The 72,089-nt window shown below is 34.0% G+C and overlaps 3 protein-coding genes across 4 annotated transcripts; 2 read left to right on the top strand and 1 right to left on the bottom strand.

Moving 5' to 3' along the window:
• The first annotated feature begins 17,812 nt into the window (after positions 1-17,812).
• LOC139857574 (uncharacterized) lies at positions 17,813-22,115 on the top strand. Of its 2 annotated transcripts, XM_071846389.1 has the most exons (6): positions 17,813-18,108; positions 18,630-18,700; positions 19,589-19,694; positions 20,027-20,159; positions 20,470-20,622; positions 21,834-22,115. In XM_071846389.1, the coding sequence occupies exons 1-6, from the start codon at positions 18,017-18,019 to the stop codon at positions 21,837-21,839; spliced, it is 561 nt and encodes a 186-aa protein (XP_071702490.1). In that variant the 5' UTR covers positions 17,813-18,016; the 3' UTR covers positions 21,840-22,115. The 2 variants fall into 2 exon arrangements, with proteins under 2 accessions (XP_071702490.1, XP_071702489.1); XM_071846388.1 differs by lacking the exon at positions 21,834-22,115 and having other exon boundaries at positions 20,470-20,816.
• LOC139857573 (uncharacterized) lies at positions 22,005-31,642 on the bottom strand. The gene is made up of 17 exons (XM_071846387.1): positions 30,048-31,642; positions 27,746-27,831; positions 27,410-27,625; positions 27,014-27,277; positions 26,593-26,626; positions 26,217-26,355; positions 25,834-26,108; positions 25,476-25,723; positions 25,174-25,386; positions 24,853-25,074; positions 24,703-24,756; positions 24,504-24,569; positions 24,257-24,397; positions 23,890-23,943; positions 23,403-23,462; positions 22,673-23,080; positions 22,005-22,588 (listed from the first exon to the last, which is right to left on the bottom strand). The coding sequence occupies exons 1-17, from the start codon at positions 31,342-31,344 to the stop codon at positions 22,415-22,417; spliced, it is 3,951 nt and encodes a 1,316-aa protein (XP_071702488.1). The 5' UTR covers positions 31,345-31,642; the 3' UTR covers positions 22,005-22,414.
• A 3,763-nt stretch (positions 31,643-35,405) lies between these two features.
• LOC139858587 (uncharacterized) lies at positions 35,406-45,504 on the top strand. The gene is made up of 3 exons (XM_071847422.1): positions 35,406-35,570; positions 43,686-43,752; positions 44,952-45,504. Exons 2-3 carry the CDS (start codon positions 43,687-43,689, stop codon positions 45,483-45,485), a joined length of 600 nt encoding a protein of 199 aa, XP_071703523.1. The 5' UTR covers positions 35,406-35,570; position 43,686; the 3' UTR covers positions 45,486-45,504.
• The last annotated feature ends 26,585 nt before the right edge of the window (positions 45,505-72,089 follow it).

Below are 72,089 nucleotides of genomic sequence, written 5' to 3' on the forward strand. Positions count from 1 at the left end.
GATTTTATTATTATCATTAAAATAAGTATTATGAGTATTATTAATATTATCATTATTATTATTATTATAAGTATTATTATTATTATTATTACTAATATTAACATCATTAATAATATAAGTAATATTATTATCATCCTTATTATAATTATCATTTTTATTATCATTAAAACTATTATTAGTATTATTATTAGAATTATCATTATTTTTATCATTATTATTATTATTATTATTATTATTATTATTATTATTATTATTATGGTATTATTATTACTACAAATAAGATGACTTGTAATATTATCAAAATTATTATTGTCATAATTAAATCTACTTATTATTATTACTATCACTATTTTAGAAATATTATAATTACTATTTTAACAAACAAACGTTATTTATATAAAAATATATTTATTATATATTAAATATTACATACTATTGTTGTTAAAACAAAATGTTATTTTTATTACATATAAAATATAAATATATTTATATATATATATATATATATATATATATATATATATATAAATTTTTATACATTATATATTTTAATTAAAATACTTTAATAAGAATATGATATATAAATATTAAAAATTTATTTAAAATATGTAAAATAGTTATAATTAACCTGTTTATTAAATAACATATAAATTATTAAGATAACAAGTAAATTAATATTAATAAATAAACTTGTTTGGATATTATTACATGTTTTAATATATATAACTGATATAGGTTCGTGAATCCGAGGCCAACCCTGCATTGTTCAGTTTCGTCGTATGCATATTTTTACTACAAAATATCGTATAGTGAGTTTCATTTGCTCCCTTTTTAAATGCTTTTGCAATATATATTTTTGGGACTGAGAATACATGCGCTTTTTATAAATGTTTGACGAAATAGACACAAGTAATTGAAACTACATTATATGGTTGAATGGATCGAAATCGAATATGCCCCTTTTAGCCTGGTAATCTAAGAATTAGGGAACTGGCCTCTAATTGACGCGAATCCTAAAGATAGATCTATGGGCTTAACAAACCCCATTCTGGAATTTGGAATGCTTTAGTACTTCGATTTTATCATGTCCGATGGGTGTCTCGGAATGATGGGGATATTCTATATGCATCTTGTTAATGTCGGTTACCAGGTGTTCAATCCATATGAATGATTTTTATGCATGCATGATGTTTATGAGATATGGAAATATGAAATCTTGTGGTCTATTAAAATTATGAAGATGATTGATTATCATAAACTAATGAACTCACCAACCTTTTGGTTGTCACTTTTAAGCATGTTTATTCTCATGTTTGAAAGAAATCTCCCGCTGTGCATTTGTTCATTTTAGAGATATTACTTGGAGTCATTCATGGCATATTTCAAAAGACGTTGCATTCAAGTCATTGAGTTCAATAGAGATTATTATTAAGTCAATTATAGGTTGGATATATTCTGAAATGGTATGCATGCCTGTCAGCTTTCGATGTGATGAAAGTTCGTCTTTAAAAATGAATGCAATATTTGTAAAATGTATCATATAGAGGTCAAATACCTCGCAATGTAACCATATGTTATTGTATTCGTTCTTATGGATTAGGACGGGTCTTTACAGTCTTTTCCGTTCTAATGGTGGCCGGTGGTGGTTTACAGAGAGCGTTAAGGTAACTATCTTTAATCAGCCCCAAATATTCAGATTTCATATTTTGTGTGCTGATTTGATGAATTGAGCTACCGTCTTTTGACATGGCAACTTGATTCACTACGCTATTTTTTTGATTTTTCATTATTGAGCTACCGTCACTTCTTGACATGGAAGCTTAATTTCTGGTAAATGATTGAAGCTATAAAATGGTTGATTTGATTCTAGGATCAAGCCATTAGCTCTGATACCATGTTTTCAATGTTAAAAGTAAAGATTTTGACCTTGTATTGAATATAAATAAATGTTTGATACAATTGAATTAAAATCTAAGAAAGAGTTGAGTGTTCTTATACACTAAACTCTCTAACAGCTACTTCTAAATTAAGGGATGGTTACAATTCACTTTTGGAACCCCTTATTACAAATTTGGAAAAGTGTGCTGGTATGGCAGATTTGGATCCGTTGAATTGGCTGCTAGTTGTGATATTGTGACTTTGTTCTCAAATGGGAAATGATGAAAGTACCTTTCTGATCCCTAAGGTCAACTTACCTTAAATGGTAATTTGCCTTTTTTGCCTCTTGTTTGTTGTTACAGTCTAACAAACGGTACTCGCGTGATTAAACGACTAACGGTCTCTAACGATAGTCAAGTATGAACCATGATTTAAGATTTGAAATCCTAAATTTCACATTAGTCATAAAATAGATATTACAAATAATAATTATAGAAAATAAACATAAAAATGTTATCTCCTATACGTAAGACACAAAAATCAGTTAACGGTTGTTAAAGTATTAACGAAAAGTTTAACGGAAAAAGTATGGTCATTACACATTATATATGGATTACATAAATCATTTCATTAACTAAACCGACTATCTGCGCAACGCGAGGCAATTCTCTCAATCGTGAGCCATACAAATCAGAAGCTCGTGATCCATGAAATTGTCCTCACGATCCTCGAGAAGAATCTGTCACCAAACTTTTAATCATCGCGACCCATGAATTCATTCTCGCGACTTGCGAGCTGTTTGCGACTCGAAACCATTTTTGCGAGGAATGATATCCACTTGGTGAATAATATTCATTCTTGTTTTTTCCAATTTTATACGATTCTTCTTCGATTATGGTTCGAATCGATAATCTATTGTGTTTTGTTTATGATTTCGTCCATTACAATTCATCAAAAAAATAAAAACATTCGATGGATGTTATGTTCAATTAATGCTAATGTAATGAGAAATTTTTAAACTGCATATTGACCACCATACACCATCTCTCTTTTTTAATACAATGCCTCAAATTTGCTCCCCTCTTCACTTTATTTGGCTTTTTCCAAGATCCCACCCCCCAACACACACACACACACACACACACGTGTGTGTATATATATATATATATACACACACACACACATATACCTCTGTGTGTGTAATTAATAACATTGATTACATATAATGTTTTTTGGCAAAAAAATATGTATCATTCATCAGTTAAAATTCATATTCTAAAAAGATTCATCATGAATAATGTTATTCTTATTATAGATTTTAATCAAAAAATATATTTTGTTTTAGTCAACCCTCGTTCCAAAAAGTGGTAAAAATGAAATGTTGGAGCAAACTAGGAAAAGAAGCAAGTAGGAGAACGATGACTTCATCTGTCGTGGTCACATCCTGAATGATATGTCTGGTATCCTATTTAATGTATATCAATCTGTTGAGTCAGCAAAGAAATTATGAGATTTACAGGAAGACAGGTACATGGCTGGAGATATTTCTAGTAAATAAATTTCGTGTTAGTAATTTGACTGTTTTGCTCCGTTCCTCCCTTGATTATACACCATTTTGCAATCAGAGTCCCTCCATCTTTTTTAGGCATTTAGAATCCCTTGATTTTCAAAATAGTGCAATCAGAGTCCCTATGTTAAACAGTCGTTTAACGGAGATTGACGGAGGGACTCTGAATGCACTTTTTGAAAATTAAGAGATTCTAAATTGTATAAATATGAAGGACTCCGATTGCTAGACGGTGTATAATTAAGGGACGAATGGAGCAAAAACGTTTAATAATTTCAACAATTACAAGATGGTAGATTCTAGGCCTCCAACGGAGCAGTTCCATGAAATTTTTAGAATTTTGGGACAGGTTGCCTAACATAATTTGAAAATGGATGAATCCATTTCCGTGTCTTGTATCATAGACAAATTGCCTTCGCCATGGTATGATTTTAAACACATCTTGTAACACAAAAAAGAGGAAATGTCATTGACTAAATCCGGGTGCCACTTACGTACCAAGAAATCAATCCGGATTCAAGAAAATGACAAAGGAGAGGGTAAAGAAGCAATTTGTTTGTTATTTTTAAACCCTCACACTTTTTTGCTCTATAATCCTTTGATTAACTTTTTCTTAAAAAAAAATTACATCTTCTTTTTAAATTTCTTTACCCACATTATATTATATATCGAATTAATAATCAATTAGAATATGACATTATAAATTTTGTCTACAGTTGCAAGATGTGTTTGGTTTGTTGAAATGAATTATTGTCTTTTTTGTTATGTTAGGCTCATTACAGTTAAAATATTATAATTGAAAATATATCGTTATGTACAACAAAAAGTTTCCCGTATGCGACGGAGCGCGTGACCACTTGCTTGTATATAATCAATCAAGAAAGCCCAAAACACTGTTCAAACAGCCATTTCATATTTTTTGATTTTTTTGCCGAATTTATTTAGATGTTAAACGATTAATTATTAAAAGAGATAACAAAAGCGCTACTAGTATAGTGGTTACTGCCGTTGTTTGTCATTGAACCCGTAACTTTATTTTATCTCCTTTTTTATATATTATTTAACGTTTTTTGTTTTTTTTACCAAATTTATTTAGAGGTTAAAAGATTAATGCTCAAAAGAAATAACAAAAGACCTACTAGCATAGTGGTTAGTGGTGCTGTTTGTCACCAAGTAGTTCTGGGTACGAAACCTAGCTAGATGGTCGGTCTCGAAAATTTAAGTTCCTAAAGCGAGGTGAAAAAAATGTCTCAAAGAATAATATAAACAATTTAAGAAAGACTCTTTTGGTCTTGCTATAATGCTCGTGTACTTTGTCTTCATCATTTCAGTTGTGTTTCTTTAGTTCCGTGCTTCTCAAATCTCCGATTATGTCTCTATATATAAAAAAAATTGGGCTCTTGAAAATCTTGAATTCTAAGCAGTCGATAACTTTGTTCTCCTCCGGACCTCCTCTGCTTAGCTACTTTAATTGATCTTATATATATATATATATATATATATATATATATATATATATATATATATATATATATATATATATATATATATATATATATATATATATATATATATATATATAATTGGGCTCTTGAAAATCTTGAATTCTAAGCAGTCGATAACTTTGTTCTCCTCCGGACCTCCTCTGCTTAGCTACTTTAATTGATCTTTATATATATATATATATATATATATATATATATATATATATATATATATATATATATATATATATATATATATATATATATATATATATATATAAGTTCAACATCCCTTCTCTGTCCCATTTTTAGATTTCTGTATTTTCCCCTATCCTAACTTGATTCACTTTTTTAGAAGCAATTTTTATTAATTACGACATATTGTCAATACTCAAATTGAATGACGACCCTTGGATTCTTTCATAAAAAAGTATCAAATGTTGAAGTTGTGATGTGGTCCAGCGGTTGGTGGTCTGCTTTCTTTAGGAGAGGTCAGAAGTTCGACCTCCGTTGGCTACATATTAAAAACACAATTTCATCCATGTCATGAAGTATCAACTCGTGTCACCTTTCTAATATCGTTTGGAGGGTAATGGGGAGGGGGGTTTTACTTGGCCGTGCCCTTGAATGGGTTCAAGGTTTCTTCCCGGGCAGCGATGGGGGCAGGGTTATTATCGCTGCATCGGCATAGTCGAAACATGAGACGATTGCGACGTGTGGTTTAGTCCCCCTCGGGTGATCCCAGTCGTCGTAAAAAAAAAGTGTCAAATGTTTTTTTTACACCTTTTTTTTTCTTGTTCACATCTATCTATCTATAACCTATTATAATTCTTAAAGATATTCCACGTGGCTTCATCAGCTTTTCCTTGCCCCTTATTTCAAACCTATTCTCAAATCATGACATCTGTCCAATTGTAATTGGTTTATTCTCTGAACAAATACAAATTAAACGGATCTTCAATTGCTTCTTCCCCACATATTTTTCTCATTCAATACCACGATTAACATAGCATATACGATCTTCAATTACACGCTCATATTCTTTTCTCCAACCCTAAGACCCTAATACCTTCATCGGCCGATTCATGGATTCAATAGCATTTTTTTTTTCCTAATTAGGGTTTATCAAATTTAATCTTCTACAATTCTCATCTTCTAATAGGGTTTCATATTTTTAAAATCAGATAGCCGCACGACCTGCATCGATTTCAATTATGTAACGATGGATTTACAAATCGTTAAATTTTTGGGATGATTTTGACGAAGCCTCTCATCCGAAAGTACCAGGTACCGATTTCAATAGATAGTTTACGTTTATAATCCATATATTTTAACCATTAAGGGTGATTTGGAGTTTTGTAATCGGTAAATTTCAACGATATCATAGATGAAGTTTTGAAATCGATTAATTTATGATAAAATTTCATTTGATAATTTATTATTAACATGATAAAGTTGATTTAGATAATTAATTAAATACTACATGTGTGTGGTGGGTTTTTTTTTATTGTTGATTGAATAATTACTTGATTTTTTTTTGTTGCTGATTGAATAATATCACAACTATGTCTTTATATGGTTGATCGGATTATCACATTTAGTAAGGTTTTGTACTTTATAATAAGTGACTCTTTAGGTTTTGTACTTTATAATAAGTGACTCTTTTTGTTCACATGTTATCCTAAACGAGATGACTGAGTTTATTGGCTTTTTGGAAGTCCTAAGACTTCAATTTATCAAACCTCATGTCTATTTTGAAATTTGGTTGTAGAATGTCTGGGTTTGTTTTGTGAAATGAGTGAGTTTTTAAGGATTCTTATTGTTATAATAGCTTAAAGAATATAGCAAAGTAGTTAATTCTCCAAAAATATCTGTAGCCTATTGGAAATTAGAAAAGTTTATGTCTGAGTTTGTGAAATGACTGAGTTTTTAAAGATTGTTAATGTTATATTGGTCAAACAAATTCATACAATTTACAGTGTTAGTATAAGTCAAACAAAAAAACTCAACAAGTTCATTCTATTTGCAGTTAGTGTTGGTCAAATAGAAAAGTCCTCAAGTCAATTCAGTTGGATGAAGTCATTAAGTCTATAATTCATTATGTTTGCTGGTAGTTTGACTATTTATGAAGTCAAAAAAAACTTTATGAAAATTCATTGCAGTTTTTAAAACACAGTTTATCAAACAAAAAATTCTTTGTAGTTTGTAAAACACGGTTGGATGATGGTAGTTTGATCATTTATGAAGTCTTTAAGTTAATTCATTACACTTTGCATATTATGAAGTCTTTTTGGATGAATGATAGTTTGACTTTTCTAAGTCAGTTGACATGAATGGTAATTGAATCTTTTTGTTGGTTGAAATGAACTGATTATTTATGTTTTTGCAAAACATACTGATTTGAACCATTTATGTAGTTTCAACTGACAAATTTTGACCATTATTCATGTTTTTGCATTCATCGCTCAGTTGTCAAATATATTTGTCATATTAGTATATTACCCAAAAAGCATACCAATTATGTAAGTTTGTGTATGTAGTACATAACAAAAAAACTACAAAAATATCTATAAAAAATAGCAACTTTCAAAAGTGGCAACTATATCTCATTTTCACAACTTGCTTAGTTGGCAACTTTCTAATTTCACTCACTGGTCTAATAAAAAGAGTACTAGAATGCTATTTATGTAGTTTCTGTTATAATTCAGTAGGCTTATAACTACCTTTAGTGGTTCTTGACTGTAGAAGGTATATAGAGATAGAGATACTGTAAAACGGAGAAAACAAAGGTTGAACAAAAGGTATGAGTAATTGGTTTTTTATTTATAGAAAAATGTACAATGAGAGTTTGGTGGTATTTGGAATCTAGGGAGAGAGAGTGTTTTTGTTAACCAAAAAATACATACAATAAACTCTAACTCAACACACCTATTTATACTCAAAAAATATACTATGCAATATCTATAATAATAATAAAATTATCATTCAATTATTACTTTTATAACACTCCCCCTTGGATGATAATTTTATTAGTGAATAACTAGTACTGCCTCGTTAAAAACCTTGCTAAAGAAAACCCTTTGGGATAAAACTTTAGCTAAGGGAAAAAGAGTGCAGCATAGAGTTGACTCCCCCTCAAGTAGGCAACGCCTGAGTTGTTACATCTTCTGAACATGCCTCATGCCAATATTATGAACGTGTGTTCTGAAAATAGCAGTTGGAAGTGCTTTGGTGAAAAGGTCAGCAGAGTTTTTGCTGGACTGAACATATCTCATTTCAATCTGGTTGTCCTTAATGAGATTTTGAGTGTATGAGAAGAATCTAGGGGGTATGTGTTTTGTTCGGTCACTTTTGATATACCCTTCTTTCATCTGTGTTATGCAAGCTACATTATCTTCATAGATAGTTGTTGAACTTTTATTGCATTCTAGTCCACAAGAATCAGTAATGAGTTGTGTCATTGATCTCAACCAAAAACATTCCCGACTGGCTTCATGTAATGCAATTACTTCGGCATGATTTGATGATGTTGCAACAAGTGTTTGTTTTTGAGAACGTCATGATATTGCGGTACCTCCATTTAGGAATACATATCCATTTTGAGATTTAGCTTTATGTGGATCAGATAAATAACCTGCATCTGCATAACCAACCAAATTTTGTTTTGATTCGTTAGAATAAAATAATCCTAAATCAGTAGTTCCTCGAAGGTATCGAAATATGTGTTTGATCCCATTCCAGTGTCTTTTGGTAGGAGCTGAGCTGAACCTTGCCAACAAATTAACTGCAAAAGAAATGTCAGGTCTTGTACAATTTGTAAGATACATAAGAGCTCCAATTGCACTAAGATATGGTACTTCTGGTCCCAGGATATCTTCATGATCTTCACAGGGACGAAATGGATCAGTGTCAACGTTAAGTGATCTAACAACCATAGGAGTACTTAATGGTTTTGCCTTGTCCATATTAAAACGTTTTAAAATCTTTTCAGTATATGTTGTTTGATGTACAAGTAAACCATTAGGCATATATTCAATTTGTAAACCAAGGCAATACTTGGTTTTTTCGAGATCTTTCATTTCAAATTCTTTCTTTAGAAGTTGAATGGCTTCATGGATCTCTTTATTTGTACCTATGATATTAAGATCATCAACATAAACAGCTATGATCACATATCCGGATGTTGTTTTCTTAATGAAAACACATGGGCAAATAAGATTATTGGTATACCCTTTGCTTATCAAGTAATCACTTAATCGTTTATACCACATGCGACCCTATTGTTTCAACCCATATAAAGACCTTTGTAACTTGATTGAGTACATTTCTTTGGGTTTTGCATTGGTTGCTTCTGATACCTTAAATCCTTCAGGTATCTTCATATATATATCACTATCAAGTGATCCATAAAGATAAGCAGTCACAACATCCATGAGATGCATTTCTAAATTTTCAGAAACTGCCAGGCTGATTAAGTATCTAAAAGTAATTGCATCCATAACAGGAGAATAAGTTTCCTCATAATCAATTCCCGGTCTTTGAGAAAAACCTTGAGCTACAAGTCTAGCTTTATACCTTGTAACTTCATTTTTCTCATTTCTTTTTCGCACAAAAACCCATCTATATCCCACAGGTTTCACATCTTTAGGTGTGAGAATGATAGATCTGAAAACTTTTCTTTTATTGAGTGATTCAAATTCAGCTCGTATTGCTCCTTTCCAATGATCCCAATCATGTCTATTTTGACATTCCATGACAGATTTTGGTTCTGGATCATCATCATTCATGATGTCATATGCAACATTATATGAAAATATCTCATCAAGATTTTTCATTTCATTTCGGTTCCATAATATTTTTGAATGTGCGTAATTGATTGAAAATTCCGTATTGACATCATCAATCTCCTCTGCAGAAGGAGTATTGATTTGTAGTTCTTCTTGAACACTTTCTTTTACCTCATTATCAGCTGATTTTCTTTTCCGAGGATTTTTATCTTTGGAACCAATTGGTCTCCCACGTTTCTGGCGTGGCAAAGACTCAAGAATAACATTATTGCCAGTTTTTGGAATTTCAATTCGAGCTGGAGCATTTGCTGCTGGTATATATGATTTAGTCACTCTTTTTGTATCTGTAAATGCATCAGGCAATTTATTTGCAAGTTCTTGCATATGCATTATTTTTTGAACTTCGATCTCGCATTCTTTTGTGCGAGGATCAAGATACATTAATTGAGGTTCACACCATGAAACATCATTTTCTTTATTTTTTATTTCTCCCCCTAATCTAGGGAATAATGTTTCATTAAAGTGACAATCAGCAAAACGTGCTGTAAAAACATCACCCGTCATGGGTTCAATATATCTTATTATTGAAGATGTTTCATATCCAACATATATTCCCATCCTTCTTTGAGGACCCATTTTAGTGCGTTGTGGTGGTGCGATAGGGACATAAACCGCACAACCAAATGTTCTAAGGTGGGAAATATTTGGCTGATGACCAAAAGCAAGTTGCAAAGGAGAATATGTATGACTTGCGCTTGGTCTAATGCGAATCAATGATGCAGCATGCAAAATTGCATGGCCCCATACAGATACTGGGAGTTTTGTTCGCATTATCAATGGTCTAGCTATTAGCTGCAATCGTTTAATTAATGATTCAGCTAAACCATTTTGTGTATGCACATGGGCAACGGGATGTTCAACAATAATCCCAATAGACATGCAAAAGTTATTAAATGCTTGAGACGTAAACTCACCGGCATTATCTAGTCTCACCCTTTTAATAGTATAATCAGGGAAATGTGCTCTCAATTTAATAATTTGAGCAAGAAATTTTGCAAATGCCATATTTCGACTTGATAATAGACAAACATGAGACCATCTACTAGATGCGTCTATTAGAACCATAAAATATCTAAATGGTCCACATGGTGGATGAATTGGTCCACATATATCACCTTGAATTCTTTCAAGAAACATTGGTGATTCTTTTTCAACCTTAAGAGGTGATGGTCTTATTATCAACTTTCCAAGTGAGCATGATGTACATGGGATAAGTGCATCATGAGGGATCCTTTGATCCACCAATGGATGTCCATGTGTATTTTGTATTATTCTTTTCATCATTGTTGATCCTGGGTGACCTAATCTCTCATGCCACAAACTGATCATTACAGGATCACATAATTTTTCTTTAACTACCACATTTACTTCAGGTACATTTATATGTGTATAATGTAAACCAGAATGAAGTCTTGGTAGTTTTTCAATTACACGATTCTTATCAGTGATACTTAAATATTTTTCATTTTCTGTTGTCACTGACTGATAATCATATCCATTTTGGTATATGTCAGAGAAACTTAACAAATTTCTCTTTGACATGGGAGAAAATAAGGCATTATTTATCAGAAAATTCGTACCATTTGGTAACATGAATTTTGCCTTTCCCATTCCTTTTATTAAGTCCACAGGACCTGATATAGTATGTATAGTTCCTTCCGTTGCTTTCAAGTCTGTGAAATATTTTTTAGATTTGAGTATGGTGTGAGTGGCACCACTGTCTGCAATACAAATATCTCCACCATTTGACTGATTTTTTTACTCCAGCAGTATACATCATGAACTTCAAAAAAAATATGAGAAACAAATAATGAGTATATAATTCATCAATATATTACATTCAAAACATGTTACAAATGATAGCACATAATAAGGAAATATGTAGTAAACTAGATATGGTGTAGATTGAAAATCTACAACCATTTATTTAACGAGAACATATAATAGGATATCTATCTATCTATATATATATATATATATATATATATATATATATATATATATATATATATATATATATATATATATATATAGATATTAGAAATTTATTCATTAAAGTAGTCACAAGTTGGCTCAGTGATTTTTGTATCAAGGTCATCCACAAGATTTGCTTCTTTTCCTTTTCCCTTTAGGGATTCTTGATACCGATTAACAGAATGCTGATTTGTTCGGCAGTTTTTAGACCAGTGGCCAATTTTACCACATCGGTAATAAGAATCTTCAACATTCTTTGAAGAGCCTTCTTCAACATTGTGATTTGTGGGATTGTATGGTGTTTGGATTTTATAATTTTGTGGATTATTATTTCTTTGTCCACGACCACGACCACCACGACCACGACCACCACCACGACCATTACCATAAGGGTGATTTCGAACATAGTTATGATTTTTATTATTGTTATGGTAATTTCCATGATGATGGTTTTGGCCAATATGGCTACGACCTCTTCCACGCCCTCGTCCATGTGCATTTCTTCTTTTATTATTATTATTATTATTGTTAATAGCATTAGCTTCAGGAAATGCTAGCGCACCGGTAGGACGAGATTCTTGATTTTTCATCAGTAATTCTTTATTAACTTCTGCAACTAAGAGATAAGTTTGAAGTTTGGAAAAAGTTTTATAATTCTGCAATCTTAAATTTTCTTGCACAGTTATATTTGCAGAATGCATTGTGGAGAAAGTTTTCTCCATCATATCAGCATCACTTATTTCTTGACCACAGAATTGAAGCTTTGAACGGATCTTGAACATGGCCGAGCTGTATTCACTTACCTTTTTGAAATCTTGGAACCTTAGATTTCTCCATTCTTCCCTCGCAGCTGGAAGTAATATTTCCTTTTGATTATCGAATCTACTCTTGATACTTTCCCATAAAACATGTGGATCTTTGATAGTGAGAAACATATGTTTTAAGGTGGTATCAATATGTTTGCGAATAAAAGCAATTGATTTTAATTTATCTTGATCGGAACAAGTATTATTTTCTTTTAAAGTTTCTAGAATACCCAATGATCCAAGATTTATTTCTACGTCCATAACCCATGATGTGTAGTTTGTTCCCGATACGTCTAAGGCATCAAACTCAAGCTTTGATAAGTTTGACATTTTCTATTTTCAGAAAGATGAACAACATAAATCATAATCATAATCATAATCATAATTTTTTTTTTTTTTCGTAGATAAATAACAACATGCAATTAGAATTAGTTTAGATTCATAAGTAGTAAACAAAAGAATAATGGTATGATTACAAATAATAAAATCATAAGGGAATATAGGTTCATATTATATTATATTATTAATGATATTATTATAATATATATTAAGTTATAATATATATTATTATAATATATTTTTCTTATTTTAACCTTTAAGATTTACTTTTAATAAAAATACAAACTACTTTTCTTATTTTAACTTTTAAGATTTACTTTTAATAAAAATACAAACTACTTTTTTTATTTTAACTTTTAAGATTTACTTTTAATAAAAATACAAACTATTTTTCTATTTTAACTTTTAAGATTTACTTTTAATAAAAATACAAACTACTTTTTTTATTTTAACTTTTAAGATTTACTTTTAATAAAAATACAAACTACTTTTTCTATTTTAACTTTTAAGATTTACTTTTAATAAAAATACAAACTACTTTTTTTATTTTAACTTTTAAGATTTACTTTTAATAAAAATACAAACTACTTTTTTTATTTTAACTTTTAAGATTATAAATTTAAGAATAAACATTAGTATGCATGAAATAAATAATGATTAATTGCATAAGTAATCATAAATGTTAGATAACATATAAAGACCCCATCGTATTCGTATTGATCGGAATTAATCTCGACCCATGGTACCGTGTTGTCAAATGACGTGTTGCGTACATAAAGTACCGTGTTGTCAAATGACATGTTGCGTACAATCATGAGGTCTTATTAACATAAATATAAATGTTAGTGAAGTTAATAAGAGTTAGATTACAGAAAATATAATTCAGGTGGTATAACCGACCATATATAACTTAAATAACATAAATATAAATGTTAGTGAACATAACTGTAAATGTTAGTATACATAAATAAATGTTAGATAACATAAATGTAAATGTTAGTATACATAAATAAATGTTAGATAACATAAATGTAAATTAGGCGACAGTGTCGACCATATATCATTTAGGTGGTATAACCGACCATATATTAGTTAGGTGGCAGAGCCAACCATATTTAGTATAAATGTTGAGATAATCGTGCTGATAACGTGTTATAATTCAGTAGGCTTATAACTACCTTTAGTGGTTCTTGACTGTAGAAGGTATATAGAGATAGAGATACTGTAAAACGGAGAAAACAAAGGTTGAACAAAAGGTATGAGTAATTGGTTTTTTATTTATAGAAAAATGTACAATGAGAGTTTGGTGGCATTTGGAATCTAGGGAGAGAGAGTGTTTTTGTTAACCAAAAAATACATACAATAAACTCTAACTCAACACACCTATTTATACTCAAAAAATATACTATGCAATATCTATAATAATAATAAAATTATCATCCAATTATTACTTTTATAACAGTTTCCATTTTGTTTTTTCTTTTATGTGTATGCAGGACTATACAACTAAGTTAGTTGTATATCCAAATGCACAAAATCTAAAGCTTAAGATATTCTGTTAAGCTAATTTTATTATTTTTGCACACGCACTTTCTGCCAAATCACATTTAATTACCAAATCCAAAACCTGTTTTATTACAAAAATGATTATCAATCACATAAACGATGGTGGATTAGGTTTAGTAATATGTTTAGTTCTGTCATGTATCTTTTTGATACGGGTCAAAACAAGTTGGGTCGGTTTGGCAAGACCCACCACCATGTTTGTGTTCATTCAATTGAAACACCCTATTGAGTCATTTACAATACACTCCATATTTTTGTTAGTCATTCACAGTCACAATTTACACTGCATTTTTGTGGTTCATTATACTGCAGTTTTTCAACTAATAACAATATAAAAAAAGTACAGTTCAACTAATCAGCTATAATCCATATTGTATTTCAACAAAAATTAAACTGTACACTAAAGCAATATAAGTAAACTGATTATATATGATACCATAAAAACATGGGTCACATACAAAGATGTTTATGTAAATGTATATGTACATGTTTATGTAGGGTCTCAAGGTGTATATGGAGCTATGCTCAATCACAATAATGGTATGGTATCGTCACTAGACTTTGATGATTTTTCGGATTTCAGTAACTTCACGTTAACCCACGGGTCGCATTCCTCCGATTTAATCCTTCTTGAGAGCTATCTAAAGGCAAAGTAGGCTCACGTTCGCCGAAAGGCAAATAGATTTTTTTTAGCTCAAAGGTATATACATTACTTATTCTTCTTTGTACTCACTTGCATACTTTGAAATTGTACACATTTAAGTTATATGATTTTGATAATTGAATTGATCATTTTGTGTTTTGGAAGATTTGAAGAACAGTTTGACTTGTATAAGTCAAACTAATGGTTGTTTCTGTTAGAAATAGAATTCTCTATTTTTTTGTTGGTATTGATATGTTAGAAGATCTTGGTTATCACTTTGTAGAAGATGTTTGAAGAGTCATAGAATAGTTTTGCTGTTTTTTGATGTTTTGAAGGTCAGTTTGACTTTTATAAGTCAAACTATTACTATGATGATATGTGAACCGATGGGCATCAGAATTATGAATGTGGGTAATGCTGGCAATATGGATTTTAAGCAGTTAAAAAGTGGTTGTGAGTTTATCTTCGGTCTCAAGTAGCTTAATGGGTTTAATATGCATGGGTTGGCATTTTTAAGTTAAGCTACACGTTTTGATTGTTAGATCATCAGTGTTTGGTTATATATAATGGTTGGGATTGGAAGTTAAATAGCTTAATTAGGATTTACAGATGGTATAATTTTGGTTTGAATAGGTATGATGGTAATCGTAAGGAACACTTTTCATTTCATCCCCGTAGTTCCACTTCTTGCTTTGAAAATTAGGATAGACTTCGGACTAAGATTATAAATGGTATGCCTTTTGATGACTCATAAAGTAACTTACATTAGGTTGAAAATGATTGACCTGTTGTTTTTATAACCAACTGTTACTGTTATAGGCAATTGTTTGCTGACATATACATCAAGAGGTGTGTCGGGTTTGGCAAATTATACCATGGAAAGTGGGATGTTAAAGTCACGATTTTTGCTGACATTATGCTACATTCAAAGTTTTTGATGTTGTTGTTTGTAATGGACATTATTCGGAGCCCTGAATAGAAGATATGTCGGGTATCTTTAGTTATGGATTAAGAATGTTAATGCTTCAAATAATTGACCGTGTTCAGCCCTTAAATTTTTTTTATCTTTTTAGTACTTAATGTATAACACATACAATATGTACGAATATTAACGTATTACTATACAAACTTTTTTAGCTACCGTGCAACACACGGGCTATTAAAGCTAGTTATATCATATAATCCGTATGTAATTAATTAGTATATAATCAAAAGAAAGAAAATCAAAACTATTGTACATTGTCTAAATTGTAAGAGACGTTTGTTTTGTTGAAATTTATTATTGATCCTAGGGTTATGTTAAATTCATTTATCTTAAACTAATTTTTTTTAAATATGTATTTATGTGCTAGAAAGTACAAAATGCTTTTAGTATGCGTCGAAGCAGTGGTCCTGTTTTTCATTTAAAAAAAAAGACAAAATTGTCCATTTCATCCCTGTATTTTTCATTTTTTGTTTGTTTCATCCATTTATTTTATTTTCTGCATTTTTCATTTTTAAAAGCATTTTAAAATCTCATTTTCATCTCTCACTCTAACGAAGGTTAACTGAGTCCTAATCACGAGGACTATCAACGTAATTTTTAACCAATTAAATTACAAAAATCATTGATTTTGTAGTTTAATTAGTTGAAGATTACGTGGATTGACAGTCCCTTGAGACGAGTCAACCTGAAGGGCTAAGAGTTAACGGTTCAGCTGTAGTGCTGCACACTGAACCCGTTACACAGCTTTTGGATATGAATGTTGTTGTGGTTCAAGAGAGCACGAATGCACTCTATGTTGCCTTAAGTAACACTGATTTTGTTGGTGTTTATATGAACTAGAATCTTGTTACCATTTATAAAGATGGCAAGAAACTTCAATCATATCCGGTTAGTAAAACGCTTATTCTCAAGAGCATGTTTGGCTCCATTTATAAATATACATGTCAAAATGTTAATTTACCTGAAAAAGTTGTGTCACTGTGTTTCGTTTTATTAATATAATTACTTTGTAAAGCCTTGTAACCGTCCAATACGATAAAACGGATATAGATTTTAGTAAACGTAGTTAAATAGGGTAATTTAACTAGCTCACTAATAAGATAGGATATTTTTCTTATCCTAATTGGATTATCTTTGCTCTCTCCTCTCCAATTTTCAAGGTTTATTGGTTTTCTTTCGACAAACAATATCGGTGGTTTGGTGGGTGATGATTTGGAATATGGATGTATAATTGATTAAAGGATATTAATCAAACATCCAAATAGGTGATACAATCTGATATTCAAACAAAACATTCATAAATGTTGACATAATAAAATCAAGTTTTTTTGGGATACCTGCAGCCGTGTGTGTTTTACGTAGATAGTCCATGTGAATATTTTTAACGGACTCAGTTAACCTTCGTTAAGATTAGGGATGAAATTGAGACTTTAAAATGCTTTTAATAATGAAAAATGCAGAAAATAAAACATATGAATGAAATGAGCAAAAAGTAAAAAAATTCAAGTACTGGTCAATTTTGTATTAAAAAAATGAAGTCGATAACATGTCGATCAGGAGATTTGATTTAACAGATTTTCAGCGACTTCAACAACCATACACGTGTGTACACGCGTCAAACTCGTATAATTACAAATTATCCGGTTGAAAATATCTTTGTGGGCCAGATAGCCCTAAAAGGCCCAAGCGTGTGACCCAATGTCATAAGAACAAACTCCTGAAATCCAAATTCCGAAACAATTCTAACGACTTTACAAAATCAAACTGTTACTCAAATCCATTTACCTCTCACTTCTTCTGATTGATTATGTTTCCGCTTCTGATTTCATTAGGATTACGTCCAGTATAATAATCTGGCAGAATTAATAAAATATATATGTTTGTTTGATACGGAGTATATTTTAAATAATAATAATAAAAATTAAAAATGGGGGATCTGATGAGACGAACAGGATTACAAGCAATCGGAACCTGGATTCATAAAAAAGTTGTTGATCCTTTTGTTGAGATCCTTAGCAGGTTATCTTTACTATCTTATCTCTTCTTTCCTTTTTAAATGTTTATTTAATAAATTTGATATTTGATATTTGATATGTGACGTGATAATGTGATATTAGTATTTGTTGGATAAATTACAGTTATTACTTTTTCGGTGATGATATGCATATTTAATGTGAGTTGTAAACTGCTCAAATTAGTTGTTCTAATTAACAGTTATAATTTGTTTCTTTAAAAAAAAAAAAAAAAAAAAAAAAAATTTATGTAGAGCTAAATCTTATAAACCTTACATATTTATATTTGTTATTAATATACTTATTAGTTATTATGAGCTTTTACTCTTATGATCTGAAAAATACCTGAATTTTATGTTAAAATGTTAAAACAAATCCCTCAAATTCAAATAATTGGATTATTTGTTTGTTTTAAGGTTTGAAACGAAACGATTAACTATTAGGTGCGTGTTCGTAGTCAGTCAGCTTTTGATGATACTGACCTTTTTTTATATATGAATAAATGATAATATGGCATGTCGGTTTAAGAGGAGCAGAACCTAAGCAATTGGCGTTGTCTTCGGCTCTTGGCATTACGTTAGGAGTGTTCCCTATTGTTGGTATGCTTTGATCTTCATTCTGCTATTATTAATGCTCAAATTAATTAATTGTAATCAGTGACCAAAAAAGAAAATCTTTATTGCCAAATCCTAAAGCCAATGTTTCTTGTTGGGTTATCTATTTTAGTTAGGTGATGTTTGTTTTTAAGATGTTTTTGTCTGCAGACCATGTCTCTAAAGAAGATATGGCCTAAAGGGTCAGTATACCAAATAGTGAAGACTGATTGTTTTTAATGTCTGCAACATAACTTAATTATGTCTGTAGCATTTATAAGCATATTTCTAAGTCTACGAGGTTGTATAGAGAATAAAACATAAATTTATCTTTATGTCTTCAGAAAATAAAACAGTCTGCAGTAAAAACGTATGTGGGTGCGCAGGCGTAACACATAATAAGATCTGCAGACCGAATAACAAACACCTTACTTTAACTTCGTTTGCAGATGTACATTTTTTGCTTACTATGCTAAGTTTGGATGTGAGTGTCTGTTAAATTTACTGAAAGCGTCCACGACTCCGTGTTCGTAATAGTTATTATCGGAGTTACAAGTTCGCTGTTTCTCTTTTAATCTTGTACATACAATAAAAGTTAAGTTGCGCGTAAATCTTTGTCTCGGGGTTTAATAGGAAAAAAGTTATTTGATTTATCTTTGTCTAGGACAAATATTTAGTGGTGGTCAGTACTGGGTTGGAAACAACCAGGGAGTAATCCTGCTGGGCTGCGTACATCAGAGTATGGGGTCTGATTACTCGCCCTCCCGGGTAGCCCGATCAGGAAAAACCTTCTACCCTTAATAAGGAAAAGGAAATCGAACATTCATGGTGCTACTAATCTTCTTTGTTTCGTGTACGCATAGATAACGCGTTCTTTTATTTTGTGGACTACAGGGGTGACTGTGTTCCTGTGTTTTCTGGCTATAGCAGTTCTTGGGGCTTCAATCAATGCTCCAACTGTCATGCTGGCTAATTTTGTTGCTACTCCAATTGAGCTGAGGTCAACTATTTTTATTAACTCATCTGAAGACGTCTTGTAGGTTTATATTTCCAGTTTTTGAAAATAAATTTCAACCAAATAGTTTTGAAAATTAACTTCTTTAAAATTATGTTAACTGATATAGCTTGATTGGCCTACAAATCAATGAAAATTGCATATCGGTTTTCATATAACATTAATAGAGAAGTTTGAGCCTTATTTGAAACTATCAGATATGAGTCTATAGTCTGTCTACTGATATAGTTTGATGATATAGTATTTCATCCGACAGCAACAATAATGTTTACATTATTAGTATTTTTTTTCTGATATATGTCTGTCAACTGATGTAGTTTGGTGATAGTGTTCTTACGCTTTGGTGAATTTCTTACTGGTGGAGATCATTTTCCTCTAAACTCTGATGCTTTAAAGAAGATATTAACCGGCAATGGTACAAAGGAGATCTTGCTTAGTGTTGCCCGTGCGGTACGGAACATTAACTCAGTAATATCAGTCCTTTAGAACTATATGTGGTCAAATGGACGGGTTGGGTAATAGTTCAAAACCATTTTAGGTATTAAAAAAAAAAAAAAAAAAAAAAATTATGTACTGCCCGAGTTGGGCGGGGTTGTGGGGTTGCGGGTTTGCCATAACATTCTTTGTTTAATGACTTTTAAACAGTTTAACCGTTTGAGAGCAATATAACACCATTCGACCATTCAGAGGCTATGGGCGAATATTACTACCTTTACATGAAACTCGGGGTCAATTACTAATTTGTTTACAATACGTGCAGTTGCTGGGGTGGTTGGTTATGGCCCCATTTATCCTGGGCATATTATACGCTATACTTGTACCATGTTTTACCATATTGGTTAGAAAATTCAGTTCGACGGTTACAAGCCCAAAGAGGGATGATGAACCATCATACACTGAAGTGATGCTTAAGGTAAGGGATGTGTAGCACGTGTTGTAATCGAATACTATGTTTGATTTTTTTCAACGTGCATATTTGCAAAATTAATGAATTGAAGTAGTATCATCCCATTATTGTCTTAAGAACATAAAAGACATGTAACAAATACTGATGTTAAAAACCTTTGAAACACATGAGGATACAAGTTATTTAAGATTTTTTTAATATGGTTTATGTTGGCTGTTTTACTTTTCAACTGTATGAATGAGCTGATAATATTATCAGACTAAAATTAGAAAAGTGTTCACTTGTAAATGGCAAGGCCCTTTTGCTATTGCATTTTAAAAAATGAATTATTTGGGTATGTAAAGATCCAGAAAAGTACTATAATATACACTCAGTAATCTGCCAGAATTGTATTTAGTTAAATATAAACAAAAGTTAAAAAATCTTGTTGATACCGGCTATATTATAGACACCGTTCAATCAGATTCGAAGAATGTATAGTGTAACTTATTAATGTGAAATCTTAAATATTCCTCGGGTATTACCTACCCGTTAAAATATTTTCATCATTAACAGTTTGTACAAAAGAATTTTTAATTACAATCTTTATGAAAACATATATACATATATATTTTGTTCAGATGTAATCATGGATTTAATGAGTTAATATGATATTAAACTCATTTGATTTACCGTTAAAATTAGAATACATAATCTCTAAAACATTAGAAATTATATAATCGTCACGTAGAATGAAGATAATTGATGTAGAACGATTCGTAGAACGATAAGTAAATCCTTTGTGTGTGTTGTCTCTAAAAAATTTTGGTGAGGTCTGAGACGACTCAGAAAGTAATAGATTTTAGATATAATTTAGAATTAGAATTAGAATTTAGAATGTGTGAAGACTGAAGAGTATTTATTTGTAAGAACGTATTTTAGCTTCAACTATATAAAATAGTATATAAATTTAATTTAATTTTATTTTATTTAATTTTATTTTATTTTATTACATAAAATCACCTTAAAAAGCGATTTGTGATTGATGAGTGAATGCAAAACGTTGAATATAATAAATGGGTAAACGGATAAGATTTTTCATATTCATTATACCATAACTATTTTCGACGATTTTCGACCCTTACTGATTGTGCACAAGAAGATCAAGTAGTCAATCTTGTTTAATGTCTTTTATGGTTGGATATTGCAATTCTAATTCTGTTGTTTTGGAACTGTAGATCTGATTTCAAGAGATTCTTGCGATTTTAAGTACCAACCTGAAGTACTTCAAGACCAATTTTGTTATATAGACTCAACTTTTTTAGTACCTAAGTAAATGATTATCAGTAACATAGGATGCATATAACTAGTAAAAACAGCCAACAAAAATAATGATCAAGTAGCAGATATAAGAACATAACCCAAACGCCAACTTTCTTATGTTGTGCAATTGCTTCTTTGAGCAGTATGACTGTAAGTACTATGTACACAACTTTACAATCTAATGCAATATCTTTCTACGTCTAGTAGTATAACATTACAAGTTCTTCAACTTGCCCCGACAAGAAAAAAAATCAAAAAAATAAAAGTGCAAAAATAAAAGATCTAGGTACTACAACAAATCAACTACAGACACTTTTAATACTACTACTGTACAGGTTTTCTCTTGTTTTCCCCAATGAAGAATATACAACACCATTAGAAACACAGCTCGCTCACCTTTGATTTCAACCATTCAAGACATAAGATCTTTTTCATTGTGCGTAAGGCGTCTATAAAAAACCTGCGAGTAATGTTGGCTATTGATCCAAAAGTTTATTCATTCACCTTGTCCTGAATTTTCCTCAGAAGCAGGACCGGCAACAGCAATGGTTTCCTCTTCATTTGAGAGGCAACGAATAGGAACATAAACATATCCTTTGGGCAATCGTTGATTTCGCATACTTGCTTGATCAGATGTCATAACCAGCTCTTTCTCAAAAGTTTCAGTATGCTGCCATATACATGTCACAAGCTTAAAAAAAATATATTTAAAAAAAAAAAAAATAAATAAAAAAAGTATTATATCAAAATTTACCTTGTCATGGTGGAATAAGTTTTCCCCATCATCAGATGTACTGTGCGATGCAGCAGATGAAGGTCTCTGTGGAATTTGTTTTCCGGCAAGTACTGGCCTAACCATAGGAGTTTGTGTGAAGATTTGAGACGTTGAACTATCATCGGTTTTTTGATCAGTGTCCATTGCCATAGGAAACTTTATACGGCGTTTCCCAGCAACGGTACTATCAATAGTAATATCATCTGATCTTTGGATGGTTTCGCTGCAAGACTTGTTGTAACTGTTTGTGTAACCGCCTCTTAAAGAGGTTGTTGCAGACTCTGAACTAACATCAGGAGACACGAAAGCAGTACAAGCCCGCATGGATGAACATACTGACTCTCTGTTCCAACGAAGCATCTCGTGTGAACAGAGAACCAACTCCCGCTGCAACGATAAAATCAAATAACTTAATTAGTTCCGAATAAGAAAGGCCAACATGTACGATAGGTAATGATCCTTTCATTACTGTCTATCAAATCTGAACATTGCTCTTTCCTCGTTATAAACAATTCATTTGGTATCCATCAGTGCATACCAATTACCAAGCATAACATAATGATAAAAACAGACACAACGATGTAAGTACAGAACATTTAAGCCTTGGACTTCAGACGAACCAAGAATCATAATACAGACCTGTACCACAATTATATGAACAGGGTGGTCTTCTATTTACTAAAAGTCAATGAAACTGTAAAAAACTAACCTTCAATTTCTCCCGTCTGATGATTCTTTCACAGATTAGGCGTAATCTTTCTAATTCAACCTGTAAACAACAATAGGACCACGAAGAAATTAATAATTAAATGATGCTGTATGTATCCCAGAAGGATTGAATTATCGACTGCAACACATAAATTCATATCACTGATATTCAAGCAAATGCATATTCAAAACAAATAAAATCGGAGCAATTTGGAAATGATCACAGGCACTAATGGGTGTTTAAACTGAAGAGCCGGTAAACAATAAAAATTGAGTTCTAAGGGACAAATTCATAAATGAACTTCTTCTGCATGTGTGAGTGGCATACCTGATAATATCAATTTGTGGCACACCCAATGGTGCAAATAGTCAACATGAAATTATAAACCCGGGATAAGTCTCAAGTAGGATATTTACAAACCAACTTTTAGATACACTGTTTCAACATTAATCAACATATAGAACTCGTAGACAATAATGTTGCTCACCCTAACTTTCTTCATAGAATTCCACTCTTCAACTCCGTGTTTCTGAGTCTCAGCCTAGTAAATAAAAATACACTTGTTATAAAATAGAACAATTAACGTAAATTAGATACATTAAAAACTAAAAAGTTGCATATGTTATTGCCATGTACTTGTGCTTTGTTTTGTTGGATTATATTAAAAAAATCTCGTTCCTAAAATTACTTATTCATAGAGAAAATAACGCATGCAAAGGGGCTAGTTTGCGGATGAGAAATTAGCATACCAACCCCCGTTCATCAAACAACTTTGGTTTAGTAGGCCTTTGTTATATATTTAAGAGGGGTTAATAGGTAGAAGAAAATTAGTAATTTCTAAAACAAATTATCACCTTCGCCTTCTCAACCAGGCTATGCTTCTCACAATAAGCCTTGTGATGTATCTTTCCACTGATATTCCTCACATTCATAAAGAAGCCAGCAGTTCTACCACAAGCAGGATGAAATGCGCTCTGACAGTGACCATAACTGCACTGCAATGAAATAATCACACACATTTTTATTAGCAAGGATTCGATCAATGCACAAGAATATAAAAAAAGTACACAAAATACAAAATTAGATATACAAGAAACTCACCTTTATACAGACACCCACTCTCCGACTGCAAATAAAGCAAAAGTCATGTCCCCTCGAGATTGCCTCCTGCATTGTGACATGTCATTATTGAAATAAAAGAAGTGACAAAAACCTATAACTTGTGACGCACATTAAATTTTAATAAAATATACACAAATCTTGTTTAAATCAACAGTTATTTGACTTATTGTACACATACCATGACATCAATACGATTCACTTGCCCCCTTCTGAATGTCGATTCCAAGACCCACTACATTTCATTGAAACATAACATTAATTCACTCAAAATACTTGCATATAACATACAGAAGAAATCAACGTGCAACAGTTTTAAAAAAATAATTACTTCAGCACAGAAAGCATGGACCCATTGACCATCTGTTGACTTCCTAAAAGCGCCACTTCTGCAACCGCACAAGCAACATTCCACTGAAAGAGACGGTTTCTCTGAGTAACTTACAGACGTGATTCCCCTGCTTCTAGAAGACGATAGATCTTCGCATAATTCACAATACCATGGGCCTGTAGAATCCTTAACACTACGATAACAATCAATGTGGACTGCAACCTATTAGCAGATAAGATGGTCAGCTCTCGGTGATGGAAAGTAACTCAAAAAAAAAAAAAAGAACAACGATTATTCATTTCGAGAACATAAGGTTAATACCTTGCAACTAGAACACACAATAATAGGGTTTAAAAAGCTCTCGGTCCGTGTACAAACTTCACATACACGGGACTGTAATTTATGTGAAGAAACTGAATTCATTTCAGGGTTAGTCCACGTTACTGACAGCTTGGGATGTGTTTCTTTTGCACGAGACAATTGCTGAGCATGAATTGCAGATCTCCCATTCGAAGATTTTATTTTAAAGGTATTCTGAAAACAAATAAAAAAAATTAATCTAATTTTTATATTTACTATGATAAATATCCATACTATCACTTGATAAAACATGAGTCAATCACCTCTTGCTGAGCAGATTCATCAACTGTATCTTTCCTTAAGGATGAGAGCCTGGATGAAGCGGCAGCTGCAGCAGTAGCAGCGGCAAGCACAGACTGAGCTTCCTTGTGCCGTCTCTCTTTCCGGCCCTGTTTTTTTACTTCTCTAAGATCAGAAAGATATTGGCTCACCAACACAGCATCCCAATTTTGTTTTCTGGAAGCCTCAATCTCTTGTGGAAGACAATGCATAACCTTTGAAATCAAAACATCTGCATGTAAAGGATATGTTTCACTGTCAAAATATGATCTCAAATGTAACTGAAGCGCTCTGCAAAATGAATACATGAAAACAGTAAATGCATGGATGAAAAGGATGAACCATTTATGTTCTTCTTTGAAATTCTTTTGCCAAGTAGCTGACACTGATAGTAGATCAATTCTCCTTCCACTTCATCAATTGGAGACATATTAACGATGCTCATCAGCTTTGTCTTTCCCAAGTCCCCGGTTAACTCACAACTCGACTCAGTTGAAGTTGAATTTTGCTTTAGGTGATCGCAAATATCATCCTCGTCAGCTTTACATTGGGACAAAACTTCTCTATGAGAAAGTACAAGAGGGTGGACATAAGAACCAGGTGAGGCTTCTGATTTACTGCATTAACAGAAAACTAGATATTGGTACAATTCGTACAAAACAATATAATCACAAACAGCCAAAAATGAACTAATAAGTTATTGAAGTTCAAAATGAAAGGCTTACGTTGCATCAGGAACGTCAGGAGTAGATATTGGACAATCGTGAATTCCCGATTTTACCCTGGGTTCACAGCCGGAGACAGCAGCCCCGTTCACTTGACCACGACCATGTTGGCTTGGGCTTATACAATTGACAGTGTCACCTGTACAAGGCGATACATTTAATTTTTCATTTATAAGAAAATTGATTGAGATGCATATTCAAATGAACAGTATATGCAAGAAACCATTCTACTATTTGACTGATTATTTTAAAAAGATTCTTCCCAAGTCTTTGTAATTCTCTTAAGGTATCAGTTCAAGGTAGTACATTTTTTCTACAACATTAGTCACTTATATAAAATAAGCTCGAAAGGGAAAAAAACACATAAAAACTGTACCTTTATGATCAGCCGGACAAGAATCAACCGATATCTGCAAAAACAAAAGGTTTAAGTTATTTAACTCTTGCTTTTATCGAGTAAAACATTTAGACTGATACAAGAATTATGGACCATCTCATCTCACAGGACTCAACTGTATATCAACACTTACACAAAAATTAGCAAAAATCTGCATGAAGTTATAAAAAATACTGACAAGTAGGCAAGGGTAATCAAAACCGTTAGGCTACACCAACAAATTTAAACAAGAAAAACCTTTAGTGTTAGCTCTCACATATTTCCACAACAAAACATCTTGATGTTAGGTCAAAAGTTTCCACAACATATTTACCAAGCGATTAGCATATCATTTATTTAAACTCTACAATTACAACTAGATAACATATTGATAAAGTAGATTATAGAACTAAGCAACAACCTTTTCCATTGAATCTGGAGAAGACTCTACACTTCGAAAACTCGCACCATTTTTAACCCCGTCAGCAACAGAACTCCTTTTGAGAGACAATACAAGATTGTTGTCCTTCAAAACCCTAATACTGTTTTTAGTCATCTTCTGAGGCTGTGACGACTTAAACGAATTCCCAGCATTGTAGTCTGATGCTCTAGTACCATTTTTGTTACCACCTTCTTTCTCACCCTTGGATAAGCAAGGTGGGTTAAGTTTAAGCTTCAAATTTTTCTGCAATCCACCAACAAGAACATGATTATTAGGCTAATTAACAATATTTCCATGCAAGTAAGAAGGTAAGTAGCAATCCTGTACGAGCAAAGTTGTTATACAACAAGTTTTTCAAGTATTCATTAATTGTACCTTCTTCAAGTGTACACTGAAACTAGATGATTCTGATACTTTAACATCTTCAAGTGTGCTGCTGCCTTTGGCCTCCACCCCTTTGCCGAATTCAGCCTGAGTCTTAAGGCTTGAAATAGTATCAAACAGTCCATCTTCAAAAGATGCAGTCTCCACTTGCTGGGCACAATCATTTGGTGTTTCAGAATGCTTTAGGCAAAAAGCTCGCAACTCAACCTGTGTAGATTGCAAAGTAGACCATGACATGATGCTTTAAGCAAATAAAAAGAAAAAAAACATGGAGCAATTCACAACATAACATATCTTCTGGATCAAACAAAAGAGAAGTGAACTTACATCATCACATCCAAATTTCCCCCAAATTTCCATTTTTTGCCTTGCCTCCCTCGCACATAAAGGATGGAAAGAAGTGCGACAAGCTCCTATACAAATTCCAGGAAATAATATATTATAGTTTAACGCATGATCTATTATGTAAAAAGACATCCCTAGAGAAATGACAGTGTTAAACAAGCCGAAGAGAATGCTAAAAAAAGGTCAAATAGTTGCTAACATAGACTGTCACATTTCAAGTCAAGCGTTCTTCAAACATTTTGACTAGCTAATGTTGCATCATCTGCTTAAAAGTTATGCATCAAATACAATGTTGAATAACTCAATAGCAGCTAATCAGTTATTAAAACAACTAGTCATCTACAACAAATTTAGCATGCGTAACTAGCTTGAAGGGAACCCTTCAATTCTTTTCAGCTAATATCAACAGAACGGGTAATTTACAAGTAGTTCTTGCGTAGAAACAGTATCGGGTCAAAGCTTTAGCTTTTAAGCGTCAACTATGTTCGATAGATTTTGTTGCCCTGTTTATGCATCCATTTAAGCAATTCAAGATGAGCAACTCACACGTCCACTCATATCATCAACCGTACTTTAGTACACAGTACCTTCTCAATTTAAGTTTTATAAACTCTGCCAACAAATACAATCCGTACTGCAAAATTTATTGTAGATCGTAGTCTACACTTTTGAAACAGCTCGTGTGATTTTAATGATATGCAGTTCAGCATAACATATGACGCTTAATTTACTCATGTCCTTGTAACTTCGTATTCCCATCTTTCACTTACTAAATTGTTAGCTACTTACAAGTATGACATGTGTACTTGCAGAGAATACTATTGGGATATATTATTTTTAGCCTTTCACAAATATCCCTATTATTCTCCATCCACATGAATAACTGAAAGCAATAGCAAAGAAACTGTCTATCCGAGGGATCGATAATGTCAAAAAATGCATATTCTTCAGTTGGGCAATTAAAAATTAACAGCTTAAAAAAAAAAAAAAAAACAAAAAAAAACAAAAAATTGTTAACATATGCCTGAATTACCCAATAAACCTAAAAACCACAGTACATGGCTATTTTCCCCTTAAAAGAAGGATTGTCATTTTCCCCTTCTGAAATAGGGGGTCACAACATCTATCACTCACGGTGTAAGTTAGAAACATTGGGTTCTCTAATTCAGACCACATATGCAACTTATCATTATAACAATTTCAAATGAGATAATCCTCATCATCTAATCATGTTACTGAATACTGGCGTACTGAAAAACTTCTACAAGAAAGTAATATGGTGCATGATAAACACAAATATCCAAATTAGTTCATATGGGCATCATAAGCATGAATCGAAAGTCGGGCCATTTTGGCTCAAATCATGGCCTAACCAGTATTTCCTGACTATAGCCTCACAAACATTCAAGGCTCAAGCACCACAAATCACCTCCATGTTGCTTCACTTTACAACAATAATATCTAGTTACCATTTCTTTTCAATTGTAATTATTAATTATTAATTATTAATATTAATATTTAATATTTATACTACATTGCATCTACTTCAATCAAGACCTATCTTTTATAATGCTCGTTTTCATTACCATATTATACGTAAATTTACATGTTAAAATCCTTGCTGAAAAGAATTTAACAGTTTTAAACAATTTTTCAAGCATAGTAACTCCCAAAGTATCCCAATAAGTATTTAGAGAGCTGATTTTCTAAAGATACATACAACATTTTTATTAGGCACAAAAACAGCACAGATGAAATGAAAAACAGATAGATGAGCTCTCCACAAAATTCAACAACCCATATTAAATCAGGACAAAACTAAGTTATGTAGTTTAGGATTGGCAGATACTTAAATCAATCAGGTATTAGTATTAATAGTTCTGCAGAAAATTATACTAATTCCCCCAATTTTATGAACAATGCTCGACTACCCATTTTATGATAACTACAGTATTGTAGCTTTCTAAGCACCTCAAATCATTACCAATACCATCCCTTACTCTTTAAACCCATACCCATTACCCAATACGAATCTTAAACAATAAAACAATACTGTCAGCCAACTATAATGGAGCTACAAATTATAAACAATAAACAGGACAGACTACAGAATACAGTCAACTCATTAATGCTTTTTTACTCATATTAAACTACAAGTGAACTGTACATAGAGCAAGTAGAAACATAAGTTCAAGTGAATTTGTTTGAATACAGTACTAAATCATATGGAGTATTATGTGCTCATAACAATATTAAAGAGAGTAAAACAAATGTGACAACATACCAGAACTGCAACGTACGCAGGCACCACATTTCACCTTGCATAGATAACAAACCAATTTTTTCTGCATCTCCTTGATACCCTCAATATTAACAATTGGTTCCATGCTTTTCGTATCCTCAATGTAGACCTCAGGCATCCACTGACAACAAAACAAGTGAGCAAACTCTGTGAGACCATCATCATCATTCCCCACACCTCTCTTGCGCACGGGTTTTAGAGCACCACCCTGGTGCGGGCAAAGCAGGCAACGACCATCAGTGCTTTTATCTTCATCCTTCTTCAGCTTACACCAAGAACATAACCAACAACCCGCTCTGTCGTCTTGCTGCACACCGTAACATCTCTGATGCACTGCTACCCCACAAGACGTACAAACAATCAGCCTGTTCAACTGATCGCCCATATCGCCCAGGCTGCAATAATGACAGCGCGTGGATTCCCCTTGGTCTTTCACTGGACGAGCAACTAAAAGCTTCTCTAAACCAGCATCCCCACCCAAGAGCTTTCGTTTCTTAGAAGGCCTCTCAGAAGTCAGATATATCTTACTCCTAGAACCTAAAAGCCATTCTACCCCGGTAGACGATTGTGGAATCGAAGAAACAGCATCATCTTTTTCACGTTCTGAAACTTCATTAGCACCTACAACATCTACTTCCATTAAGTGATTAACATCCTCTTCTTCCCCACCAGCAACAACATCACCATTCACTTCCTTATTCGTTTCCTCCCTATTTGTTTCGTTCCCATTGTTTCGAATAAACGGAATCAAGATAAACTTATTACCTCTGTTAAAAGATGCTTCACTCAACTTCTCAATATCCTCCACACTCAACTCCCTAAAGTAATCCTCTGTTTCAACCCAAATGCTACTACCCTTACTCTTCTCCTGCCTAGACGACGACTTATTTTTCTTAGTATCCGACCCAAAATGAGACTTCTTACGTTTACGATTATCAGTTTGTTTCGTCAAACAACTCGCTAAACCGCCAGGAAGTGTATTACCAACACCTGAAGTCTTCTTCAGTCCATCCTCCACATCAAAAGGTGAAACAGTAGAAAGTGCCTTACAAGCTTGAGTATACAAATCAATACCTACAGTTTGAGCCAGTGGTCCGTCCTTCTCTATATCTATCTCTGTATCTATACCTATATCTGTATCTATATCTATATCCGCCGGTGATAGTTTGTTCGGAAGCCTAGAAGTGGAAACAGGACAATGTATTTCTTCAGTGCCGCAACCACCGTTGGCACTTCTACCCATCATCTTCCTCCGCTGGTGACATCGGCCATTAGTCATTCCAGTAAAGCATCAACGTACATGCAACATTCCATTTCCACAAAAACCTAACCCTAATTTTAACAAACCCTAACCCTAACCCTAGCCCTAGCCCTATCTTGTTCGGAATATGAGCGAAGATGTTCGTGGAGAAGAATATTATCAATTAATTGGATAGCGATATGAAAATTGGGGATAAAAGGGGAAGATTAGGGTTTTCTGTTTCAGCGATTTTGGATCCGTCGTTGTTGTTGTTATTGTTGTTCTTGATAAAGTGGTGGTGGGTATCCCCTCTTTTGCAGTTCGATTTCGCTGTCGATTTTTTATGATATAAATAAAAATGAATAAATAGATAAATATAAATATTAGTAAAATAATATTTGTTGTGTGAGTGAGTGATAGAAAATGAAAAATGTAATGGAAAAATGTGCCCTTTAAATATGCTCTCTCAAACCGACTTATTCCAACGCGGCATAGCATTTGATTCCTAAAACGGTCTAAATAACTTTAATAAAAAAGTAAATAGATAATTTTAAGGTAAATAAAACATTTCTATAAATATAAATTTATAATTGTCATTTTAAATTAGAATTTGAATTATAAATATTAAATATAATTATATAATATGATAATATAATATAGTATAATATATAATATATCAAAAAGAAATATTTTTACATTTAAATTATTATATATTCTATTTTCTATTCTATATATCATCAAAGCAAAGCCTCTTACTAGGGATGGCAATGGATCGGATATGGATCGGGTGATGCCGTATTCATATCCATATCCATTTAGTTTTTGTTCATCCATAGCCATATACATATCCATTTAGTTTCAGGTCGTCCATCCATATCCATATTCAATGGATTAGGCGGGTTAATGGATATCCAATGGATATTAAAAAAAATTTATAATATTTTTGAATATGCGATTAAAATAAAACCGTATTATAGCAAAATTAAATATAACATGACATACTTAAAATATATCCATAAGAATATGTAATCTTTGTCGAAGATATAACAATATTTGTTAAATTTATTATAAAACATAGATAATGAAAACTGAAATATGAAATGTGTAAGTTTATTTTGTTAGATACACGTGTTTTATTATAATATATTATAGTTATTTCATTATAGGGTTGAAAAACAAATTGTAAATCTAACGGTAAATGAACTTGTAATGGTAAATATATAAGTATATATCTATATTAATGTATTCGTATATGTATTTCGGGTGGTAATGGATATATCCATGGATGAAACTTTTCATCCATGTCCATATCCATATCCATTTAGGTTCATCCATATCCGTATCCATATCCATTTAAGTTCATCCATATCCATCACGAAACGGGTGGATCGGGTGGATATCTACCGGATCGGGTGGCCATTGCCATTCCTACCTCTTACCGTACATCTCACTGAAAGTATCTTTGTCATTTTACATCAGAATGTCATCTCTTATGGAGTTATATCCTTACTTACTTAAATACATTATCATATCATTAATTAATTATTCTGTGTTCGATATATAAAAACAAGCCATTATTTTCAATACGTATAAGAAAATACTACTGTTAAAAAGTTATTATCACAAATAGCAAAACAAGTTCTAACTAAAAATAAACAAGTTTTTAGGTCAGTCGCGCGCTGCGGCGGCGGACCTCTTATTATATATATATATATATATATATATATATATATATATATATATATATATATATATATATATAATTAGTCAGCTTTTGGTTGTATACAACTAATGCTTTGAATTAAATACTTAAACGTTAATAAGCATAACAAAATCAAAAAGAAAATATGTTTCAATTTAATAATTAAATCCAACATAATTTGAATATTCTTGTTATTTAATAGTCGAGTTTGGGAGTAGGGAAAAAATGTAAAGAAAAAGGAAAAAAATTGTAAAGAAAAAGAGAAAAAAAAAAGAAGGCATATTAATATTGTAAAAACGTTATATTAAAAGAGAATTACAAAATATTAGAATGTGAGTTGGATGACTGAATTAAAAATAGAAAAACATTAAGGGTGCATTATGAAAAAATTTTAAAAAGAGAGATTAAAGTTTAAAAGAGTAAAATAGTAAGGTAAGGAAAATAGTAAAGAAGCCATACGAGACTCATTTGCAACAAATAATAATAATAATAATAATATACTATAATATACTACTAATAATAATAACTAGTTAAAAAATTACCGCGCGTTGCTGCGGATATCATTTGCAACAAATATTAAACATTATTTTAATAGTTTAAAAATATAATACACGACCAATACAAAACGATATGCTTTCCATATAACAATTCTAGCCGTAGTGAGCTAAACGGAACAAATAAACAATATTGTGGTTCGACCATTAGTACATATATAAAACATAAAAAAGCCCAAACAAAACTAATTATAGTTACTCGTTACTTTTTATTTACCATTTTATACATGGATAAAACGGGGGGTATATTATAATCTTCCACTTATGAAGATGACATATTGATTTATGACATCTAAAAATGTAATATTGAACTATTAAATCGACGCGGAGAGAGTTTTCTTTTTTAGTTTTTATAAAAATGTTATTTTGTTCTATTTAGAAATTAATATTGAGTACCTGATTTTAAAGCATGAATATTTGATATTGATAATTTGCATTAAAAAATTAAAAATTATCATTAATATCCTAAAACAGGTTTATTTATATATTTTTTGAATATTTCAATAAGTAAAAATATCTATTTTTCTTGTTTCTTTATATTACAACAATCTGAAAATATAACATACATATCAAATGAACCACCACGAATATTAATATGTATGCGTTACAACTCATAAGTGAAGTTTGAATTCTCAACTTCTTAATTAGAGAGCTCATTCCTTAATGGTAGATTGGTAGACAAGGGCTCCTTGATACATATATTTTGTTGTTAGTAAAATTATATTTTAGATGAAAAATGATACTCATGTAATAGTATGTTTTAGATGAGAACTAGTTAAAAATTTACCGCGCGTTGCTGCAGATATCATTTGCAACAAATATTAAACATTATTTTAATAGTTTAAAAATATAATACACGACCAGTACAAAACGATATGCTTTCCATATAACAATTCTAGCCGTAGTGAACTAAACGGAACAAATAAACAATATTGTGGTTCGACCATTAGTACATATATAAAACATAAAAAAGCCCAAACAAAACTAATTATAGTTACTCGTTACTTTATTTACCATCGTTACTTTATTTACCTTTTTTTTACATGGATAAAACAGGAGTATATTATAATCTTCCACTTATAAAGTTGGCATATTGATTTATGGCATCTCAAAATGTAATATTGAACTATTAAATCGACGTGGAGAGAGTTTTCTTTTTTAATTTTTATAAAAATAATATTTTGTTCTATTTATAAATTAATATTGAGTACCTGATTTTAAAGCATGAATATTTGATATTGATAATAAAAAAAAAAGACCCCATGATTTGAGCTTTATCATACATTAAATTACATAAAACTCAAATGACCATCTAGACTAAGCACCAATAATTATTTTGTTTGTCCAAACATTTATATGTTTATTATAAACTTGTGGTGTTAAAAACTGTAATTATAGCCACGAATGAAGATTAGCAAACGACATGGATTAAGTGATCAGACGACACAATCTCTCATGGCAATTAGTATATAAGAGTAAAGTAAAGTAATAGTAATAGTAATAGTAATAGTAATAGTAATAATAATAATAATAATAATAATAATAATAATAATAATAATATAATAATAATAATAATAATAATAATAATAATAATAATATAATAATAATAATAATAATAATAATAATAATAATAATAATAATATAATAATAATAATCATAATAATAATCATAATCATAATCATAATAATAATAATAATAATAATAATAATAATAATAATAATAATAATAATAATAATAATAATAATAATAATATAATAATAATAATAATAATAATAATAATAATAATAATAATAAAATTAAAATTAAGCTATAGCATCGGAAGCCATCGATTACAACATCATATGCCTTTTGACTGGTCCTAAACGTCGCCCAAACACTGGATCAGTCGCTTTGATTTGCTTCTTCAATTCAAAACAACATTCATCCCCAAATACACACTTGCAGTATATCGTTACAACTTTGTCATCTTTGTTATCTGCACGCTATTAATCAAATTCAAACATCATCAGGTACGATTAATTCATTTGCTCAATATCTAATTCACCGTATTGTTCTCATCTGCTTAATTGCGTCCGTAAAATTTGTTCGTAATTTGAACCGATCATCTAAGTACTTGCTGAAAATTAGGGTTTTTCACTAATGTAATCCTTACTAGTTGATTATAATTGTATTCAGTTTATACTAGTACATATATGATTAAGCTTGAGCTTATGTCAAACGAATTTATGAAAATTTATTAAAGTAACTAGTTGATTATAATTGTATTCAGATGTTGTAACTTGTAAGTCATTGTTTGCCATGTTATGGTGATGTAGTTTGTGTAGATTATTAAAGTAATAAGGCTATAGTTTTAGTCAATCACTATCTGCGAGCTTTTAGATTTAGAGAAGAAACGTACTGTTGTTGTGACAGAGGTCAAGGAACAAATATGAGCCTCATAAATGTTTTCCATAAGTTTGAGATATCATATCATGTGACTGAAGTAACTGAAGAAAATTTTGTAATCAATGATCAGTACAAGTTAAACTTATTACTTGTACGCTGCAATATCGTTCGGTCTATATTTGCCGCTTGTCGGCGGTGATGGATAGGTTGATACTTTGATTCATGCTAGGGTTGTCACCCTATTTGTAGTCTTTCTTTTTTGCAGCCATTTAACTCATCTTTCAAAATATCATTAATATAGTGTTACATACCAACTGACACTAGAATGCAAACAAATTGATAAAGGAACAAACTAGTATGAAAAGATATATTAATCGACATTCGAGAGGTTGATAAGTTCTCGTAGGGTTTACTTTCGAGAGGTAAACTAATCCTCTCAATAATACATTCAAATCTCCAATCAATAATTAGCATAGCTATTTACAACCATATATATCATATATCTACATTGATAGATCATTACTTGCTCCCTAAGATTATTCATAACTAAAGTTAAAATAATAATTTCTAATACTAACAAAATATCATCCTAAAAAGAGTAATAAACTTAACACATATTCTAAATGATCATCTGATAGGTAAAAACCATTTGCCTCAAGGTGTTGCTTTGCACCATCTTAATTCCCGTGTGCCAAAGCTTTCTCCGAAATATTTCTTTTATTATCATCTCATAAAGAGGCCCTTGATCGTAACCAAATCTTGATTCCCGAGTTTCTGCGAGGTTGTTTTTTCGTTCACTCTTATTCTCCGTTCTCACCATCATCAATTTCCATCTTTCAGAAAGTTGTTCCTCAATCTCTCATATATCCGTCTCACTCTATTGAGCTAATGCCGTTCTTAGTTTAGATTTTGCCATCTCCCTCTGGATCATGTAGTAAGTCTGCATATTGGCTTGATGTTCTTCCAATACGATTAATTCGCTCATAATACAATACATATGACATACAGAAGAAACAAAAGTGGGATCATGAGAAATCAACGTGCAAGAGTCTAAAAAAAGATAATACTTCAGTTAGAAAGCACAGACCCATTGACCAGCTGAAGACTTCCTTAAAGCGCCAGTTTTGCAACCACACAAGCTACATTCAACTGAAAGAGAGCTTATCTGAGCAACTTACAGATGTGACTTCTTTTCTTCTTGAAGACAATAGATCTTCACATAATTCACTATACTGTGGGCCTGTAGATTCTTTAACACTACGGTAACAATCAATGTGGACTGCGATTTGTCTTAAGGCTAAATCTGCCTTCTATCAGAGTAGAACCCTAATCGATTAACAATCACAAACAAGCAAGCTGAATAATAAACACAGAATAAAAACAACACGAGAATTATAGTGGTTCGGTTTCTAGGTGAAACCTACATCCACTTTGGAACTAGAGAGTATTATTATTAATTTGGAGGGTGTTACAATACATGTACAATGAGAGACTATATATAGACTACTACCACCAATAAAAAAACGGCTCAACAAATTAGGGTTGGCCAGACCCTGACTTGGCCACCAAGTAAACTCCTGGCCCGTTTTTATTGGGCTTAAACCGAAGCCTACACCTCAACAATCTCCCACTTGGAGGCTTCGAATAACATCGATCTGCACTCTTGTACTTCTGCAATGCAAGACTCAGCTCATCTCTTCTCTCTTTAGTTCCAGCCTTCTCTTCAATGTTCTTGAAGGCCAGTTGAAGCTATGCACAGCTTCAACTTATCCAGCGTTACTGGTTTGGTAAACATATCTGCTGGATTCTTTGAACCTGGAATGCTCTCCAGATTAAATGTTCCCTTGCTTATCCGTTCTCTGATAAAGTGATACTTCATGCCAATGTGCTTCGTCTTAGCATGATAGAATGGATTCTTTGCTAACTTGATTGCGCTCTCATTATCACAATATAAGACAAATTCTGTCTGTTTGCTGCCCAGTTCTTTCATGAACGTCTTCAACCACACTAGTTCTTTACTGGCTTCAGTCAAGGCCATGTATTCTGCTTCAGTAGTAGATAGAGCCACGCTCTTTTGAAGCCTAGACATCTAACTCACTGCTGTTCCTCCTATAGTGAATACATACCCGGTGGTGCTCTTGAAGGTATTGTTGCATCTACCCAGATCTGCATCAGAATAACCCCTGAGAGTAGTATCTCTGCCTTGAAACATAACCCAACTTTGGGAGTACCCTTTAAATACCGCAGTATCCACTTCACTGCTTCCCAATGTTCTTTCCCCGGAGCTGACATAAAGCGACTAACCATCCCAACTGCATGTGCTATATCAGGTCTTGTACACACCATAGCGTACATTAGACTACCCACTGCGGATGCATAAGGAACCTTAGCCATTTCTGCTTTTTCTACTTCAGTTTTAGGAGACTGATGTTTAGAAAGCTTTAGATGACTTCCCAACAGTGTGTTTCTTGGCTTTGTAGACTCACCATTCATTCTGAACTTTTCAAGAACCTTGCGAATATACTTTTCTTGAGATAAAGAAACTGACCCATCTTTATTCCTGCATATACTCATACCGAGAATCTGCTTAGCTGGCCCGAGATCCTTCATTTCAAATTCTCTAGATAATTGCTTCTTCAAATTGCGTATTTCAACCATATCGGAACCTGCAATTAACATATCATCGACATAAAGAAGCAATATAATATAGGAGCTCTTGAACTTCTTCAAATAACAGCAATGATCTGTAGAACTTCTCACGAATCCTGTCTTCTCCATGAAATTATCAAATTTCAAGTACCACTGTCTGGGAGCTTGTTTCAAACCATACAAGCTTCTCTTTAAATTACACACAAGATTCTCCTTTCCTTTGACACAAAACCCCTCTGGTTGAGACATATAAATGTCTTCTTCAATGTCGCCATGAAGGAAGGCTGTTTTAACGTCCAACTGTTCTAAGTGTAACTTCTCGGTTGCAACCATACTTAGAACCAATCTGATAGTCGTCATCTTCACTACTGGAGAAAAGATTTCAGCATAGTCGACTCCTTTCTTTTGTTGAAATCCTTTGACAACTAATCTTGCTTTGTATCGTTTAGAACCATCCCCTTCATCTTTGACTCTGAAAACCCATTTATTCTGTAAGACCCTTTTTCCTGGTGGTAACTTGGTCAGCCTCCAAGTTTGATTTTTCAATAAAGATTCCATCTCGCTTTTCATAGCCTGCTCCCACTGGAACGAATCTTTCACCTTCATTGCCTCAGAATAACTTTCTGGTTCCCCATTTTCTGTCAAAAGAAGATAGTTAACTGTTTGACTAAACCTAACTGGCTGTCTTGTGACTCGTGTAGATCTCCTAACCCAATTGGACTGGTCAGATTGTGGTGGGGACTGTGGGGTCTGCTCATCATCAGACTCTGAGCTCCCACTATGTGAAGTCTGCTCGTGATCAGACTCCGAGCTTTCACTGTTAGGAACTCCCACTGAAACTTCAGTTTCATCCTCTGGAGTTTCCCTTTCATCTTCTCTAGTTATCTCTGTGTCAACCTCAAATTCAACTGATTCTTTTTCTTTTAGTGTTGAGTTGAAATCCTTGTACAATTCTGCTTCATTGAAGGTGGCATGTTTACTTCTGATAACATGTTTTCCCTTGTTATCCCATAACCTGTAACCCATGTCATCTCCCCCATAACCAATGAACACGTACTTCTTTGCTTTTGCATCTAGTTTGTCACCATCTTTATTAATATCATATGCACTGCACCCAAAGATTTTTAGATGATGATAACTAACTGCTTTACCTCTCCATTCTTCTTCGGGTATTTTGAAAACAAGCGGAGTTGATGGAGAACGGTTGATCAAATAAGCGGCAGTGCTCACTGCATCAGCCCATAGAGTCTTTGGTAGCCCACAATTAAGTCTCATGCTACGTGCTCTCTCATTTAAAGTACGATTCATTCTTTCTGCAACTCCGTTTTGTTGTGGAGTACCTGGAACCGTCTTGATCATCCGAATGCCATGATCAGCACAATAGTTAACAAATTCGGTGCTGATGTATTCTCCTCCATTATCCGACTTCAAGCATTTTACCTTCAAATCACAAGATAATTCAACAGCAGATTTCCATTTCTTAAAAGCTTCAAATACATCAGATTTATTTTTAAGAAAGTAAACCCATACCTTGCGTGTTGAATCGTCAATGAAAGTAACATAATAGCGTGCTCCTCCCAATGAAGAAACAGGAGTAGGCCCGAACACATCCGTGTGTACTAGCTCCAACTTCTGAGCCTTTAAAGTTCTGCCTGCTTTTGCAAAGGTGACCTTCTTCTTCTTTCCTAGAACACATGACTCGCAAAATTCTGATTCAACTCTCTTTAGACCAGGAATTTTACCATTAGACACTAGCATTTTCATTCCTTTGTCACTCATGTGACCTAAACGTTGGTGCCACTGACTGGTTAAGCTTCGATCATTGGAAACTGTATTTACTTCATTAGCTGGAACTTCTGCCATATAAAGAGTGCCTCTCTTCTTACCCTTGGCTATTACTAAGTTCCCCTTTATTACTTTCCACTGACCTTCACCAAATAGCACACTATATCCTTGATCATCAAGCTGTCCAACAGAGATTAGTTTCTTCTTTAGGCCAGGAATAACTCGGACATTTTCCAAGGTCCAATTAGTGCCCAAAGAGGTCTTCAGCTCTAAGTCTCCAATCCCTGTAATGTCAAGACAATGATCATTAGCCAAACGAACTTTACCAAGATTACCTGTTCGTAGATTCTTCATCAAATGTGAACTTGGGGTAGCATGAAACGATGCTCCTGAATCCATAACCTACGCATCGATTGTATTCTCAATGCAGCAAACAAGGACATTATCATAATCATCTGTTGCAACTGCAACATTAACTTCCTTTGGCTTTGATGATGTTACTGGCTTAGTGCACTGGTTTCGGAAGTGCCCGTTCTCCTGACAATTCCAACATTTAATATCATTCCTTGTTCTCGACACACTCCTCCTTCTTGACTTTGACCTGCCCCTGGTGGTATTACTTCTGCCTTTTCTCCTACCCCTCTCTTCTGTGCTCAGCAAGTTTCCTGATGGTTCTCCTGAACTCTTTCTTCTTATATCTTCTCCAAGAATAAAATCACGAATGCTCTCAAACTTTAGCTTTGAGGACTCTGTGGATCCACTGATAGCTGTGACTGAACCTGACCAGCTTTCAGGTAACGAAGATAATAATAGAAGAGCTTTGACTTCGTCATCGAACTTGATATCAACTGACAGTAACCGAGAGATAATATTGTTGAAGTTATTAACATGATTTGTTACTGAAGCACCTTCTTTCAATCTGGTGTTTACCAACTGTCTGATCAAAAACACTTTGTTAGAAGCAGACGGCTTCTCATACATATTTGCTAAGGTCTTCATCAAACCATGTGTCGTGGTTTCGTTCACAATGTTAAAGGCAACACTTTTTGTCAACGTGAGTCTGACAACTGCTAGGGCTTTCCTGTCAAGTGTTTTTCACTCGTCGTCTTTCATTCCTTCTGGTTTATTCTCATTCAAGGCTTCGATCAGATCCTTCTGACATAACAAATCTTCAACCTGCATCTTCCACCACCCAAAATCTTGCCCATCAAACTTGTCGATTTTGATCCTTCCTTCTTCTGCCATTGTAAAAAAAATATTGGATCTGAGGACAACAGCAATCTGATCTGTAACAGTAGAGTCTGATTTGTAACAGTAGATCTGTAACAGCAGAGTCTGGTGGCGGCTAGGGTTAATCTGGGTCTGTAACAGCAGATTCTGGTGAGTCTGGTGGCGGCTAGGGTTGATCTGGAAGCAGAGTCTGGTGGCGGCTAGGGTTGCTGTGATTGACGGCTAGGGTTTAGCACCTGCAATCTAATCTGTAAAAAAAACAGCAGCAACAACCTAATAAACAGCAGCAATAACCTGCAATCTGGAACAGCAGCTGCAATCTGATCTGATTGATTTTTTTGTTTTGCAATCGGCTAGGGTTTAAACCTGGCTCTGATACCAGTTCTTAAGGCTAAATCTGCCTTCTATCAGAGTAGAACCCTAATCGATTAACAATCACAAACAAGCAAGCCGAATAATAAACACAGAATAAAAACAACACGAGAATTATAGTGGTTCGGTTTCTAGGTGAAACCTACATCCACTTTGGAACTAGAGAGTATTATTATTAATTTGGAGGGTGTTACAATACATGTACAATGAGAGACTATATATAGACTAGTACCACCAATAAAAAAACGGCTCAACAAATTAGGGTTGGCCAGACCCTGACTTGGTCACCAAGTAAACTCCTGGCCCGTTTTTATTGGGCTTAAACCGAAGCCTACACCTCAACAATTTGTTAGCAGATAAGATGGTTAGCTCTTGACGATAAAAAGAAACGGGAGGGAAAGAAAGAACAAAGATTTTTTATTTCAAGAATATAAGGTTAATACCTTGCAACCAGAACATACAATAATTGGGTTTAGAACCGTCTCGGTCCGTCTACAAACGTCACAAAGCCGAGTTTGTAATTTATACTCCAACTTTGTTTGTTAAGAAACTAAATTAAATTCAAGGTTACTCCACCTTACGGGCAGCTTGGAATGTGTTCCCTTTGCACGCGGCACTTGCCAAGCATGAATCACGGATCTCCCATTTGAAGATCTTATTTTCAAGGTATTATGAAAACAAAAAACGGATGAATCTAACTTCTACTTTTACTATGATAAATATAAATATTCATATTCATACTATCAATCGATAAAATATGAGTCAGTCACTCTTGGCGAGCAGATTCATCAACTGTATCTTTCCATAAAGGTGAGAGCCTGGATTAAGCGGCTGCTGCAGCAGTAGCAGCTGCAAGTACAAACTAAGCTTTCTTTGTACCTTCTCTCTTCTTGGACCTGTTTTTTTTTTTTTTTTACTTCTCTGAGATCAGAAAGATACTGGCTCACCAACACTGCATACTAGTTTTGTTTTCTTAGAGCCTTAATCTCTTTTGGAAGACAATGCATGACCCTAGAAATCGAAACATCTGCATGTAAAGGATATATTTCACTGTCAAAATATGATCCCAAATGTAACAACAGGGTCTTTGTGTAACGAATATATAAAACAGTCAATGCACGGATAAAAAGGAAGAGACCCTTGTATGATTTCTTGCAATTTCTTTGCCAAGTAGCTGGCGCTGATAGTAGATCATTTCTCCTTCCACTTTATCAGTTGGAAACATAGTTAATGATGCTTATCAGCTTTGGTTTTCCCAAGTCCCCGGTTAACTCACAACTCAACTCAGTAAAAGTTGAATTATGATTTAGGTTACTTTCGAAAGATAAACTAACTCTCCAATAATTTCCAAATCACCAATCAATATTTAGCATAGTTACAAGTTTACAACCATATAGATACTTATAGAGTTATATAGATAAACATTAACTTGCTTCCTAACTTATGATATGGAGTAATACTTTTTTTAGACCAATACCAATAGAACATAATTCTAAATATAATATTAAGTAATAAACTTAACACATTTTCTCAATAATAATGTAGCATACAACATGAAACTGAGAGTAACCTGCTTTAACGTCAAAGATCCATGTCTTAACTTCTATTGAATAATATTACCTTTTTGTCTGACTCTACTTAAATTAGTTTGTGTTGTTGAATCGTTTAACCTGCAATTTTGGTTATTTTCTCTAAACGTGCAGGATGCTGGGAAGCTCCTTCCCTTCTACCTTATCGACCTTTGACTCCGGAACACGTTCTCATTTTTCGGTAAGTTTTGCTTCACTAACTTTTTTTAAAGCCAAGAATAGTACTATAAACCATGAAATACTGAATAATCATACTTTTCTAACTTGACCACAATGATGTGCTTTATCACACTTCCGAACAAGGTTTTTTCTAAATAACTTGATTTAATTTGCTATACGGACATCAGTTATGCGCTTTAATAGCAAGTCAAGATGATAATTTATTGCATAACCAATCAACCTCCTTGTTGTGATAATATGTTTGCATCTGTACTTCCAGATAAACCAATAATATTTCATCAAAGTTAACTTGTTTGCTCGTTATAATATCACTTTACATGTTGTTTACATAGTGTCAATTTTAAATCTGCCATTTTGGTGCACAGGGAAAAAAGTATTACAGGTATAGATGGTTTAATGATCTTTATTTCATTTTAGTGAGTTACATAAGTGTTGTCTTGTAGTTTGGCCCACTGTGCCTAGTGATTATTTTGGGTCCATTATCTATCCTCTAGCCATAGATTCCCATGCTTTTTTTATAAGCTTTTAGTGTTTTACAAGGTTCACTTTTAAGTCTTTTGTAGTGGTATGATTTTAAAAGGGAAATTTTCTTTTGGAAGTGCACTAAAAACATGTCAAATGATCTCGAGTTTTTTTTATTAAAGCGAAAAAGAACGATTAAGGTTAAAGTTATTTTGAATTTAGACATAAGTAGCTACCATTTAACTCACTACTATCTTATTCAGTTTAGTGGGAATTTTTTCATCCACATATTTCCACCTAGCTATTTACAGGAATCAACTTAAATATTCTCAAAGAATTGGCAATTCGATGGTATCAATCTGAATTTAGAGGGGACAAGATAGGCAAGTTGGGTAACAGATCACTTTTTGTGGGAGCATTTGGTTGGGGCGGGTTGACCTGAAAATTTGTTTGGTGTCCTCTCTAACAATAGTTATGCATCAAATCAAATCTGATTAGAAAAACAATATCAGTACAATACAAAACTATTTGCGATCTGTTTCACTAGTTTAAGACTTAAAATAACACGCATTGACGGTTGACCCATTTTTAACAGACGTGATGAAGTTTCCGCCACTTGTATCTGAAAGTAATTGACTAAAATGATGTTGCTTTATATACTTGTTCTGTCTTCTGAAATTCTCCTTTTGATATATGATTTCTTAAATACGAATTTAAATCAGTTCTTACATTTTCCAGCCTGATATCGAATCGCATTTATCAAAATCCAAACATGTTCACACAATAAATCTGAAATCTACAAGATGGAAGACACATGCAACTGGAAAAACTCCAGAGATAGTTTTAAGTGACGAAGATAAGTCGAAATGGGAAGCTTGTAAACAAGCTCTTTCAGGATTTGAATTTTCGGTAGAAGAAGAAGACAAAATATTAGGAAAAGCATTTGGGTTACTTCATTCCCCTTTTTGGGGTGAAGAACGCGAAAAAGTAGTACCGAAGTTTGAAGAAATTGATGCCATTTTGGCTTATTTACGAGATTTAGACCTTTCGAATGATGATATTTCCAAGGTGCTCAAGAAATTTCCAGAGGTTGTTGGTTGTAGCCTTGAAAATGAGTTGAAAACGAACATTCAAATACTTGAAAAACAATGGGGTATAAAAGGAAAGTCGCTAAGGAATCTTTTACTACGTAACCCAAAAGTGTTGGGTTATATTGTAGACTGTAAGGGAGATTGTATGGCACTATGCACTCGGTGCTGGGTTCGGTTTTAACTGTTACTCGTTAACTCCTGCCCTCGTTAATATGGAGCTTCAATTACTAATTTAATAATGACTCTTTGTTTATACTTCATTGGAAAAAAAAATTCTAGAAAAGCACAAATTATGTATGTTAAAATTTTATATTAATGTTATTAGTAAGGCTTATATTAATTTATGTAACTTAAATATTCACTCAGTTTTGTTTTTGTTATGATTTTTCTTTAATTTAATATAAAATTTGTGTATTTATTTCATAATAAATAAATTTATGCTACTCTTAATCATAATTCATGGCTTCGCTCCTGGTACCAGATACCACTTAACTACCCTACATTGGTACATATGATTAGAATGGCAATTGAATTCAGTTTTAATTCCAATATTTGAATGAATCGATCAGGAGCTCGTCTTCGGGCGCTTTTGCAACCTGCGTGTTTCCTTTTTTAACTATTTCATATTTGATCCTGTTAAAATCAAACACGATACAAAACAAACCGTTGATAAATACATGGGTTGAAATAGTCACTCTTACATTCCGACCTTTGATAATTAAGATTTGATCGCTTCCTAGTTTGTGTTTATACCTAACTAGTTTATAACCCGCGCATTCGCGGGTATTTTTTCATACAAGATTCTAAAAATATATTCTTAATAAGTTATTTATGTTAACAATATAAGTAATAATAGTATTGAAATACGAAGTATATGTCAATAATAAATAATGCAACAAAAATCAAAAACATTAAATTTATACACACAAATTCAAATGAGTCAAAGTTGACAACACATAAACGAAATTTGAATGCAATCATGATATAACCATGCACTAAGATACGTGTACAATTTAAAGAATTTGTATTGCTAAATATATCACCATATCAAATTACTTGACATTTTATTAGACCAAATAATTTTCTTTAAATAACTGGACAATTATGTCAATGGCTACAAAAAAATGGAAGCATTATAAAACTCATTTACTTATTCAAATCATATTTGAGACACAAATAGTTTTGCCCAAACAATCTAATATTCATAAAAAGAAAACCCATACAGAGTATTACAAAAAAACCCACTTTGAACCATAAGCAGTGTCAATACGGTTCAATAAGATTAACGAATCTTTGAAGTTGTAGTTGTAAAACATTATTGTATGCCAAAAGCTCTTAATTTTCCTTTCTAGCAGCAGTGTCTTTATATGTTGCTTCCTTTATTGCAGCTTCAACCTCTGCAACCGTAACCCTGATCTTTTCCTCAGCCCTGACAACAGCTCCTTCCAAAATTACTTTTGAAGTCTCCATGGTTTTAGTAAGACATTCAATTATAAGAACAATTTGACGATCACTGAAGATAAATCCACATTTAGCATAAGGCTACCACTAATAACTAAAACAGCACTCTAAATTTTGTCTTCTACACCAATGAATTGGCAAAAAATTTCCGAAGTAAGGGGGCCTCATTAAGCTAATGACTAACCTGGTGCGAAGGTGCTTTGATCAAGAATTTACCTTGAACAGTGATGTATTTAGCACCTTTAGTTCATACGTGCACAACGACCCATTATTTTCCTGGCCCAAACCACGTGATACATATGTGGGGATTACGAGTGTAAGACCTACCTTAGAAATCCCTGGATAATTTCCTTGAACATGGGGATTGCAACAATAGCATGCAGTGAGATTGTTGGTGCACGTTCGAATCTTAATTTCTTTCTTTCTTTTTGTGTGGCTCCAGATGGTGGCCTAAAAGAAAGCTTTGAAATGTAACCTAGATAATAACTATCGTCAAATATAACGATTAGCATAATATAAATACCATATTTATATTGATTGAACTTAATACCAAAATTTGAACTTCCATTTTAAAGCTTTCTTTTAGACCACCAACTGGAGCCACACAAAAAGAAAGAAAGAAATTAAGATTCGAACGTGCACCAACAATCGAATATAACGATATGCATAATATAAATACCATATTTATATTGATTGAACTTGATACCAAAATTTGAACTTCCATTTATAGAATCCAAACGAATACTCCGTATTAGATTAGTCTTTCAAAGCATGTAACTTTCTTACTGTATAACAAAAACCAACATCTTTTTGTTCATAATAGCGAAGTCCAATACGACACAACTACGCATTTAATGATGCAATGTTTTTAAAAGGTACAACACCTTTACTTTTGTCCATTCCAAACTCTACGCATGTTGTCTTCATTAATTTTTTAACTTATGCTTACAATGGACTCGGAGCATACCACAAACCACATGCAATTCATAGATATAAATGACCATTACATGCATAACATACCTTGTAATGGTGTGTATGCTTCTATGGGGAAGTACCTGGTATCAAAGAAATAGTGGCTTTTAAAAACTCTTCTTCTAATGCATAGCGTGTCACTTCAGCACTCTTAAAATAAACATGAGAATCCTTGAATGTATCAGTGAGCAAAAAATGTATTTCTGTATAATTGATGTAACCTACAAATCATTTACCACTGCATATGTAGAAAGCATATGTAAAAATGATAATGACTTATGTATGTTTAAATTAAGTAATTACCACATAACAATTCCCGATGAGCAATAGGCTGTTGACGATAATCATGAGTATAAGATAAAGCATATGCAATCCCTTCCATAACAAAACAAGTTTGGTGCTACCGGTTCGGTAACTGGCCACTCATAGGCGAGCACAAGTTTTTTTCAGCTGATTAGTAGCAAGAGGTGTGGTCTCTGTATGTTGCCTCTGTCCATTTGGCTTTAGCCTAAAACACAAAGTGGGTTATGAAATAAAACCATGTTATACCCAATTTGTGTTGTAGATTATACACCATATATAAAGAGTTAAGACATAGTCTATCCTAAACTGAATGATGGGATTCACTATGTCCTTCAGGTAGACCCTGCAACTCCGTAGTTAGTTGCTTACCTGTGGCATTCCTGGTCAACACATAAAAAGCACTCACAAATTCACAAATGTAATGTAAGATACAGAAACCTATTTTCATAGGATGTAATTCATAATCAGTCATTGAACTTTTTATTAAGCTACACAATATAAATTCACAAATGTAAATTTAAGAATAAACAATCAAATTCGAACACGAAAACATAATTCTACAATTATAGTTCGAGAACTGATAATCTACAATTCCTGATCTCGATAATATTCTTGTTGTTATGGAACCCCCAATTTTGGTTTGCAACATAACTTAATGTTGCTGAACTTGATAACATTACATATAGAAAACACTCAAACATGTTCCTGTCCATTTGTAACATTACATATTTTCTTCAGACAAGAATGACATAATTAGTCCATTATTGTATAAAGTATCATTGTATCTCTTTTGAAACTAGTTATGGAATTGAAAACAATCTGAAGAAGTTAATAGAGTGCATTAAAAGCCACACATAAAGTAGTTAAAAACACCAATTCAAAATGCAATGTAAGTTGACAAACCTTCCAATTTCAACAAAACAACATGGGGAATGATAATAATATGTGGACAGATGATCACATTAAAGTTACGTTTTCATTCGATACAATGCCCAAGAGTAAAATACTGTACCCGGTAACAACCATGAGACACAGAAAGAGTAAGACGAATTTTGATTTCTTGATTTAAAAATCTGTATCACCATAACTTAAAATCAACACTTCACACAATTTTATAATTTGAACTCTAATTTGAAGTTAATCCATGTAATAAATATACCATAAATTCAGAAAAATCTGACCTGAATATTCCTACTTCTCAAACACCATTTAATTGTCCTCAAACGATGAAATTTTTTGATATACCATGCCCTAATGTTTGACATGCGCCATGCCTTCATTCCCTACAATGAACGACAACCTGATATGTTGAATTGATGAGGGAAGATTCCATTCAGTTGTAGTTTTCTTATTGATATTAGGGCGACTGAAAATCGTCAGTGAGAATTGAAACCCTAATTAGATAGCGATTACAAAAGTGCTGGCGATGATTTGAAGTGCATCGCCTCAAACCCTAATTTGGCGACGGGTTACAACAAGAAACCTTGATTTCTATCTCAGATCTTCAATCGATTTTATTAAATCGAAAAGGTAGTGATGCGATTGTAATATGTCAGATCTTCAATCGATTTTAACTAATCGTGGATGGTAGGAAAGAAATTACATCGGTTGTGATATTAGGGAAAGAAACTGAAAGAAACTGCAGCGTCTTTTCTTTCTTTTTCTTTTTGCATATCAATTCGAGGGTATGAGTGTAATAAGCACGCTTAACTGCCGATTGAATCCTTAGATGACGCCATACCTATTTTAAAGGGCTGAGATCAATTTGGCAAAAACTCATCTAATGGTTAGAATTTTGACATGTAAGTTTTTTTAAAATATTATTGCATCATAATACTTTTCTTATTAGAGATAAGAGAGATAACTTTCTAATGGTTAGAATTTTGACATGTAAGTTTTTTTAAAATATTATTGCATCATAATACTTTTCTTATTAGAGATAAGAGAGATAACTTTCTATTTTTGGTCAGCCATATCTATGCATTGGATCACATGGACTATTTGAGTATACTGTAATTAAAGTCTTGTAATTGGAGTTTTCTTTGTTATAAGCTTTTGTCGTTTGTTCCGATATATCTTTGGCATGTTCCATAAAAGGTTATTCGGTTTCTCTTTTGAATGTGTGGTAACCCTCAAACTTTTTATCTTATTTCGTTCAATTTTGTTAGATTTTTTGGCCCTGTAGGGAACGTGGGTGTATTAGGTTTTCTCATTTAGGATGTTCATTTGATATTTTAGGTCCGTTGGTACTTGGTGGGATTAGATTTCGTAGTTGTGTATTGTATATTTTAGGTTTAGATACAATTGAAGTATAAAAATACAAAACATACATATTTCACATAAAAAGCAAACATGCTCCTTTTTATTTTGAACGTATAACACATTTTTTTTAAGGCAACAGTCATAGCAATAGCATAAATGAAATGAAACTACATATATATAAATAAATTTGAGTAATATGGAGTAGCAGTCCCGATTATACTATCCACCTTAATTTCTTATCCTTAACGGCGATACGGACATCGAATTCTCTCATTTGTCACTCACATACGCGTTAGGAGAAAACTCAATTCGTGATAATGTTGGCATGTGAGGGGCGAATACTTATTAGGAAGGTGTTTCACGATTCAGGAATCAATCCGATTATATGTTTTCATACCCGTTTTCTTACAAACTAATTAAGTATTCTCGTTGATAATCGTGTCTAGTGAATCTGTGAGAGAGATGACATCCAAATTTGTAAAATTTGATAAGTTTGATGGTGTTGATTTTCGTAGATGGCAACAGAAGATGCGTTTTCTTCTAACTACATTGAAAGTTGTTTATGTTCTGTCTACCCCTGTGCCAGAAGTTGGATTAGTTAAGTAGAGAAGATCACGAGGACGTGATTGAATCTAAGTGGGGGAGAGTTGTAACACCCCGTTTTTCTCCGTACATGATATATAGGTGTATTGTGTAGGTACGACTAGAGTTTGAAGGATTTGAGACGTGTTCGGGTGTTAAAGTCTTGTACGCGGGAGAAGGGATCATGTCGAGTTTTGGGTCGCAACGCGACAAACGAGGCCGCGACGCGGCATTCTATTGAAATTTAGATCAGAAGTTAGTTATAAAATGATCCGAGGCTTAGTCAAATGTCGCAGCGAAACGAATTAGGCCGCGGCGCGGCATACAGTGCGAACTGGCACCGGATTCTTGTAATTTTAAATGAAGTTCAAGGGCAATTTGGTCATTTCACATTTGAGCCAGATTTGAGGCTTTAACCTCATCCACTCATTCATTTTCTTTATTTCATTTTCCTTTTCTTTCCATTTTTCTCTCAAAAACTCAAACACCCAATTGGATTCAAACGGATTTTTGGAAAGGAAGAAACGGGATTTGATCTTTGGCGTAGTTGACAAGTTTGTTCTCCTCGTTCTTAGCTACACGGTGATACTAGTGGTAAGCTCTAACTCCGAATTTCATTTTCGTGTTCATCATTCAAATTTGAGGCTTTTGGCTTGTATGTTCATAGATGGAACCCATTTAGTTGTTAATTGGAGATTAACACCAAGATTCGGGTTTAAGTGTTAAAGGCGGGTTTTGGGTTGGTTAATGATTTAACCATGTTTAAGACTTGTAAATGGTGTACAATCACTAGCATTAGTGATTATTGGTGTTTTGGAGACTTTTAGGGTTTTCGTGGTTGACTAATTTTGACTAGAGTCAAAATTAGGGTTTGTTGATGATTATGACCCGAATGTCGATTCGATGAGGTTTGTAAACTTAAAATGGATTAAGTTGAAGTATAAAACCGAGTTAAACATGTTTTGGTGTCAAAACTTGTAAATGGTGAGATTTTGACCTTATGGGTCAAAATTAGGGTTTATGGGCGATTTTGAGAACGATAAGTGTTTAACACTTGTGATTGGGTTTAATTGGCATATTATGACCATTCTCACTTGTGCTAATGATTATTGGTTAGTTTGGGCACGGTTTGTGCTTGAAAGTGCAATTGGGTCGAAATTGCACTAAGTGTAAATTGGGTTGGTTTGTAAATCCACCATAATTGTGTTATTGTATTTGTGATAATGGAATAGGTACATTCCATCGGCGAGTTGCGGATTGTTGGAAGCATTCATCAAGGCGACAAGGTGAGTGTAAATATCATATATGCATATGTATGTGTAGGATGGGTGCGGGTCGGGTGAAGTGGTTCTCGGTTATAGAGCTCACTTCACATATAGGTGGATTTGATGGACTTGTGTATAGGTCCAATTGGCACGGTTGTGCAGTTTGGTTGACCACTTTGGCGAGGTGCACACTTTTTGTGTACTTTATCACATGGGCGTGTGATGTGGACTTATATAACCCCAATGACGAAGGGTTAATATAATGAGTGGAATAATTATATGCGTAGGTATATAATGTATTTATTTGTTGTAGCGTGAGATGTGAAGTGTCGATGTGCTAAGACACCACATTTCACGTGACGAGTGAAGTGTCGATGTGCTAAGACACCACTCAAAGTAATGTGACGGGTGAAGTGTCGATGTGTTAAGACGCCACCCGGGGTGAAGTGTCGATGTGTTAAGACACCACCCGGAGTGAAGTATCGATGTGCTAAGATGCCACTCCAAGAGAATAACGGGTGAAGTGCCGATGTGTTAAGGCGCCACTCGAGGTGAAGTATCGACGTGTTAAGATGCCACTTCAAGTAAAATGAAGAGTGAAGTGTCGAAGTGTTAAGACACCACTCGGGGTGAAGTGTCGACGTGTTAAGACGCCACCCGGGGTGAAGTATCGAAGTGTTAAGATGCCACCCGTGGGGTTAGTGTACGAAGTGTTAAGTGCACTAATGGTTGTTATGAACATCGATGACTTGTTTCGCGAAGTCATTCCCTTGCGAAGATTTGGTTAACCATGATTATTGTGTTGTAAGCGTAAGCAAATTATGTTATTCGAGATATATATATATATATATATATATATATATATATATATATATATATACATATATTGTATACATATAATGTTGTATTGTTGTGATGTAGCTAACCCTCCGGGTGTAGCTTATTGGCATTGTTCACATCGTTGTTGGTGAACTTATATTTTGTTGATGTATCTTTAGCTCGTTGCTTAGTGATCTTACGGTATGCTTAGACTAGCTTGCCTTTATGCTTGGATGCTCCGGTATGCGGTATTTGGTTTTGTGTGGCGTGTCCATTTTATGCATATATATTTATGTAGTATATTCTCACTCACTAAGCGTTAGCTTACCCTCTCGTTGTTGACTTTTTATAGGTTCGCATGCTTGGCGGCTCGGGTAAGCTTGGGGATTAGAGATCTTGGCTAGGTTGCTTAGAAGATCTTGCTTTTGTACTCGATTAGGATTTGGGTAGCGCAGTCCCAAATCACCATGCTCGGTTTTGTGTAAACGTAACTAGTCGGGTCATAATGATTATAACCGGTTTATAATTTAACTACGTATTATTGTATTGAGAAGTTTAAATTATTAATGTATGCTTTAAGTTCGTTGAACTTACTTTGGTAACAAATACGTTTTGGTAAATGTGTAATGGGACCTAAAGTATTATTTAACGTATATTAAAAGGAAAAATTTTTATGGGCCTGTTTAATACGGGTTGGGTTGTTTCAAGTGGTATCAGAGCATGGTCTAAGGGATTTAGGCGACTTGAGATAGGTGCCTAGACTTAGACTTTTGTGTGTGCTTAATTGCTGCGGGACTTGTAGGTGAACGGGTCGGATAGGGACTTGGTTAGTGTCTTAGCGTGTAGGTGAACGAACTAGGATTGTGGTTTGTGTTGTGATGTTATATTCTTGCGTATGTTTATATCGTGTAGAATTTTTGTTGGTGTTGGTTAAATCATCGAGCGAGGCGGTCGTTGTACTAACGAGTGGATACAGCGTGTGTGCGTAATAAGGACTTGTAAACCTTATTACGGGTGCAAATCGTGTCTAACAGGTGATGTACGACGAGTGTTTAGCAAGTGGGGCGGTGTTGTGCGTGTTGTTTTATACGTTCGTGGACTAATCGTTTTGCATTCTTTAGAATAACGACGCGAAACGAGATCGAGACGAATGACGATGAGTTTAACACTAGAGTTGCGGCCGCCGTTGCGGAGCAAATGGGTAAGTTTCGAGAAGAAATGGATAGGAAGTATTCCGAATTTCAAAGTAGGGGTGAAATGGAGCGTTGTCATAAGAGCTTCATGAGGACTAAACCCCCGACATATGACGGGAAACCGGATCCTTTGGTAAGCACAACATGGATCTCGGATGTCGAAGGGTGTTTTCGCACTATTGAATGCCCTCCCGAGAAAAATACGAGACTCGCTACTAGTTTGTTGCGGGGTAGGGCGAAGGACTGGTTGGATGGTAAAATTTACCTTGTCGGTGGTGAACCGTTTATGGCGTTATCATGGGACGAGTTTAAGAAGGAATTCTTCGAGGAGTTCCGAACTTCAGCAGATTTGTCGGAAATGCGTAATGAGTTGCGAAAATTGCAACAGGGTTCTATGGATTTGAATACTCTCAAGACGACCTATATGGCGAAGGCTCGTTTTTGCCCGAAGTATTTGGGGAAAGATCGTTTGTTGATGGGGGATTTTTATCGGACCTCGAATGACGACTTGAAGAGTAAAATTAGCAGGGGTCAAGCGAAATCGTTTGCGGAATTATTTGACTTGGCTAGAGGTTTCGAGTCGTATTCACGATCGAAGAGGTGTGAACCTTCAAGTGAGAGAAGAGCTGTTTCGTATGGTGCTCCAAGTAAGAGGACTAAGGGTCCGAGCGTGAGCACGGGTGGTACGCGGACGAGTGTATTGGATTCTAGTGCGCCTAGATGTTACAATTGTGGCGTGAGGGGTCACAAGTCTTGAGAATGTTCGGTACCAAAGAGTGATGGTATGGTGTGCTTCAATTGACAAGAAGAAGGACATCGTAAGTCGGAATGTCCCAAGTTAGCGGGGACGGGTGCGGCAAGGAGACGTTAAGGTACGTTTCGTTTTAATAAATATGTCCTTTGATTATTTATTAAGTGACGTTGAATTTGAGTTTGTAAAATGCCTTGTGTTGTGCATATTGTTGTTATGGGTGACGTTCCTAATGGAAGTACCCTTTGGTGATGTTTTGATTAATAGGCGAAGGGCGTAAGACTTGGTGCAACCAAGCATTCCTTAGTATTTGGAAATGTTTCTACCAAGCCATGGAAATGGGTTTTGGTATTCGGTCGTTAAGCACGTGTTCGCTTTCGTGTTGAAGTTGATGAACCATGAGGTTCGTCGGGTGGATTGAAACTCTTGAAATCGAGTGTTGATCTCGATGCATGTTGGTAAAGGAGTCTACGTGATGCGACATTAGGTGCCTTTTTATACCTACTAGCGTGGTGTTCGACTCCGATTGTGTTGCGGTTACACTGTACTTAGGGTACCGAAGTGAAACCCTTAGGTTCATGAGTGATCGGGTGAAATTCAACAAACTAAAGCAATTGGATAATTGCGAGTGTATAGTTCGTGTAATTTGTGGTACACTTTTCGTTCGAAGTGTTTAAGGACAGGTTAGGATCCTTGGTATGATCAAAGTTGGAGCAAGACATGGTGATGGGCCGTATGAACCCAATTATTGGTAAAGTCTACCTTTGGTAGCATTGTACGGGTGTACGAGATGCGGTTATGGAATGTAATTCCAAGTGGGGGAGTTACACTCCCGCACGAGGAGGTTTTAGTGTGAGATTTCGGACAATGCTTATGGTAGATCCGAAATTTGTGTCGGGACCTAGATTTGGTCGATTTGTGGTAGAGTACAATTTCGGTTAAATTGTACCTATGATTTTGGATTTGAATTATCACCAAGGTGGTAATGTGGTAAATCTCGTTGAGAGATAATGGACGGGTATGGCGAGCAAGGTGGAATCCCTCGGTTAAGGGATGTGCGTGGTGGATTCTCTTATAGAGAATTATTGTTTTGTGCCTATGTTCGATATAGGTGGTTCTTGCTCGATTGTGTGGATGGTTAGTGGTATCCGTTAGGATTCACTATGGCGTAGCAGAGCGCGATGTTACGTTACTCGTCGTTCTAGGCCAAAAGGGCGTTGATTGATGAAGCATGACTTTCGGGGTCCGCTGACTTCATCATGGTATTGGTGATTGATGAAGCATGACCTTCAGGGTCCGCTGACTTCATCATGGGATCGTTGATTGGTGGAGCATGACCTTCGGGGTCCGCTGACTTCATCATGAGATCGTTGATTGGTGAAGCATGACCTTCGGGGTCCGCTGACTTCATCATGGGTGTAGTGTTATATCGGTGAAGCATGACCGTTGACGGGGTCCGCTGACTTCATCCGGTGTTGAGGTATCTATCGGTTGTTTTATACACCAATGGTGGGGTCATAAGGACCGTGTGGTGTGATCTATCGGCTGTTTTATACACCGATGGTGGGATAGTGAGGACCATGTTGTGTGATTAGTGATGCGATAGTCGTGTTTCGCTCACATGTTGTTACGGGTGTGACAATAGTCGATTTTGTACACCTTGGGATTTGCGTTGCCATAGTCGTTTTGGGCACTGTCGGTTTTAGCCGTTGCTTATGATGTTATGATAGTGGCGTATTGGTTGTATTGCGCACTACAAGGGATGTTTGGTGGTAAGTGTTTTCCGTAAGGATTCACTTTCATTCGGTCTTCATCGGCTTGATGGTTGACTTCATCTTTGTTTGCGGTTGTTACTAGCAATGTACTTGTTATGGTACGCTAGGAGTTGATATCTCGGTACGAGATTGGTTGGGTTTTTCCCGATATGAGGGATTGAGTGAGTTTAGTGCACGGATTGGTGGATTTGATAATTCGCAAGTGACGATTTTAGTCGTTAAGGCGATTCACTAGGAAGAGTTGTCTAGGAAAGTTCGGATTGGGACGTATGATTGAGGACCGTTGAGTAGGTCTGGATTAGTTAAGTAGAGAAGATCACGAGGACGTGATTGAATCTAAGTGGGGGAGAGTTGTAACACCCCGTTTTTCTCCGTACATGATATATAGGTGTATTGTGTAGGTACGACTAGAGTTTGAAGGATTTGAGACGTGTTCGGGTGTTAAAGTCTTGTACGCGGGAGAAGGGATCATGTCGAGTTTTGGGTCGCAACGCGACAAACGAGGCCGCGACGCGGCATTCTATTGAAATTTAGATCAGAAGTTAGTTATAAAATGATCCGAGGCTTAGTCAAATGTCGCAGCGAAACGAATTAGGCCGCGGCGCGGCATACAGTGCGAACTGGCACCGGATTCTTGTAATTTTAAATGAAGTTCAAGGGCAATTTGGTCATTTCACATTTGAGCCAGATTTGAGGCTTTAACCTCATCCACTCATTCATTTTCTTTATTTCATTTTCCTTTTCTTTCCATTTTTCTCTCAAAAACTCAAACACCCAATTGGATTCAAACGGATTTTTGGAAAGGAAGAAACGGGATTTGATCTTTGGCGTAGTTGACAAGTTTGTTCTCCTCGTTCTTAGCTACACGGTGATACTAGTGGTAAGCTCTAACTCCGAATTTCATTTTCGTGTTCATCATTCAAATTTGAGGCTTTTGGCTTGTATGTTCATAGATGGAACCCATTTAGTTGTTAATTGGAGATTAACACCAAGATTCGGGTTTAAGTGTTAAAGGCGGGTTTTGGGTTGGTTAATGATTTAACCATGTTTAAGACTTGTAAATGGTGTACAATCACTAGCATTAGTGATTATTGGTGTTTTGGAGACTTTTAGGGTTTTCGTGGTTGACTAATTTTGACTAGAGTCAAAATTAGGGTTTGTTGATGATTATGACCCGAATGTCGATTCGATGAGGTTTGTAAACTTAAAATGGATTAAGTTGAAGTATAAAACCGAGTTAAACATGTTTTGGTGTCAAAACTTGTAAATGGTGAGATTTTGACCTTATGGGTCAAAATTAGGGTTTATGGGCGATTTTGAGAACGATAAGTGTTTAACACTTGTGATTGGGTTTAATTGGCATATTATGACCATTCTCACTTGTGCTAATGATTATTGGTTAGTTTGGGCACGGTTTGTGCTTGAAAGTGCAATTGGGTCGAAATTGCACTAAGTGTAAATTGGGTTGGTTTGTAAATCCACCATAATTGTGTTATTGTATTTGTGATAATGGAATAGGTACATTCCATCGGCGAGTTGCGGATTGTTGGAAGCATTCATCAAGGCGACAAGGTGAGTGTAAATATCATATATGCATATGTATGTGTAGGATGGGTGCGGGTCGGGTGAAGTGGTTCTCGGTTATAGAGCTCACTTCACATATAGGTGGATTTGATGGACTTGTGTATAGGTCCAATTGGCACGGTTGTGCAGTTTGGTTGACCACTTTGGCGAGGTGCACACTTTGTGTGTACTTTATCACTGTGACGACCCGAATATTTCCGACCAAATTTAAACTTTAATCTTTATATTATTCAGACACGATAAGCAAAGTTTGTTAAGTTAAATCTCAAGACTTTTAAACTGTGTTCATACATTCATTATAACCTCGACCAAATTCCGACGATTCACGAACCGTTATATATAAATAGATATGTATATGTATATATATATTATAACTTGAGAATATTAATAAAGTATTAAACGAATAATACTTTACACGAACGTATTTGTTTCAATATGATTTTCGACGAAAAAAAAATATATTAAATGATTGAATTATCAGAAACATTGAATTATGATTACAAGTCTCTGTTGAGAGGTCCACTATGATTTGAGAAAATCTATTCCTCTTAACGATATTGAGAATAATTTGTAAAGCTATTTATAAATAAAAACAAAAAGTGTCATTTACGAAAGTTAGACAAAAGTTAGTGGAGAATTGGTTTCCATAATATTCTATTAATCTATTTTCAAACGTACAAAGACGTTTTCAGTTTAAAAAGAACTTTATTATTAAAACGTATATAACTTTTATAAATATCTAGAATCACTTTTGACAACTCATTACTTAACCAGTATAATAAATATAACGATATTTATATTTTATTTCATTAAATATATATAACGATTTAAATTAATATTATATATATTTATAAGCGTATTATATGAAATGTCCCGTTCTTATTGATTAAAAACGTTCCATATTAATTGATTTCGTTGCGAGGTTTTGACCTCTATATGAGACGTTTTTCAAAGACTGCATTCATTTTAAAACAAACCATAACCTTTATTTCATCAATAAAGGTTTAAAAAGCTTTACGTAGATTATCAAATAATGATAATCTAAAATATCCTGTTTACACACGACCATTACATAATGGTTTACAATACAAATATGTTACAACAAAATAAGTTTCTTGAATGCAGTTTTTACACAATATCATACAAGCATGGACTCCAAATCTCGTCCTTATTTAAGTATGCGATAGCGGAAGCTCTTAATAATCACCTGAGAATAAACGTGCTTAAAACGTCAACAAAAATGTTGGTGAGTTATAGGTTTAACCTATATATATCAAATCATAATAATAGACCACAAGATTTCATATTTCAATACACATCCCATACATAGAGATAAAAATCATCCATATGGTGAACACCTGGTAACCGACATTAACAAGATGCATATATAAGAATATCCCCATCATTCCGGGACACCCTTCGGATATGATATACATTTCGAAGTACTAAAGCATCCGGTACTTTGGATGGGGTTTGTTAAGCCCAATAGATCTATCTTTAGGATTCGCGTCAATTAGGGTGTCTGTTCCCTAATTCTTAGATTACCAGACTTAATAAAAAGGGGCATATTCGATTTCGATAATTCAACCATAGAATGTAGTTTCACGTACTTGTGTCTATTTTGTAAATCATTTATAAAACCTGCATGTATTCTCATCCCAAAAATATTAGATTTTAAAAGTGGGACTATAACTCACTTTCACAGATTTTTACTTCGTCGGGAAGTAAGACTTGGCCACTGGTTGATTCACGAACCTATAACAATATATACATATATATCAAAGTATGTTCAAAATATATTTACAACACTTTTAAGTCAGCTGTCCTCATTAGTAACCTACAACTAGTTGTCCACAGTTATATGTACAGAAATAAATCGATAAATATTATCTTGAATCAATCCACGACCCAGTGTATACGTATCTCAGTATTGATCACAACTCAAACTATATATATTTTGGAATCAACCTCAACCCTGTATAGCTAACTCTAACATTCACATATAGAGTGTCTATGGTTGTTCCGAAATATATATAGATGTGTCGACATGATAGGTCGAAACATTGTATATGTGTCTATGGTATCTCAAGATTACATAATATACAATACAAGTTGATTAAGTTATGGTTGGAATAGATTTGTTACCAATTTTCACGTAGCTAAAATGAGAAAAATTATCCAATCTTGTTTTACCCATAACTTCTTCATTTTAAATCCGTTTTGAGTGAATCAAATTGCTATGGTTTCATATTGAACTCTATTTTATGAATCTAAACAGAAAAAGTATAGGTTTATAGTCGGAAAAATAAGTTACAAGTCGTTTTTGTAAAGGTAGTCATTTCAGTCGAAAGAACGACGTCTAGATGACCATTTTAGAAAACATACTTCCACTTTGAGTTTAACCATAATTTTTGGATATAGTTTCATGTTCATAATAAAAATCATTTTCTCAGAATAACAACTTTTAAATCAAAGTTTATCATAGTTTTTAATTAACTAACCCAAAACAGCCCGCGGTGTTACTACGACGGCGTAAATCCGGTTTTACGGTGTTTTTCGTGTTTCCAGGTTTTAAATCATTAAGTTAGCATATCATATAGATATAGAACATGTGTTTAGTTGATTTTAAAAGTCAATTTAGAAGGATTAACTTTTGTTTGCGAACAAGTTTAGAATTAACTAAACTATGTTCTAGTGATTACAAGTTTAAACCTTCGAATAAGATAGCTTTATATATATGAATTGGATGATGTTATGAACATCATTACTACCTTAAGTTCCTTGGATAAACCTACTGGAAAAGAGAAAAATGGATCTAGCTTCAACGGATCCTTGGATGGCTCGAAGTTCTTGAAGCAGAATCATGACACGAAAACAAGTTCAAGTAAGATCATCACTTGAAATAAGATTGTTATAGTTATAGAAATTGAACCAAAGTTTGAATATGATTATTACCTTGTATTAGAATGATAACCTACTATAAGAAACAAAGATTTCTTGAGGTTGGATGATCACCTTACAAGATTGGAAGTGAGCTAGCAAACTTGAAAGTATTCTTGATTTTATGTAACTAGAACTTGTAGAATATATGAAGAACACTTAGAACTTGAAGATAGAACTTGAGAGAGATCAATTAGATGAAGAAAATTGAAGAATGAAAGTGTTTGTAGGTGTTTTTGGTCGTTGGTGTATGGATTAGATATAAAGGATATGTAATTTTGTTTTCATGTAAATAAGTCATGAATGATTACTCATATTTTTGTAATTTTATGAGATATTTCATGCTAGTTGCCAAATGATGGTTCCCACATGTGTTAGGTGACTCACATGGGCTGCTAAGAGCTGATCATTGGAGTGTATATACCAATAGTACATACATCTAAAAGCTGTGTATTGTACGAGTACGAATACGGGTGCATACGAGTAGAATTGTTGATGAAACTGAACGAGGATGTAATTGTAAGCATTTTTGTTAAGTAGAAGTATTTTGATAAGTGTATTGAAGTATTTAAAAAGTGTATAAATACATATTAAAACACTACATGTATATACATTTTAACTGAGTCGTTAAGTCATCGTTAGTCGTTACATGTAAGTGTTGTTTTGAAACCTTTAGGTTAACGATCTTGTTAAATGTTGTTAACCCAATGTTTATAATATCAAATGAGATTTTAAATTATTATATTATCATGATATTATCATGTATGAATATCTCTTAATATGATATATATACATTAAATGTCTTTACAACGATAATCGTTACATATACGTCTCGTTTAAAAATCATTAAGTTAGTTGTCTTGTTTTTACATATGTAGTTCATTGTTAATATACTTAATGATATGTTTACTTATCATAGTATCATTTTAACTATATATATATCCATATATATGTCATCATATAGTTTTTACAAGTTTTAACGTTCGTGAATCACCGGTCAACTTGGGTGGTCAATTGTCTATATGAAACATATTTCAATTAATCAAGTCTTAACAAGTTTGATTGATTAACATGTTGGAAACATTTAATCATGTAAATATCAATCTCAATTAATATATATAAACATGGAAAAGTTCGGGTCACTACAGTACCTACCCGTTAAATAAATTTCGTCCCGAAATTTTAAGCTATTGAAGGTGTTGACGAATCTTCTGGAAATAGATGCGGGTATTTCTTCTTCATCTGATCTTCACGCTCCCAGGTGAACTCGGGTCCTCTACGAGCATTCCATCGAACCTTAACAATTGGTATCTTGTTTTGCTTAAGTCTTTTAACCTCACGATCCATTATTTCGACGGGTTCTTCGATGAATTGAAGTTTTTCGTTGATTTGGATTTCATCTAACGGAATAGTGAGATCTTCTTTAGCAAAACATTTCTTCAAATTCGAGACGTGGAAAGTGTTATGTACAGCCGCGAGTTGTTGAGGTAACTCAAGTCGGTAAGCTACTGGTCCGACACGATCAATAATCTTGAATGGTCCAATATACCTTGGATTTAATTTCCCTCGTTTACCAAATCGAACAACGCCTTTCCAAGGTGCAACTTTAAGCATGACCATCTCTCCAATTTCAAATTCGATATCTTTTCTTTTAATGTCAGCGTAGCTCTTTTGTCGACTTTGGGCGGTTTTCAACCGTTGTTGAATTTGGATGATCTTCTCGGTAGTTTCTTGTATAATCTCCGGACCCGTAATCTGTCTATCCCCCACTTCACTCCAACAAATCGGAGACCTGCACTTTCTACCATAAAGTGCTTCAAACGGCGCCATCTCAATGCTTGAATGGTAGCTGTTGTTGTAGGAAAATTCTGCTAACGGTAGATGTCGATCCCAACTGTTTCCGAAATCAATAACACATGCTCGTAGCATGTCTTCAAGCGTTTGTATCGTCCTTTCACTCTGCCCATCAGTTTGTGGATGATAGGCAGTACTCATGTCTAGACGAGTTCCTAATACTTGCTGTAATGTCTGCCAGAATCTTGAAATAAATCTGCCATCCCTATCAGAGATAATAGAGATTGGTATTCCATGTCTGGAGACGACTTCCTTCAAATACAGTCGTGCTAACTTCTCCATCTTGTCATCTTCTCTTATTGGCAGGAAGTGTGCTGATTTGGTGAGACGATCAACTATTACCCAAATAGTATCAAAACCACTTGCAGTCCTTGGCAATTTAGTGATGAAATCCATGGTAATGTTTTCCCATTTTCATTCCGGGATTTCGGGTTATTGAAGTAGACCTGATGGTTTCTGATGCTCAGCTTTGACCTTAGAACACGTCAAACATTCTCCTACGTATTTAGCAACATCGGCTTTCATACCCGGCCACCAAAAATGTTTCTTGAGATCCTTGTACATCTTCCCCGTTCCAGGATGTATTGAGTATCTGGTTTTATGAGCTTCTCTAAGTACCATTTCTCTCATATCTCCAAATTTTGGTACCCAAATCCTTTCAGCCCTATACCGGGTTCCGTCTTCCCGAATATTAAGATGCTTCTCCGATCCTTTGGGTATTTCATCCTTTAAATTTCCCTCTTTTAAAACTCCTTGTTGCGCCTCCTTTATTTGAGTAGTAAGGTTATTATGAATCATTATATTCATAGATTTTACTCGAATGGGTTCTCTGTCCTTCCTGCTCAAGGCATCGGCTACCACATTTGCCTTCCCCGGGTGGTAACGAATCTCAAAGTCGTAATCATTCAATAATTCAATCCACCTACGCTGCCTCATATTCAGTTGTTTCTGATTAAATATGTGTTGAAGACTTTTGTGGTCGGTATATATAATACTTTTGACCCTATATAAGTAGTGCCTCCAAGTCTTTAATGCAAAAACAACCGCGCCTAATTCCAAATCATGCGTCGTATAATTTTGTTCGTGAATCTTCAATTGTCTAGACGCATAAGCAATCACCTTCGTTCGTTGCATTAATACACAACCGAGACCTTGCTTTGATGCCTCACAATAAATCACAAAATCATCATTCCCTTCAGGCAATGACAATATAGGTGCCGTAGTTAGCTTTTTCTTCAATAACTGAAACGCTTTCTCTTGTTCATCATTCCATTCAAATTTCTTCCCTTTATGCGTTAATGCAGTCAAGGGTTTTGCTATTCTGGAAAAGTCTTGGATGAACCTTCTGTAGTAACCAGCTAGTCCTAAAAACTGGTATATGTGTTTCGGAGTTTTCGGGGTTTCCCACTTTTCAACAGTTTCTATCTTTGCCGGATCCACCTTAATACCTTCTTTGTTTACTATGTGACCGAGGAATTGAACTTCTTCCAACCAAAATGCACACTTTGAAAACTTAGCGTACAATTCTTCCTTCCTCAATACTTCTAACACCTTTCTCAAATGTTCACCGTGTTCTTGGTCATTCTTTGAGTAAATAAGTATGTCATCAATGAAAACAATGACAAACTTGTCAAGGTATGGTCCACACACTCGGTTCATAAGGTCCATGAACACAGCTGGTGCATTAGTTAAACCAAACGGCATGACCATAAACTCGTAATGACCGTAACGTGTTCTAAAAGCAGTCTTTGGAATATCATCTTCTTTCACCCGCATTTGATGATACCCGGAACGTAAGTCAATCTTTGAATAAACAGACGAGGCTTGTAGTTGATCAAATAAGTCGTCGATTCTCAGTAGTGGGTAGCGGTTCTTGATGGTAAGTTTGTTCAACTCTCGGTAGTCGATAAACAACCTGAATGTACCATCTTTCTTCTTGACAAACAAAACAGGAGCTCCCCACGGTGATGTGCTTGGTCGAATGAAACCACGCTCTAAAAGTTCTTGTAATTGGCTTTGCAGTTCTTTCATCTCGCTGGGTGCGAGTCTGTAAGGAGCACGAGCTATTGGTGCAGCTCCTGGTACAAGATCTATTTGAAATTCAACGGATCGATGTGGGGGTAATCCCGGTAATTCTTTCGAAAATACATCGGGAAATTCTTTTGCAATGGGAACATCATTGATGCTCTTTTCTTCAGTTTGTACTTTCTCGACGTGTGCTAGAACAGCATAGCAACCTTTTCTTATTAGTTTTTGTGCCTTCAAATTACTAATAAGATGTAGCTTCGTGTTGCCCTTTTCTCCGTACACCATTAAGGGTTTTCCTTTTTCTCGTATAATGCGAATTGCATTTTTGTAACAAACAATCTCTGCTTTCACTTCTTTCAACCAGTCCATACCGATTATCACATCAAAACTCCCTAACTCTACTGGTATCAAATCAATCTTAAATGTTTCGTTAACCAGTTTAATTTCTCGATTCCGACATATATTATCTGCTGAAATTAATTTACCATTTGCTAATTCGGGTAAAAATTTACTATCCAAAGGCGTCAATGGATAACTTAATTTAGCACAAAAATCTCTACTCATATAGCTTCTATCCGCACCCAAATCAAATAAAACGTAAGCAGATTTATTGTCAATAAGAAACGTACCCGTAACAAGCTCCTGGTCTTCCTGTGCCTCTGCCGCATTAATATTGAAAACTCTTCCGCGGCCTTGTCCATTCGTGTTCTCCTGGTTCGGGCAATTTCTAATAATGTGGCCCAGTTTTCCACATTTATAACAAACTACATTGGCATAACTTGCTCCGACACTACTTGCTCCGCCATTACTCGTTCCGACACCATTTGTTCCTTTCGTTCTATTAACCCCTGGTCCGTAGACCTCACACTTCGCCGCGCTATGACCATTTCTTTTACACTTGTTGCAAAATTTGGTGCAGAACCCCGAGTGATACTTTTCACACCTTTGGCATAGCTGATTCTGATTGTTGTTGTTGTTGCGGTTATTATTGTTGTTGGGATGATTATTGTAGTTGCTGTTGTTGTTGTTGTTGTTGTTGGGTCGTTTGTTGTAGTTGCGATTGATGTTCCGATTGTTGGGATAATTGTTGTGATTATTGTTGTAATTGCTGTTGTTGTTGTTGTTGTATTGGTGATTCTTATCACCGTTTTCCTCCCACTTTCTTTTGACTTGCTTCACATTGGCCTCTTCAGCAGTCTGTTCTTTAATTCTTTCTTCAATCTGGTTCACTAGTTTGTGAGCCATTCTACATGCCTGTTGTATGGAGGCGGGCTCGTGTGAACTTATATCTTCTTGGATTCTTTTTGGTAATCCTTTCACAAACGCGTCGATCTTCTCTTCCTCATCTTCGAATGCTCCCGGACACAATAGGCACAATTCTGTGAATCGTCTTTCGTACGTGGTAATATCAAATCCTTGGGTTCGTAACCCTCTAAGTTCTGTCTTGAGCTTATTGACCTCGGTTCTGAGACGGTACTTCTCGTTCATCAAGTGCTTGAATGCTGACCACGGTAGTGCGTACGCATCGTCTTGTTCCACTTGCTCTAGATAGGTATTCCACCATGTTAACGCAGAACCTGTGAAGGTATGCGTAGCGTACTTCACTTTGTCCTCTTCAGTACACTTACTTATGGCAAACACCGATTCGACCTTCTCGGTCCACCGTTTCAATCCGATCGGTCCTTCGGTTCCATCAAATTCCAAAGGTTTGCAGGCAGTGAATTCTTTGTAGGTGCATCCTACACGATTTCCTGTACTGCTAGATCCAAGGTTATTGTTGGTATGTAGCGCAGCCTGTACTGCGGCTATGTTTGAAGCTAGAAAAGTACGGAATTTCTCTTCATTCATATTCACGGTGTGTCGAGTAGTCGGTGCCATTTCCTTCAAAATAGTCAAATGGAACAAGTTAATCATACAGAATATTAAGAGTAGTTAATAGTATTTCGTAGCATAATATGAACTCATTTATAAAAGCCTTTTCTTCATATTAGCGTTTTATAAGTTTAAATTCGGGTAGTACCTACCCGTTAAGTTCATACTTAGTAGCTAATATACAATTCAACTACTACAATTCTATATGAAAAACTGGTTATAATAATATTTCGCGTTCAAACTTTTACACAATATTTTACAAACTTACAATACCGCTTATTTTACATATAGCATGAAATATAGCACACAATAAATTTGATACAAGATGGTTGTGAAGATAATTCTAGCTAGTACATAAGTCATTCAGCAAAGGTAATAAAGACACGTAATTCATACGTCCAGAAACAAGTCATGCATTCTGGTTTTACTAGGATTACTTCCCATCCTTGGTCTTGTGGAACATAACCGTTATGGCCGTTGATAAGACAGCGTGTTGTAACGTCGTCAAAGGGACGAGGGTTACGTAATGTCCAACAGTCCCGTAACAATCTAAAAACCTCATTTCTTACCCCAATTACCGACTCCGTCACTTGTGGGAACGTTTTGTTTAATAGTTGTAGCCCGATGTTCTTGTTCTCACTTTGGTGAGAAGCGAACATTACTAATCCGTAAGCATAACATGCTTCTTTATGTTGCATGTTAGCCGCTTTTTCTAAATCACGAAGTCCAATATTTGGATATATTGAGTCAAAATAATTTCTTAACCCATTGCGTAAAATAGCATTTGGGTTCCCCGCAATATATGCGTCAAAGTAAACACATCGTAACTTATGGATTTCCCAATGTGATATCCCCCATCTTTCGAACGAAAGCCTTTTATAAACCAAGGCATTCTTGGAACGTTCTTCGAATATCTTACAAACTGATCTCGCCTTAAATAGTTGTGCCGAAGAATTCTGACCGACTCTAGACAAGATTTCATCAATCATGTCTCCGGGTAGGTCTCTTAAAATATTGGGTTGTCTATCCATTTTGTGTTTTTATACTGTAAAATAGACAAGAGTTAGATTCATAAAAAAATACTTATTAATACAAGCAATTTTTACATATATCATAAAGCATAAGCACACTATATTACATATATTACACCACACGAATACAACTATCTTATTCCGACTCGCTTGTTTCTTCTTCTTCGGTTTTGGTTCGTTTTGCCAAGTTTCTAGGGATATATGATGTTCCCCTAATACGAGCCGTCATTTTCCACATTGGTTTAGAAAAACCTGGTGGTTTAGAGGTTCCCGGGTCATTGTTACAACTTAAGGACTTCGGGGGTTGACGATACATATAAAGTTCATCGGGGTTGGTATTAGATTTCTCTATTTTTATGCCCTTTCCCTTATTATTTTCTTTTGCCTTTTTAAATTCAGTTGGGGTAATTTCTATAACATCATCGGAATTCTCGTCGGAATCCGATTCATCGGAGAATTGGTAATCCTCCCAATATTTTGCTTCCTTGGCGGAAACACCATTGACCATAATTAACCTTGGTCGGTTGGTTGAGGATTTTCTTTTACTTAACCGTTTTATTATTTCCCCCACCGGTTATATTTCTTCATCCGGTTCCGATTCTTCTTCCGGTTCCGATTCTTCTTCCGGTTCCGACTCTTCTTCCGGTTCCTCTTCGAGAACTTGTGAATCAGTCCACGAATCATTCCAATTTACATTTGACTCTTCATTATTATTAGGTGAGTCAATGGGACTTGTTCTAGAGGTAGACATCTATCACATAATATCAAACGCGTTAAGAGATTAATATATCACATAATATTCACATGTTAAAAATATATAGTTTCCAACAAAATTTGTTAAGCAATCATTTTTCAAGTAAACACGGTCGAAGTCCAGACTCACTAATGCATCCTAACAAACTCGATAAGACACACTAATGCAAAATTCTGGTTCTCTAGGACCAACGCTTGGATACCAACTGAAATGTCCCGTTCTTATTGATTAAAAACGTTCCATATTAATTGATTTCGTTGCGAGGTTTTGACCTCTATATGAGACGTTTTTCAAAGACTGCATTCATTTTAAAACAAACCATAACCTTTATTTCATCAATAAAGGTTTAAAAAGCTTTACGTAGATTATTAAATAATGATAATCTAAAATATCCTGTTTACACACGACCATTACATAATGGTTTACAATACAAATATGTTACAACAAAATAAGTTTCTTGAATGCAGTTTTTACACAATATCATACAAGCATGGACTCCAAATCTCGTCCTTATTTAAGTATGCGATAGCGGAAGCTCTTAATAATCACCTGAGAATAAACGTGCTTAAAACGTCAACAAAAATGTTGGTGAGTTATAGGTTTAACCTATATATATCAAATCATAATAATAGACCACAAGATTTCATATTTCAATACACATCCCATACATAGAGATAAAAATCATCCATATGGTGAACACCTGGTAACCGACATTAACAAGATGCATATATAAGAATATCCCCATCATTCCGGGACACCCTTCGGATATGATATACATTTCGAAGTACTAAAGCATCCGGTACTTTGGATGGGGTTTGTTAAGCCCAATAGATCTATCTTTAGGATTCGCGTCAATTAGGGTGTCTGTTCCCTAATTCTTAGATTACCAGACTTAATAAAAAGGGGCATATTCGATTTCGATAATTCAACCATAGAATGTAGTTTCACGTACTTGTGTCTATTTTGTAAATCATTTATAAAACCTGCATGTATTCTCATCCCAAAAATATTAGATTTTAAAAGTGAGACTATAACTCACTTTCACAGATTTTTACTTCGTCGGGAAGTAAGACTTGGCCACTGGTTGATTCACGAACCTATAACAATATATACATATATATCAAAGTATGTTCAAAATATATTTACAACACTTTTAATATATTTTGATGTTTTAAGTTTATTAAGTCAGCTGTCCTCGTTAGTAACCTACAACTAGTTGTTCACAGTTAGATGTACAGAAATAAATCGATAAATATTATCTTGAATCAATCCACGACCCAGTGTATACGTATCTCAGTATTGATCACAATTCAAACTATATATATTTTGGAATCAACCTCAACCCTGTATAGCTAACTCCAACATTTACATATAGAGTGTCTATGGTTGTTCCGAAATATATATAGATGTGTCGACATGATAGGTCGAAACATTGTATACGTGTTTATGGTATCTCAAGATTACATAATATACAATACAAGTTGATTAAGTTATGGTTGGAATAGATTTGTTACCAATTTTCACGTAGCTAAAATGAGAAAAATTATCCAATCTTGTTTTACCCATAACTTCTTCATTTTAAATCCGTTTTGAGTGAATCAAATTGCTATGGTTTCATATTGAACTCTATTTTATGAATATAAACAGAAAAAGTATAGGTTTATAGTCGGAAAAATAAGTTACAAGTCGTTTTTGTAAAGGTAGTCATTTCAGTCGAAAGAACGACGTCTAGATGACCATTTTAGAAAACATACTTTCACTTTGAGTTTAACCATAATTTTTGGATATAGTTTCATGTTCATAATAAAAATCATTTTCTCAGAATAACAACTTTTAAATCAAAGTTTATCATAGTTTTTAATTAACTAACCCAAAACAGCCCGCGGTGTTACTACGACGGCGTAAATCCGGTTTTACGGTGTTTTTCGTGTTTCCAGGTTTTAAATCATTAAGTTAGCATATCATATAGATATAGAACATGTGTTTAGTTGATTTTAAAAGTCAAGTTAGAAGGATTAACTTTTGTTTGCGAACAAGTTTAGAATTAACTAAACTATGTTCTAGTGATTACAAGTTTAAACCTTCGAATAAGATAGCTTTATATATATGAATTGAATGATGTTATGAACATCATTACTACCTTAAGTTCCTTGGATAAACCTACTGGAAAAGAGAAAAATGGATCTAGCTTCAACGGATCCTTGGATGGCTCGAAGTTCTTGAAGCAGAATCATGACACGAAAACAAGTTCAAGTAAGATCATCACTTGAAATAAGATTGTTATAGTTATAGAAATTGAACCAAAGTTTGAATATGATTATTACCTTGTATTAGAATGATAACCTACTGTAAGAAATAAAGATTTCTTGAGGTTGGATGATCACCTTACAAGATTGGAAGTGAGCTAGCAAACTTGAAAGTATTCTTGATTTTATGTAACTAGAACTTGTAGAATATATGAAGAACACTTAGAACTTGAAGATAGAACTTGAGAGAGATCAATTAGATGAATAAAATTGAAGAATGAAAGTATTTGTAGGTGTTTTTGGTCGTTGGTGTATGGATTAGATATAAAGGATATGTAATTTTGTTTTCATGTAAATAAGTCATGAATGATTACTCATATTTTTGTAATTTTATGAGATATTTCATGCTAGTTGCCAAATGATGGTTCCCACATGTGTTAGGTGACTCACATGGGCTGCTAAGAGCTGATCATTAGAGTGTATATACCAATAGTACATACATCTAAAAGCTGTGTATTGTACGAGTACGAATACAGGTGCATACGAGTAGAATTGTTGATGAAACTGAACGAGGATGTAATTGTAAGCATTTTTGTTAAGTAGAAGTATTTTGATAAGTGTATTGAAGTCTTTCAAAAGTGTATAAATACATATTAAAACACTACATGTATATACATTTTAACTGAGTCGTTAAGTCATCGTTAGTCGTTACATGTAAGTGTTGTTTTGAAACCTTTAGGTTAACGATCTTGTTAAATGTTGTTAACCCAATGTTTATAATATCAAATGAGATTTTAAATTATTATATTATCATGATATTATCATGTATGAATATCTCTTAATATGATATATATACATTAAATGTCTTTACAACGATAATCGTTACATATACGTCTCGTTTAAAAATCATTAAGTTAGTTGTCTTGTTTTTACATATGTAGTTCATTGTTAATATACTTAATGATATGTTTACTTATCATAGTATCATGTTAACTATATATATATATCCATATATATGTCATCATATAGTTTTTACAAGTTTTAACGTTCGTGAATCACCGGTCAACTTGGGTGGTCAATTGTCTATATGAAA

The sequence above is a fragment of the Rutidosis leptorrhynchoides genome, chromosome 7 (genome assembly GCF_046630445.1).
Source record: "Rutidosis leptorrhynchoides isolate AG116_Rl617_1_P2 chromosome 7, CSIRO_AGI_Rlap_v1, whole genome shotgun sequence".
Taxonomy (NCBI): domain Eukaryota; kingdom Viridiplantae; phylum Streptophyta; class Magnoliopsida; order Asterales; family Asteraceae; genus Rutidosis; species Rutidosis leptorrhynchoides.

Coding starts and splice junctions, on each gene's coding strand:
- LOC139857574 (XM_071846388.1), top strand. CDS start 18,017: ATGGGGGATCTGATGAGACGAACAGGATTACAAGCAATCGGAACCTGG. Junction 18,109..18,629: donor TTTGTTGAGATCCTTAGCAG/GTTATCTTTACT, acceptor TGTCGGTTTAAG/AGGAGCAGAACCTAAGCAAT. Junction 19,695..20,026: donor GCTACTCCAATTGAGCTGAG/GTCAACTATTTT, acceptor CAACTGATGTAG/TTTGGTGATAGTGTTCTTAC.
- LOC139857573 (XM_071846387.1), bottom strand. CDS start 31,344: ATGACTAATGGCCGATGTCACCAGCGGAGGAAGATGATGGGTAGAAGT. Junction 27,626..27,745: donor GGAAATTTGGATGTGATGAT/GTAAGTTCACTT, acceptor CAATCTACACAG/GTTGAGTTGCGAGCTTTTTG. Junction 23,463..23,889: donor ATTCTATGAAGAAAGTTAGG/GTGAGCAACATT, acceptor TGTTGTTTACAG/GTTGAATTAGAAAGATTACG.
- LOC139858587 (XM_071847422.1), top strand. CDS start 43,687: ATGCTGGGAAGCTCCTTCCCTTCTACCTTATCGACCTTTGACTCCGGA. Junction 43,753..44,951: donor GAACACGTTCTCATTTTTCG/GTAAGTTTTGCT, acceptor TACATTTTCCAG/CCTGATATCGAATCGCATTT.